This window comes from Scardinius erythrophthalmus (genome assembly GCF_964197995.2).
Source record: "Scardinius erythrophthalmus genome assembly, chromosome: 8".
In the NCBI taxonomy this organism is placed as follows: domain Eukaryota; kingdom Metazoa; phylum Chordata; class Actinopteri; order Cypriniformes; family Leuciscidae; genus Scardinius; species Scardinius erythrophthalmus.
Window position 1 is genome coordinate 35214917 of NC_138228.1, and position 72089 is coordinate 35287005.

Sequence of the window (72089 nt, forward strand, 5' to 3'; positions counted from 1 at the left end):
GCATCTAGTTCCCTATTCTCACGGAACCATGGTTACATGTGTAACACTGCATCCACTAGAGGGCACTATGGGGAACAGAATACCCATGCCGCCATCCTGAGGGGATGAGTGCCCTATTGGCTGAGCTAAGTGAAAGGACTCAAAGGAGTCCTCATCCCTAAGGTGCACACTAGCAATTCAATCATAGACCGGAGCTTCTCCAGAACAGGATGACTGTAAAGAGAGGAAGCCTAACTACATGCAAATTCAGGCCAGTGTCCAATGAGGCTCACAGAGAGCCTAACACTCAGAACTTCTGATCAGACAGCTCTGAAGAGTGGAGGCCTCAAAAAAGAAGCCTCTAACCACTGAGCGTACTGAGAAAGCTCAGAAAGAGCCAACGAAATCAGTCTAACTTGCCCCATGAAGCTCTGCAGAGTGGATGCCTCAGTATAACGACTCTCACAATGGGAGGAGGTCTAGCAACACTCCACACTTGGGTCAGTAGCCAATGAGGCTCCCAGAGAGCCTACAACCTACCGTACTACCCTTCCCCCTAGCCAAGCTCTAGGAGCGGAAACCTCAGTAAGACGACTCTCTAAATCGAGAGGAGACCTATTAACGCCCCACGCTTAGGACATCTTGCAAGGAGGCTCACAGAGAGCCTACCACTTGCAATCGCTATCCTAGAGGAGCTCTAGGGAGCAGAGGCCTCAATAAAGATAACTATCTCTAGCGAGACGAAGCCTAACAATGCTCGAAGTAGCCAAGGAGGCTCAAGAGAGCCTAACAAGTTAACAAACATTAGCCGCGCTCTAGGAGCAGAGGCCTCAGCATGACGACTCTCTAAATCGAGAGGAGACCTAACAACTCCCCACTCTCAGGATATCTGCAAGGAGGTTCACAGAGAGGCCCCAACATGACGACTCTCAAGGTGAGAGGTGGTGAGAGGAGGCCTACACCCACACGTCCAACACCCTAGACAGCTTACTAAGGAGGCTCACAGAGAGCCTAGCTACTTGATATTGCGCTCTGAGGATGGAGGCCTCAGCATGACAACTCTCAAAAGTGAGAGGAGGCCTAGCTACATCCAACACCCAGGACAACAACACGACAACGCGAAGCCCGCAGCGCGTAACCCTTACCATAAACATTGATTTTAGAAAGTGCACAAAGCACTCAGTGCATGCGCTTACCATAAACATTGATTTTAAAAAGGGCATGAAGCACTCAGCACGTGCCCATGCCCTTCAGTATTATAACAATCTAAATGGCAGGATCAGAGCCTACTACACTCTTACTGCAGCTAATTCCTCATAATTCGAAACAACACAATGAATCAGTAGCAATATTTGTGCCAACAAGAGAAGCCCAAAAAGAAAAGGTTCCTGTTTGACTCCTCCATACTCTACCAACAAACCCCGTGCTCGATCTCGCCTCCCCACAGTAATGGCCGCGGGACCTGAACCACGGAGTGCAGGCACTCCCTCAAGGGCTAAACCAAGTGCTGCTCACTCATGCACAAAACGCACAAGATGCAAAGTGCTTCATGAAATTCACTCCTAAAACATACTAGAGGTCTGCACGGGCTTTAAACTGAAGCCCGAACCCGGCCCGTACCCGCGATCATCTAACCCGACCCGACCCGACCCGACAATTACATTTAAATGTTAAGCCCGAACCCGACCCGAACCCGAGGTGCACTCTATATCTCACAGTAAATAAATAAAATAAAAGTGCTTTAAAAAAATAATTTCGTTTGTATATATTTATATACAAACGAAATGTTTTTTTTAAGCATTTTATTTAAGTTATTGCTGTTGTTCATTTAATTTGTTTTAAAATTCACATTTCACCCAGAACGGTTTCTTCTCGATAATATTTTAAAATAATATTTTAAATAAAAGTGCTTAACAAACATTTCGTTTGTATATATTATATAGGCTATACAAACGAAATGTTTTTTAAAGCACTTTTATTTAAGTTATTGCTGTTGTTCATTTAATTTGTTTTGAAATTCACATTTCATCCAGAGCGGTTTCGCTTTGCAATGTTTTCGCTTTCTTCTCGATGTGCAATGTGTGCATAGGCAACACAGAGAGAGAGAGCCTGTGTGTCTGTGGTCTGCGTAGCCTGTATAATATATACAGGTTTTGGGTGGTAACTAAGAAAAACTAAATAGGCTATATAGTTTGCGTGCCGTGTGCTTTGCCTGTTTGCTGTGTTGTGGTGACCGGTACGCGAGAGAGAGAAAGTTGCGTGCGCAGATGTGCAGTATATATTGCACATCTGCGCACGCAACTTTCTCTCTCTCGCGTGCCGTCGGTCACCACAACACACAGCAAGCAGGCAAAGCACACGGCACGCAAACTATATAGCCTATTTAGTTTTTCTTAGTTACAAACCCGAACCCGACCCGAACCCGAGGCTGTTCAATAAAAATTAACCCGAAACCGACCCGAAACCCGCACATTTTTCGGGACCCGTCGGGCTCGGGTCGGGTAGCAGACCTCTAAAACATACACATACAGACAGTCTCCCGAAGACAAGTAAGAGAATGACGTATTTCACATGTGCCCTTTTATACTCACGGTCGCACCAGTGGTAACATCATAGGCTGCCGCCTACTAATGTCAAGTTCATTGTCATGTTTAGTCACATGCTTCAGACACCAGTCATGCCGGAGGCATTCCCCATAGCGCCCTCCAGGTGACACAGCGTGATTTCTAACTAACTAACTAACTAACTAACTAACTAACTAAATTGATATTTATAATTTGATTTAGGATTCAGTTTTGATGAAGACTGATTTAAAAAAAAAAGGAAATTTGATTGAGCTAAATTTTAATATTCTCAACATTGTTAGAGTCAGTTAATCAGAATATCACCCTATCAAACATATCAACTGATATGACCTATATTTGATTATTCTGTGTATAATCTACTCTACACAGATTCTAATAGGGCTGTCCTGCAGAGTTTAGCTACAAACCCTAATCAAACACACCTGAACCAGCTAATCAAGGCATTCAAGATTACTTTAAACCAGGGTTGGCTGCGCCATAGATTCAGCACAATCTACATTGTTCTAATATTTTATTTTCTCAGTTACATCTCTGAATAAATTGTTGCTTCTCATATCACTTAGTTCTGAAGATTGTGTTGAAAGATGCTATTAAATATGCTAATATTAAAGTGCAAATATTAACCTTTCTGTCCAGTTACATGCTCCCCATGAAATAAATGTGATACGCTGTAAATATTTTTATATTATTTAACAAATAATAATAAAATGATAATATTTCCAAATGTATTTATATTTCTTTTAGCTATTAAAATTAAAACAAAAGATACAAGTTTAGAGAGAATCAAGGTAATTGAGTTTTTTTTTTTTTTTTTTTTTTTTTGCATGTTCACACAACAAAAACAGCCTACTGGCCATCTAAGGTCACAAACCAGATGAGATGAGACACTCTTTCATTCCAAAAGCTCAGACAAGGTATATCATTTAGTTATTATTGACTTATCATAGTCACAGTTCTAAAAATGCTTGGTTCTTACATGTTACTGCACTGAAACTTAATTTTCTCATACTGATGGGCTTGAGGTATGGGCCCTACATGGATTTGTGAAGGGTTCCATGTCTGTGACAGAAGGGCCGACAAACAATCACAACATTCTGTGACATCTTCTGGCATAATTTAATAACAATGTATTAATACATACAATAATTATTGTTCTGTTACAGCAAAAACAAATGTGAGGATCTACACAGGCAGGCACACAACACAGCTGCATCACGTTCATCCACCACCTGGGATCACATGATGTTTTGGAAGGTCACATGACTAATCAGGAAGTGATAAGTGTTGTGCAAGTTGGACTCCCTTTTCATGCAGCGTAATTTTAGAAGCGCATGTCTATTCTTCACGGAGAACACAGGCTTCTGCATGGAGTTTTAACATTTATGCGATCATCCCAGTGTGACCCGAGCTGCTGGGCTGCACTGCAACGAAACGTTCACCTTTTCTCTTCATGTGTCAATGCGCTGTGGGACAGATGAGCATACTGAAAACGACCAGGCCAGCCACTGTTTTCCTGTGATTAATAGGCATTTCTTTATTGCTTTCTGTTGTTGTTTTTTTGTTTGATTATTTGTTTGGTTATCTGTGATTTTGCCTCTGGGCCTACCACTTATGTGCACATTCATAGTAGCATTGTTTATTTTTCTTGACTAAGTGTTGCCATTGATGCTGGTGGTTCTCCTCCCTAACTATGTCTTCTGCGTGTACAAGGCTGGATCCCCACTGATGCTTTGCCAGTTCTCGTCTGGGGACCACACTGGGAGAGACACTGTATTTGTGTTTACTTATAGCTACAACATGGTGTGATATTTTGTAGAGGTATCTAGAGATTTTAAGTGTGTAGTGCTTGCTGTGTTGCATGCTTCGACTGGTGTTGGGTTGCTGTCTCCTTTTTCTGTCTCCCCAGGGGCCTCCTGAGCAGGGATTTTGCATTGGCTGATCTGACCTTCCTAGACTGAGGAAAATCCACCAGTATTTTATCGCAGTATTTTTTTAAGATCCATCCTTATAACTTTTCTACATCTTTTGTACTAAAATATAATACATTTTTTTAAATACGTTTACTTATCTTCCTCTTGTTTACTATCCCTTTGCGGGGAAAAACATAGAATTAGCCACACTATATTCACAGGAAGATTTGTGGTTCCTCCTGACCATCATCAGGGGATGGCGTAGTCAGAGACTAAAAATAAGGTACAATGTTTAGCAGGTACCACACAAACTTTCCCTGAAGCAAGTTGCTACATCATGACAAGATGGACAATGCGCAAGACGTAAAACTCACAGTAATTTGCATTTTCTTTAGTATAATTTTCAGAAACATTTAGGATAGAAACTCAGTTATACTGCCACATACTTCTAGAACCACAGGTTAATAAACAGTTTATATACATAACTGACTATTAATTATTTAATAATGAAGAAAACAAATGACTGGATAAAAAAAAAAACAGTAATGCCTGACATGTCTTTTAAAACTTGTAATCACCCATAAAGCCTGTGACAAAGGAGTTCAAATCAAGACCTGATTATCCAACGCATTGATTTCTGCTCACTTAAATAGGTAGATGAAATAGAATGATATAAGAACACTTAAAAGAAATGGGGGAGGTGCGTGGTGAATTAAATCTGTAAAAACCACACACGGGAGTAAAACACTCATTATGTTCTTTTAAAATTCTGAGTAGCACCTCTTTATCTGGAGTCTTAAAACATAGTAGTTAGTCCTTCCACTGAAAACCCTCGTCAGCACTTTCACACTCTTACTATTTAATATTGATGATTCTCACAGGATCAAATAAGTTAAGTCCAGATATGTTAATCCTTTTTTTCCTTTTTTTTTTTTTTTTTTTTGCTTGCCAAAGAAATTTATTTACTCTGGGGTGTCAACATGTTCTTCAGCACACATGCAAATCATCTTCCATTTTACCATCTCAGCCCTGGTTGTGTGGAATTCAAGGTCGAGACATATCAAGTATTTGCACTTAAAAGAAATATACCTAAATAACATATATTAATGAATAAATATTTAATGCCCAGTTGTTGTAAGGGATTCAGAAATGTAAAAGAAAAAATACAATATATTTTTATTGGATGAGGTTCAATGTTCATTTCACTCAACAGAGATAAATGAGGGGGAGGGGGATCTTGAATCATGCAGAACACCACATTAAAAGTGCACGAAAACTTGTTGTAGAGGACAATTTCAGGGGGTAAAGTGTTTACTGCAATGTTAATATGTAATGGATGTTTATCCATTGATGGGATGAACACACACTATAAGAATATGTTGCTGTCCGTTTCACCTATGAATGGCTGCTACTGGTTGATCCTTTACACTCATTAAACCCATTCTGTAATTTAGTCATTACTGTGTATGTCAATAACATCCCTTTATTACAGAAGACATCAAATGTGTTAAGTATTTGGGTATTCTTTTTGGGAATCACTTATCTTTTAATTTTCATACTGATATATTATTTTTTAAATTTACACTTAACTTAATTTAGGGGTTTACTTTAGAATTTTTTTTTATTTTTTTCTAGTACTATAAAATACTTGGTTGTCTGCAACCTTTTTACAATTATTGGACAATGGAGATCTGCTATATATGAATGCCTCTGTACAATATATATATATATATATATATATATATATATATATATATATATATATATATATATATATATATATATATATATATATATATACATTGCCTTTCATAGTGCTTTACATTTTATTACTGGTTTTAACTTGTAGTTATCCAACACATCATTGTATGTTCTATGGCAAGGCTGTATTACCACTTCTGGTTACGCTTGAGAAGTCTAAATTGGTACTGTTTAATCCATCAGTGGTTTAACTCCTCTTTATTTGTCTTTCAGCTTTTCCAATAGAAATCTATATTACAATCTTCATTGAAATGACATGTTATGTCTCAGTGTTCCTCTGGTCCAAACAGATCTTGGAGAAACAAAGCTATAATGCTTCTGTGGATTGGAATAATCTACAAAATTTTTTAAAGTTGTCCATGCTCCCATCACTAATTTAAGTGATTTTTAAATGACTCAGTGTTTTAGCATGTGGTAAATTGTCGCTGCAATATACCCAAACTGCCGGCTCTGAACGGGTCTCCCAAACTGCCCATGGTCCCCTGAGCTGCGATCTCCGCCCTGGCCGACTTAAGGGCCGTCTCCGTCCTTTTATATATATATATATAAACCACATGGTTTTATATAGATTTTTTTTTTTATTAATTTTTAACTAAACACAAAAAAGAAGACACATTTAAACATACTCAGATATTTATATTTATTTGGTTATTTGTTGTTTACAGTAGCATATTCAGGGGCATCATGCACCCTATTTTGAAGGGGCACCGGTGACAGCTCTGGTACTTATTAAATACTTTGATACTTACTCATTTATTTTATACTTTTGAACTATGAACCAAAGTGAGAACATACATTATTAATGTGTTTACTGTTGCTGTTTTAGAATATTTAGAATGTTATAGGCTAATATTCTGATTAGATTCAGTTTTCCACGTATTCTGTAGCTATCTAAAATTAATTTAAACCACCAGCATTGGACATGACAATGCTAAACTGCATCTCATTTCTGAATTTGACCGCTCTGTTCTCTGTAGTCCTTCAGAGAAAGTTGACATTTAGATATTAAATTCAAAACACAAAGGCGATGACTTAGAGGCACTATCAATTTAACACACACACACACACACACACACACACACACACACACACACACACACACACACACACACACACACACACACATTAAAATATATTATATTACTATATTAAAATATATAGTATAATATATGTATTAATTTCAAGCAATAAATATATAATACAATTTAAAAAACTATTATATTAAAATATAATTAGTCAGGGTTAATCAGAACGGTAGTCAGTGCTGATCATGCTCATGAAATGAGCTTGTCCTGAAACTGCTTTTATTCTGAGACGGTTCTTTAAGTTCTGATGGGTTCTTGGCCAAAACCCAGTTTCATTCAATGTCTCTGTTTGTGGTGGAGTAATTTTATTCTCTTTGACAAGATTGACATGCATGAAGTAGATGTTTCCTTGAAAAACCTCACACTACACATCATTCTGATTTTTAGGAAAGAAACTGGATCTTCTTATGTGGGCAGACCAGGAATGGCACAGGAGCTGTTATAAAATGCTCATCTATTAAAAAAAGGTTCTTTCCTGACCGCTGCGACTCATTGGCGAGTCTAACTGGGAGTATCCTTTTCCAAGCTATGATGAAGGAGTATGTCTCGCTGGAGGGGACTTCTTGCTGGGTTGACCACGCAGTGACAGGACTAAACCTCCATCCCGCTGGAACGCAGTAGCCAATGCACATCTATGGAGTGATGAAGAAAAGAGCATTGCGTCATCTGATGGTGCCCAGACAACATGCCAGTTCCTGAATTTGGGCCCTACCTCTCAATTTCCGGTTTTAACTGGGCCATCATAAAAATTACATCCCATTAGAGGCAGATCTAACCATTCATGGGATGTGCATGTTAATTCTCATTCATTCATAGTGTGGTTTACTTCCTGTAAAGTGTGAAATGTATATTGTAATATTCAAAGATGCTTACAATTGAAGAATACTTTGGGGGAATCATATTTTTTTTAAAGGAATTTCTAAATGCAATTATATTTTTTATATCAGTAATATCAGTAATTTTCTAAAGTTACTGTATTTTGGTGTCACTAAGTACAGAAAGCCAAAACAATATTTAAGAAATGTTTTAACAAAACAAAAACTTCACAGCCTCCCTTTGTGAAAAAGAAGTGTGCTTAATTGTACTGAATGTGCATTTGTAGTGTACTTCAAATATTAAAAATATGCATTAATGAATAAAGACTAAATTAATAATTTAATTATACATATTTTGTCATATTGTATTGTTTAATTAAAATAAAACGTGAAGTGTTGTGTCATCTACTGTGTGCCTAATGATGATGATATAACACTTTTTAATGAATGATGGTAAAAATACATATAATTTTAATGAATTAAATATGTATTAAATTACAATTAAGTTCTTAGTGTAATCTTAAATGTAGTTTTTTTTTGCACCCTGCAGTGACTAGTACTTTGCAGCTAATAGACATTTTCACGCTTTTTTCCGCAGTTAAGTAGCCTGGAAATCCAGACCTAAATCTAAAAGATTAATAGTCTGGCGTCGACTAATGAAAATCGCCCAGCTCGAGGGGCGGCACCAAGCGTGCATTTGAAAATCTCGCTGCACGCAATTGGATAACACTACGACCACTCACAACAATAAACCCCAGCTACCAGCGAAAAAGCTATTAGACTTTCTCTGATTATACTCTTACCGTATCCGGTCGGCGATACAGCAAAAACGTCCTTCTTGCAAAGGAACGATTCGAGCGGCGTCTTCTGTTCCTGTTTTAGATAAAAAGCCAAGTCTAACTCGTTCATTGTAGCGGCCAAAGCCGTTTCAAACAACTGGTATTCATCCATAGCCATCTTGCAATGTTTACTAATGACTTCGACGTCACAGCACAGTCGTCATCTGTTTAACTCGCCTCTGGCCCGCCTATATCAGATAACCCGATGTGATTGGTGCAGCTCATATCGAGGGGCATATTTAATGTGCATCATTATTCGACACCAGAGTAAAGCCGAGTTCAGACTGCACGATTTTCAAAGTAGTCGGGTCACTGTTCTTTTCACACTGCGTGACTATCTGGGGTAACATTCAGTTGCTGGTGTGTTCACACTGCACGATGCATCGGCGACAGGTGGTTTCACACTGCATGACTTTCAGGAGGAAGAATCGCCGACAACTTCTGTCTGGTCTGCAAACTACGTTTTGCAACCAAACACACGCGAGAAGTGATAAGGAAATAGCGCAAAATCCCGCGTGCGTAAGACCGCAGCTCTCGCGCGAGACTGAAATTGTTATTAAAAATGATAGCCTGCAAGAAGCTTGTGATCCAAATTGCCTGTGCACTGATTTGCAGCGAACAGGAGAAAAAGAAAAACATATTATGTATGAGGAAATGGCTGGGAAGACAAGGGGAGCAAGGACTGTGTGTTCTGCAAAGAGAGTTGGGGGTAAATAAATAATTTTGCAATGTGCTGCTGTTGCTGCTGGTCAAGCAAATGTTTGTGCTTTGTTTCTGTTTGATATAATTGTAAATATATCTATTAAAATACTGATAATGTGGCCTATAACTCCTCCCCGAACTCCCCGCTGCTCTGTATCTTGCTCTCTCATTGGCTGTCGGTCATCGCCGATGTAATTTTCAGTCAGAACACTTTCACACAGCAGGATTTTGAATCGCCGACAGGTCCAGATATTTAGCATGCCAAATATCTCACGGGCGTCGGCGACTCGTCTGTGATTCTCTCAGATCGCGTCTTTGCTCATTCACACTGCGTGATTGTCACTCGCGTGAATGAGCACCGATTTGCCTGTGATTTCGGGCATTTGTCGGCGATTTCTCAAAACCTGTCGGCGAGCCAAAATCGGGGCTAAAATCGTGCAGTCTGAACTCGGCATAACTCGCTGAGCAAATTCAACTTGTGCTCTCGCGAGAACTCTGTATTACCAGGGTAGCAGTTAAGCACATATTCCACAAACAATGCAGTCCTACTCTAACTTTAGCAATATAACACCAAATATAGAACATTTATTCACAAGACAAATATGCTAATAATCCACATGAAACTGATTAATGTAAGCTGTAACTGACTGTCATAAAATTTTGAACTGCATGCACTGACGTCACTGTCATTACACGATATGCTGTGGTGCCTCACGGTGTCCAAGTTAGCCGTTACGCTTTCTCCAATCAGTGGCGGATTTAGCTAATCGGGGGCCCAAGGCGAAGGTAGGTAGGCTATGGGCCCCTCCCCATCCAATCTTTAAAAGAGAATGAAAAAAATATGTACTGACTGAATGGTGGATAGGCAGGTAAAGCTAATCTACGGGGAAGTAAAGGTTAGAGTGGAGAAAAAAACGTCCCCTTTAAACCCTGCATACACTTCTTTACTCCTAAACAGTAACATGTTACAATGTTTACATACAATTTCTGGTAAGCTATGTTTTTTTTTTTTTTTTTTTTTTTTTTTTTTTTTGCTTGACAAATTTCACCATTTCGATTAAATTCTTGTCATTTGATTCAATATTGACTCATTTGGATAAATATTAGGTAACGTTTCACAAGATAGGCGTTACGTTTTCTCAAGAAATAAAAGCCCATAAAAGAAAAAAACACTTATTGATCGATATTATGAATGAGGAATATACATTTCGGTAAGTTATACTGTATCTTTCAACATTGTTAATTCGTGTTTATTTACTATTACCTATGATCAGTTCAAGTGCCGCTATAGGAATCTGTCACGTACCTTAAAACGGCAAAACGGTATTTATTGTTTGAATTTCGTAATAGAATTGACAGAATCTGAGAGCTGAGATTTTTTTAAATATCATGATTCATAAGTAAACTGCTCAGTTTTGTCTGTCGATCTCCGTGTCCTCATTGCTTAACGATTTTTCTGTGCGTTGGACGTTGTTGTTCTTGATCTGTAGCCTATCACCAACAGTAGCCGTAAAAAAGTTTGTCATCTTTGACAGCGTTCCCAAATACTTATCAGCGTCTTTTCACTTTTTTCTTTTATTTGAGACGCTTGGGTAACTTCGAAACTTTAAATTTTCGCGTTTAGACTCGTCTTGCTCTGTTTGTGTATTTCCCAGTCCTCCTGTTACTGCGTGTTGTTTATCTTTCGCGCCACGCACCTTTACGGACATTTTGCTTTCCTCCCGCTTCCTCCTTTTTTCAGCACCGCTTGGGTAGCTAGCTTCGCTTCATTTTTACTCTGTCTGTTACTCTGTAGGCCTACACTCTGTCTGTCAATCACTTCTTTTTCTTCGTCAGGATTTTTGGCACAGCCAGGTTGTCACTTTCGCAGATGCGCGCAGTAAGTGAGATAATGGAATAGTCCAATGTAGTGAGGCGGGGGGCCCCCTCCTGTCTACGACACTAATGATTTGATGCCATTTTTCGCAAATTGAGTTTTAGAAAAATATAATAAAAAAATAAAATAAAATAAAACCTTAAGCATAAGTTAATAGGGCATTTTGGGGGGCCCCTAGGTAGCTCGGGGCCCAAGGCAATTGCCGACCTTTGCCTAATGGTAAAGTCCGCCCCTGTCTCCAATGGTAAGAGATACAGACCCTCATCTCCCTAATATAATACCATCTCTGACTGTGTCCTCCGGATGTCACATATGTCGGCCGCATACGTAATTGAGGCTGCACTACATTGAAAAGTCATTAAGAATTTACAACAATTTACACTTTAAAAGGAATAAAGGTACATTTTATAACAGTTACTGTTTTGAAATAAGACAGACAAATGCGACCTCTATGACCAAATGATCCACATACTAAATGAAGCAAGGGTGTAGAGTTACATTCAAGCATGAAGAATTTTGTTTTCACAGGAAAAAAAAACGTTGACTACAGCGGGACTTTAAATTTGAACTGAATTTAACGTTTTCGGCCACTGTAATGTTATTTACAATTAAATGAAAATGTATTATAGTTTTCTTTTGTAGTAAAATGCAAGTAGGCTAGTTGAACTTAAGAGTGCTCTTTTGTTCCTTTTAAGTAGGACTTCAGTATACTTTTTATGCAATTTAATAATGCTATTGCCTTTATAAGGTTAAACTGCTGAATACTGTCAAGCATTTATGGTAAACTAAAAATACTTCAATGGCATTTATTTTTATACTTGAATGTGATGTATTTAAATATATTTAAATATATTTGTAATGATGAATTACATTTAAAATATATTACCTCAAAATATAATAAATTACACATTGCTGTTAAAATTATAATCAAGTACTTTACATGTGCTTTAGTATGCTAGTCCACACATCAAAATAAATGTGCTTCTCTAAAGCATGACAAAAGTTTGTTAAAACAATGCTTTAATATATACATTAAACATAATTGTTTAATTTTAGATTATTACAAAGTTTTTAAAATTATACTTACTGTAAAGTGTATTGAGAAACATGAAAGTGTACTATATTTAAGTACTAACACTTAAATGGCATTTCATTTCATTAGCATGATATAATCTGCAAGTAGTTTTTTTTTAAAGTGCACAATATCAGCGTCATATCATATGCATATATGCAGTTATAATAGTCATTACAATTCAAGTCTTATCATAACTGGTAAAGCCTAAAAGCCAAAGAAAGAAAACATTGGTATTTTTAACTTTCTTTAGACACTACAATATCACTCAATATTACTATTAAATACTATGGTAATGCCGTAAATGAGTCCTGCCTGTCGCGACATTACCTTCTCTGCCTTCCCTTATAAAATAACCTTTTAATCATAATCTACATATCGTTTCTGACAAAAGTATTTTTTTTAGCGTAAACATGTTGAAGATTAGCTTACAGGCAGTCACTTACTTAAATGATAAAGTGTTTCCTCACAAAAGCGGTTTATTCAGTGTCGTGAAGCCTCCTCTCCATTCATAAAAAACGGCCTCTGCTCTCCTTCCCTGCATACGAGTGTTAGCATTAGCCGTTCCGCTTTTTTGGCTAAAGGTTGCAGGCTTGTCATCTAGTGGCTTTGACGCAGCCTTCGAATACACAGCTATTGTTTCCTGTTTGTCCTTTCTGTTTCCTTGGTTGTCCTTTCTGTTTCCTTTCTTGTCATGGTTTCTATGTTTGCATTTGTTGTCATAGCTACTCATTGTTTGATTGATTAGCCCCACCTCTTTCTTGTTTCCTCCCTCAGTTATCCTATAGTCCTCAGTTTTAGTTGTTCTTTGTCTGTTCTCGTTAGTTGTTTAGTGGTTTGCCTTATCTCCTATGTTCTTTAGAAGTTTGTATTTTTTTTTTTTTTTTTTTTTTTTTTTTTTTTAAAACACCCCTGTGCCTTAGATCCAGCCTAAACCTGTAACCAACACTGATAGTTTGCCCTTCATCCCTGACAGAAAAAGTTTGGGAATCACTGATTTAAGGGTTAAGTCCTGGTGTTTCCCTTGTCCAATGGTGTTGTCCTTTTTGGTAGTATCGCATGTGTTGTTTTCAGTTCTGTTTTTGCCTGCCTTTCCCCATGTTTTCGTTTACCCTTTTCCCCCCTATATTTCCCCTTGTCTGGATTTACTTTAGTTATTTTTGTTAATAAAGATTTTACACTGCATTTGGATCCGAAATTCAATTGTCAATGAATCAACCAACATTTCATGTATTCATTACTTCAAGAAGCTATTTTTTTTCTGCCTTAAAGGGTTAGTTCACCCAAAAATGAATATTCTGTCATAAATTACTCACCAATAAATTACTAACCATTTAAATGAATAGGTAACACTTAGTGTGGGGAAAACATATTCACTATTAACTACAACTTTTGCCTCAATAAACTCCTAATGTACTGCTTATTAATAGTTTAAGTTTCGAGATTGGGTAGGAATTGAAAGTTTCTGAAATGCTATTTTAAAACACTTCTTCTTTAATATCCTACGGTGACGCATTGCTGCCACATACATATTATTTTTTCCCCCCAATTATGTCGTAATAACGAGATCTTATGTCGTTTTAACGACATCTTTTCTCGTAATAACGAGATCTTATGTCGTTAAAACGTCATCTTTTTCTCGTAATAACGAGATGTTATGTCGTTAAAACGACATCATCCCTTATAAGGCATGTGTAGTCATGTACAAAATATTTATCCACATCAAATTGACAGCCTATCGCGCCTTTATCACACGTTCAAAAAGCTTAAGCAAATAGTAGCAGCCCCCAATCATGCAAAATTAATCATTGAGGCCCTTTTTTGATAATATATTTTATATAGGCTTTTTTATATTTTATATTTTATATATGTTTTTTTTTATATGATATATTATAGGCCTAATAAGATTTATTTTTGTTAATAGGCTATATCTTCATTACCTAGAGATATAGCCTAAAAAGTAGTCAAAACACATCTAACAGAACATAGCCTAAGTTGTTTATTTTTTACAACATTGTGTTCTTATTTGGTTTAATTAACGAAATGTCAATCTTCGTCTTTATAACAGAAGATACAATACAATACAAAAATCTTCAAGATGTATAACGGATTGTCACCTTATAATGGTCATTTTTTAATGGAATAATACACCCTTATAATAAAGAAAAAGCTTCAGCGATAAAGAATATCACAATGCATTTAATTATTATAAAGAAAATAGGTGGCTCTTAATGTGTCTTTCTATGGGAGGATGGCATTGCAGTGCACAGCAAATATTCAATGCATTCAATGCAAATATTCAATGGTATTCAATGCAAAACAAAAATGAAAAATACAAGTAGCCAATAAAATAAACTAATTATTGTGCCATTAATTAGCCCATAAACAATATTTATTTTAAAGCCTAAACGAATTTGTTTAAAGAAAAACACCAGCGTTGGGCATTTATCTGTATAGGCTAAGTGTTTCAGCCGCCCTTTTCAAACTGGCGCAATAAAATGCAACAGAATTTGATTAGTTAAACATGAAGAGGATTATCCGTCTGGCATGGCTGCTCGCTCTAACGTTAACCTAGATAAATGTTTGCTATTATGAAGTGCATATCCAAGTGTTTGTGCGGAGTGTGGAGCGTGCACTATGACATGGATGGAGGCACCGGTGCCATCACTCGCATTTTCCTATCAACAGTGGAAACAACTTAAAATACTCCATAATTTCTGGTCATACAGGCTGTATCTTGAAGATTTTTGTATTGTATTGTATCTTCTGTTATAAAGACGAAGATTGACATTTCGTTAATTAAACGAAATAAGAACACAATGTTGTAAAATTTTCTGTTAGATGTGTTTTGACTACTTTTTGGTTAAATATATCTCTAGGTCATGAATGAAGATATAGCCTATTAACAAAAATAAATCATATATAATATATTATATATATAAAAAAAACTTATAGGCCTATTTAAAATATATTTTCAAAAAAGGGCCTCAATGATTAATTTTGCATGATTGGGGGCTTCTACTATTTGCTTAAGCTTTTTGAACGTGTGATAAAGGCGCGATAGGCTGTCAATTTTATGTGGATAAAGGCATATTTTGTACATGACACATGTCCTTATAAGGGCAAAAAAAGATGTCGTTTTAACGACATAACATCTCGTTATTACGAGAAAAAGATGTCGTTTTAACGACATAAGATCTCGTTATTACAAGAAAAGATGTCGTTAAAATGGCATAAGATCTCGTTATTACGACATAATTGGGGGGGGGGAAATAATATGTATGTGGCAGCAATGCGTCACCGTACTAATGTGATAGAAATTAAATGTTAAGTATTCATATTTTTAAGACTTCATATGACTATATTTTTCATTTCCTTTTCTCACATTACTTGATTTTTTCTTGTCTCAACATCTGGGATTATGCATGGTACATTAACAGCAACCACAATAGAACTTGGAAAGATATAAGCTCCAATGTACACTTCACACCAGAACTAAAGATAACAACTCCAAGAGGAAATGAATGCAGAGTACTTAGAGTGAGTTGAGTGCTCTAGTGCTTCCATAAATTCTGTTATCTGCATTTCCATCTATTCATCCAGCCAACACGTCAAAGTTTGACCATGGGACAACACAATAAGAGCAACCAGTAAGATGAAAGAGCAACCAGTAGGAAATATTCAGATCATGACAGAAAGCTGCCAATTTTTGTCAACTGTTGCTAATAATCCATTGTGTTTATCCCACAATTTGCTGAAATTAAACCCCAGTGCTAATGTTGCTTCCTCACAAATAATAGCCCACATGTGTGGGTGTGTTGAGTGGGAACATTGCCCATTCAGAACACCGTCAGGCCTGCTATAAATTTACAGCTTGTTTTTTAACTGAATTGGCCAGATGTGCACATGAAGTTGGATAAACAGCTCATTACAATATTTATTTTCCATACGCTGTATGAGAAGGTATATTGCTTCCATGAAACCTCAGAATTATGAGGTGCCACCTCACCTGCCCTCCACTGCTATCCCACAATGCATCGAATGCATGAATATTTTAGCAGCACTCATCTGTTCAAGGGAGATTTCTTCGCATAGGTCACAATGATATTATCCACGGTGGTGATGGAAGGTCTGAGAAAGTACACATTCTGAAAAGTCTATCTTAAATGCTCTCTTTACTTTCCCTTGATGAGAAGAACCCTGCTGTCTGATTCATACGCTCACTGCTGCTAATGGCATAAATGTAACACATTAGACATGACACTTTGTCCTTTCATGAAAGCTTAAGCTGTAAGCCTCATCCCATTTTAAAAAGAGATTGTAATGCTCGGATTAACTTGTATATTCAGGAGTGTTGGGGTCTTTTAGTTGGTTAGGAACATGAAGGGACAAAGTAGGATCATCTACAGTAGGCTACACTAATGCATGTGTGTCCATGAACACTGTAGGCCAATCAGATCCGTTGCATCTGGTGTCCCATAAATGTTACTCTGATATTTTACCATTTCTATACGAGAATAAGACGATTTGTATTGTATTTCTGTTATTACATCATATACATTAGGTATACTTTTGGTAATTTGGTGAAGTTATCAGATATCTTAAACCTTTCATTTATGCTCAGTGCATTGTTCTGCATTTTGATCAGTGGCGTAACTAGAGTTTTATACATGGGGTGGCCAGGGGGTGGCCACTGCTACTTTCGGGGGTACACAGTGCACACACACACACAGTGGAAAAGCTTGTGGAAGGAATTGGGTCACTCTGTTTGTGTCTATAAGTGTTGAACAACCAAAATATTTGCAGAAAACAAAGCTGAAGCACCAAGGAGATAAGATACCGCATGTGTCTGTTATGAACTGCTGCGTTTATTTACAATTTTTTTATTTTTTTTATTAGATATAGCAGGCATCAAGCAGACATGTCCTTGAAAAATGTAAACAATTTTATTGCCCATCAATATAAAATCTTATCCTAGGAAGATTTAATACAACATAATTCTTTCTTTATAATAATTTATAATAATTCTTTCTAATTATAATTATTTAATTTATAATTATTTTTTTGTGTTCATTTTTAGGTGAACTATCCTTTTAATCTGGCAAAATCATCTCAACTTAAATTCCTGAATTGGGTTTGTGATTGACTGTTGCTGGTCCTGAAGTCTGACCACACTGACTCTGACTAGCCAGTGGTGATGCAAGGGCTAGGGTCTGATCTGCCTGTTAGTCCAGTCATTTTAAGACAAAATGGGGGTCAACCTTGAACAAATTGCAACAGAAGCAAACTCAACTGATTTTGTATCCTCAATATGTCCTGAGTAAGGAAAAAAAAGTCCCGAAGAATCCCATTGGGGAACGTTTCGAAAAAGACCCAAATATAGCCTATTCATACGCCTATTCATTCTTTCTCTCACGTGAATGGGGGTAAAAATTTTAACCTTTAGATATCACCATGAAAATTACTGAGTTGATTACTTACATCAAGACAAACAAAAAATGTATTCCAAGTTTTTTTTTAATTGTTTGTTAAGATGGACAAACGTTGCATAATCTAATTATGTATGTGCTAATTTGCATAAATACCACAACAGATCTAAACATTGCGTCTAGCCAGGTGAACATGTCTTGTTGAATCTTGTTGACACATAACAGTAAAATACTTAATGTTAAGGTTTGAATGGAACCCATTTAGGCTACCCATGAACATTAATACATAGAGGCAGGAAGCAGTACTTTAGAAACCAGCCTTTATTAATTATTAAGAGATGGGGTTTGGGGCTGGGTCTGTGGGACTGTTTCTGGGGGATGAGTCTGAGGGAAGAACAGGAGACAAGGGTAAGAAGAATGCAGAAGACAAAAGGCAGGTAAAATAAAAAGTGAATCCCCAGAAACAGTTTTCGAAACTTTCCCCTATGGGATTCTTCTGGACTTTTTTCCCTTACTCAGGACATAATGAGGATACAAAATGATTTGAGTTTGCTTCTGTTGCAATTTGTTCAACCTTTTTTCATAAAATGACTGGACTATGTTTGTGCTTATTTAAAAAGAACTCTGATATCTCTCCCTTTCTTTTCATGTTTAATTGACCCTGTTCAAAAATATGACAAATTTAAAATATGATTCCAATCATATTCATATTCTAATCATCATCCAATTACCAACATTTTATCTTAACTATTCTCGCCAGTGTAAAAAAGAAAAAAAAAAGGTGTTTTTGGTCATTTTCACAATTTCATGGTGTTCAACAATTTCAATAATGTTTTATTCTAGCTTCGTGCGTCTTTTTTTTATCAACACTTGAATGTTGCCAAGTTTCATAAAAAGCAACATGAGCAAAAAGCTGAGAAAATCCCATTTTTATGAAAGACTACATCTAGATCAGATTCATAATGATGATCAAAACACAGTAGATCGAGTCCATCAACACCCTACACCCATAAAGATTCACCGTCCTAGTGATGATCGCATTATGATATCGCTTGTTTCTGCTCTTCTTTGCCTGCGTTCTGATCTCCTATCCTCACATTAGCTAGAACATTTGTATACTGTAACGTACACACGGCAAGTAGCCTACTGTATATGCGTGTATTAGGCCTAATGTAGGCTATTCGGAGCAGACCACCCTGATGCTAAACCTTAAAAACTCACTTCAAATATGATGTTTTCTTATTCGGTGAAGTAGCCTATCTTGCAACCATCTCTCGTCCTCTGCTCGTCCGTTTGAAAACTGCGCGCGCGCCGCGCTGCCGGCGAACATAATTTTTTTTTAATCAGCATCAGCAACTGCCAGTAGCAAATACAATTTTGGGGTGGCACCCGGGATGGCCAATCACATGTCAGGGGTGTCCAGTGCCCCGGACCCCCCTCTGGCTCCGCCACTGATTTTGATACCCTTAATTTGAGGACTGTCTAAATTAACACAGGGATGAAATTAGGAATGTCCTGCACCTATACCAATGATTGATTTTGGGGCTGATTAACCCTTTACGCATTGAAGGGATTTTTAGAGTTTTTTTTTTTGTTTTGTTTTTTTCTGAGTGACATAAACAAAAGTAAAGACTCATAACTATAAAACTATAGCAAGGAGATTAAAAAGTTAGGTATAGTTTGATTTAAAAAAATCATTACATGTAGACATTCTAATGCTACGAAACTGCTCATAAAAGACAAATTATTATAATTTTACATATCTTTCTTATTTGACATGCAATAACTCAGGAAGGATATAAGGTAGGAGGACAATATTTTTTTTTGGTGAAGTTCCCCTATATGAGCTGCATCTGGATAAAATGTTGTGATGATAGCATGAAGTAATCGAAAGTTAAAGCATTTGAAGCCAATGTTTTGTTTAGCGCTTTATGTGTCGTAACTCTGTGAGAAATATCTTGTGATTGATGCAATGGATTATGTTGGACTCATTTTAATCATGAGAATCTGCTTTAAACAATGATGTGCTGTATACTTCGGGTTTAAAGCAAGGGTTAAGCTTTTTTTTTTTTTTTTTACTGATTGGTATTGGCTATCCTCAACCTCTCCGCCATTAAAAGGGAAAAGAAAAGGCTCAAATGTGCGGAGACAAGAGCTGTGTTTGAAATTGACCCCAAAACCGCCATTCAGTATTCCTTATAATACTCTACTAATGTAGTCCACTAGGAGTGAATGAAAACAAATGAGTGAATTCGGACACTGAGTGTACACTCAGTACAATTTGGACACTTGAATTGCTGTTTAGCAATTGTTTAAAACTTAGCAAATCAGCAGATCCAGTAGAAATGAAAAGATTTATCTTGAACTCTGTTTTGGAAAATAGTATGTATAAACCTTACTTTAACAATTTAATAATCAATTAAAAAGGAATTTATAACAGTTTGATATTACGCTGTACCCACATTGGACCAGAAGTTGGAAATTAATGGATGGATGATTCAGCTGAGGGCGCTATCTTCTGGCGAGACGCAGGAATTCATTCCGCACGACCCTCACAGTGCATTATGGGTATTGAGTGTACACCGGTTGTACACTCGTTATTGCAGTGCATTATGGTATTAAAAGTGCCCTCGATAACATCCACTATGGTTTCAGACACCACTATAAATGGTAAAATACTTCAAAGAGTGCCCTATTTAAAGGTATAGGGGGCTATTTAGCCGTGCCAAAAGATGAATTGCTACAACAGAAACTAACCCCATCCCTACCCCATACCCTGACAGACAGCTTTCGTGACCAATGATAAAGACTTTTCTGCACAACCTTGCGGGGGCTGCATAACACTTGAATGGGCCGCTAATGAGGAATCTATGTATTATTTCTATGACACTATATCTTGCACGCCGCTGTTGTGTCGTTCAGTCATCATGGTTCATGATTATAGATTGGCGAGTACGGAAAATCCCCAAAAACGTAAACATAGATCAACTTAGGCAAGCAGACTTTGGGAAAAACGGAGAAATAAAACAGGGATCAATATCGGCGTGGTGTTTTCAGGATGGGGAGAGCTTCGCAACAAACTTGGACTTGATCTGTCCACAGAGACTCCGCTCTCGCATGTGTTTTAATAGACAGGTAAGCATATATATATTATTTATTGTACACTACAGTTATATTGCACTTTGTATCAGTAACGCTTTTTATCAAGTCTGGTGACGATGCAGTGAAATTAAGTATGTGCTGCACAAAAAAAATAGCCATTACTTGCAAATACTGTGGGTTTGTTCAAATGTAGCCTACTTTTACTATGATTGTTTTAAACGTGTAAAACTGTAGCATTAACCCACCAAATCATTTGACAAACAGTCACATATTATTAACAGGCTAATATAGCATTACATTTCACGTTCCTGTAAGCTAATTCATTATGCTGAGATAGCATAGTGTGGTCAAACATACAGGTAATACAAAAACTAATTTAATGGCTGATATATAATTTATATGATTCGTGAATTCTATTCATGTCTGGATGGTGAAAACGACATCTCCCATTGTTCCACTCTCCTTCATAGCGTCATCAAGCTTCGTCTTTGTAATTGTTTTGAAAATGCGACCTCTGGCGGCAAAAAAAACAAAAAAAAAAAAACAAATTGTATCTTTAATTAATTTAATAAATATTTAATTATGAATATTAAAATATTATATAACTTTTAACAAGTACAAAATGTCATCCATGAGTGAAACACACCACTTATACATTAATGAGAACATTGCAGCAACAACAGCATTAAAGATTAAGTCCATAAAGTGTTAGGAAATTGTTGTAATTATTCATTATTGCTGTATTGAATTTAGCAGATTTTAATGTAGTTTGAGAAATATAGAATTGTTTGTTGAATTTTTTTAAAAAAAATTTGTGACATATGTACAAAGCACTGCTTCAGAAATGTACCTCTTCCCACTGGCTTTATGCATGTTTTCTGAAATCACTAACACTGTTTCCCTTTTGTGGTCACTACGAGTTACGTCAGTGACGACGAATGGGGTTTTGCTTAGAAAGTCTCTCACCTTTGAGTATACAAAACGAGCCAATGACAAGAAAATGCCATGGGTCTGCGGAATTTGCATAGCGTAAGTCTGCCCCACGTCGTGGGTATATAAGGAAGTATGCTGGCAAAATGCAGCTATGTTTTCACTTCGGAGCCAAGAGTTATCTTCACTCAAGCCATTCTGAATCATCTTCACTCTACGAGACGAGCGGCTCTTCAGTGTGTTGGTGTGTCAGCGTGTTCCAGCGAGATTGCATTGCCTGCTGCTGATCTGTGCAGTGATCTGCCGACAGTGTGGCTTAATCACGCTCGGCAGCGCTCGTGAATGAGTCATGTTTTCATTGCGGGAATATGACCATTGCTATGTTTATAGATCGAGACTCAATGATCTCTGTGTGAGAGTCCCCTCTGCCACACCCCAATCTATCTCTTCCTCGAGAGGGGATACTTTGGCTGGTGGCCAGGGTGATCTGAGGGTTATGGTGTGGCATAATTCCGACAAGCTTTCCTCGGGCCACGCCCCCCTCCACATCGCAAACCGTGGGGCTTCCGTGTGTGCCTGGTTCCTGGTTCGGGGACCCAGTGTTTTCATTCGGGACTCCAGCAGATGGTGTCATGTCACTCACAGCATCACAAGGCGGGCTTGATTCCTCTGGAAATGAGGATTCGACTGCATTGCCTCCCTCGGGAGTGTCAGCGTTAGTCGAGTCAGATCCAGAGCTGATGTCCATGCTTTCCCAGGCAGCCGAAAGCATTGGTTGGAGTGGCGCCGCCCTCCCCCCGAGCGCTGTAGGCTTACGATTGGTTCCTGGGCGCGTGTTGCTCTACAGCACTTGCTCCCAGTGCCTTTCTCCCGGACGAGCATCAGGACGCCTCCGGCTCGCGAGAGTCCCTGTGACTTATCGCGGCCCGCGGGCGTCCTCCGCCTTCTCTGCGATCATGGGCTGTATGTTCTCTGTCACTATCGTGGCACAGGCATGCAATGCTGTGTGTCGCCTTCACGGCAGTGCTGACTCGGGAGTTCTGACAGATCAGGCCGCCGTGGAACGCTGGTCCTTCCCTGGCCAACACTGATAGAACGCGGAAACTCGACCACGCCCCCAAGCAGGGACGCTATGCCTCCCATGTCCGGGCTGGTCGATCCGCCACGCACACTACTGACCACACTCTATGGCGACATCGGTACCTGCGTGATCCCTGGCCCAGGTGATGTCCACAAGTGTGGTCCAGGAATGGGCTCAGCCAGGTTGATGTGAGGGGGTCTGAGAATTCATTTTCTCAGCTCCCCCATGTCCCAGGCTGGGCTCCTCGGTGGTGTGGTTGAGGACTGTACCCTACAGTCTTCGACCCCCCAGATGCAGCCCCTCACCTCGAGCCTTCACTGGCCCGAGCAGGAGAGGGTTGCAGGAGGGCGGCACCACCCGTCTCCTCCCCTTAGCCGGCTAAATGCCTGGCTAGGCAGCACTCTTGAGACAGGTAGCTTGCTCGGTGGTGTGGTTGAGGACTGCACCCAACAGTCTTCGACCTTTTTCTGAAGCGGACTGAGGCCTTCTGCACCAATGGTCATTCGCCCGTGCGGTCTCCTTAGTTTGCTTCCCGCCGAGGCCGCCTCCCTGCGGCTCCTCCCCTCGAGCTTTCACCGGCCCCGAGCAGGAAGAGGATGCAGGAGGGCGGCACTGCCCGTCTCCGCCCCTTAGCTGGTCAAACGCCGGGCTAAGCAGCACTCTCGAGACAGAGTCAGGGCAGGACAGGGCAGCTTGGAGTAAGAGCTCAGTTCTTCTCAGGAGCTGGCAGCAGGGCCACTCCTTCCCCCGGTGGAGGGCCGGGGGAGAATCTCTTGTTTCAAGAACTGATGCCCCTTCCTCCGAGCCCCAAGAGGCTGTGGATGACAGTGCGCGCCGCTCACGAGCCGCAGGATTGATTTGCAGCGATCGACCGGAAGGACGCCTACTTCCATGTCTCTATTCTTCCTCGACACAGACCGTTCCTACGGTTTGCTTTCAAGGGGCAGGCATACCAGTATGCGGTTCTCCATTTCGGGCTAGCCCTGTCTCCTCGCGTCTTCACGAATGTCGTCGAGGCAGCCCTTGTTCCTCTACGGCAGGGGTGTCAAACTCATTTTCACTGAGGGCCACTTCAGCATTATGGCTGCCCTCAAAGGGCCGGTTGTAACTGTAAGACTTTTAAAATGTTAATATATTGTCTGTTTATTTGATTGTTACTTATTTAAGTTACAAATATTGTATATGCATTTGCAGGGGTGTTTCTAGGTTTTAAAAACATAAGGGGATGAGCCCGAAACATGAGGGGCTGGGTAATAATGAGATACAGAGAATAATGTATTATTGTATATATGCAGGGGTAAACTGGCTCAAAAATTATACTATAGCCACACCAGCCCACATTACCACACAGACACACTCATTCAAATGTAAGGTAGTTAGGGGGGTTCGGGGACATGCTCCCCTGAGAAAATTTGGATTTCTCGGACCTACATATGTGCATTTTAAGGTGTTTAAAGGCCAAAAATTTGGATAACAATAGCTTTAAAAGCATGTCAGTGGGCAGTAGCATACATTATTTGTCAAGATAACAGATTCTTAAAAATGAGAATGAGGATAAATATTGCAATGAATGATCCACACTACAAAATGGAAATGCAGAATGTTTCTGCTTATTGTTGACAATACACAATCACATATTCAAAACAAGAATGGCCTTAAATAAGAAATCTTTCAAGGATTATTTTGCATAGATGTTACATTTCAATCAAAACCCAGTGCAATCTTTTTGTGTCCAGAGGCAAATTTGCACTTTATATTACCATTATAGATTGGTTTCAGCTACTTGTTTCTTTCCTGAGTTAATCAATGTTTTTGGCACTAATCAGTTTAAAGTTCAATTGTTCACTCATAAAGACAGTCACTTGTCGCCACCTACTGGCTTAATGATGCAAGTGGCACAAACACAGACAAGCGGAGTGATACAAATGGTGAATAATACTGGTACATATTATATTAAATATTATGTAATATATTTAATATATTTAAATAAATATATTATTATATTAAAATAATATAAAATATCAATATATTATTCTTCAATCAGTTCTATGCAGCAGAATCAGATTTAACAGATTTATTTTTTGACCAATTGTCAAAATAAAGTATAGTCTTTAAAGTATAAAGTATACTCTATGCACTCCGCAAGTATGCGTTTCTCCCAGTGAGCCTTCTTGCGCAGACTTTGCGCAAGATCAGGGAGGACGAGGAGCTGGTCATTTTGGTTGCCCCTTATTGGCACAACCGGACCTGGTTCCCGGAACTAGTACTCCTCGCGACAGCACCTGGCCAATTCCTCTGAGGAAGGACCTCCTTTCTCAGGGACGGGGCACCCTATGGCACCCTCATTCCGATCTTTAGAACTACCACGTGTGGGTCCTGGATGGGACGAGGCAGGTTTGAGCACCCTACCACCAGCGGTGGTGACTACCATCACTTCCACTAGAACATCGTCAACGAGACATGCCGTCAACTGGTGTTCTTTCCGACGTGAAGACCCCACAAAATGCCCAATCAGTGTCGTGCTTTCCTTCCTACAACAAGGGTAGGAGCGAAGGCTGTCTCCCTCCACCCTGAAAGTGTATGTTGCCGCCATTGCCGCACATCACGATGCAGTTGATGGTAAATCTCTGGGAAAGCACCACCTGATCATCAGGTTCCTGAGAGAAGCGAGGAGACTGAATCCTCCTCGCCCTCCTCTCGTTCCCTCTTGGGACCTTATCAGTGGTACTAACTGCTCTGCAGAGTGCTCCCTTTGAGCCTCTGCAATCAGTGGAGCTTAAGTTCCTGTCAATTAAGACAGCGCTCCTGGTTGCATTGGCCTCCATCAAGAGGGTAGGGGACCTGCAGGAATTTTCGGTTGACGAAGTGTGCCTGGAATTCGGGCCAGCTAACTCTCATGTGATCCTGAGACCCCGGCCTGCATATGTGCCCAAGGTTCCCACCACTCCCTTTCGAGACGCGTTGCCCTCGGAGGAGGCAGACCCAGCCTTGGCACTGCTCTGTCCAGTACACGCCCTCCGTGCTTACGTAGACAGAACGTAGTGTTTCAGGACCTCAGACCAGCTCTTTGTCTGTTATGGTGGGAAGCTGAAGGGAAAGGCTCTCTCCAAGCAAAGGTTGTCTCACTGGTTAGTGGACACCATTGCTTTGGCTACCAGCAGCAAGGTCGACCGTGCGCCCTTTGTGTGACGGCCCACTCCACCCGGAGTGTGGCCTCCTCTTGGGCTCTAGCGCATGGTGCCTCGCTAACAGACATCTGCAGAGCTGCAGGCTGGGCGACACCAAACACATTCGTGAGATTCTACAATCTCCAAGTGGAGCCAGTTTCTTCTCATGTACTTTCTTCAACCAGCCGGAGCCGGTACTAGATTCTGCTCAGGTGTCTTCACTTGCTCGCCTTTCCTCTCCACGGACGGGATACATGCCATATTCTCCTCAGATTAGCCTCCGGCAGGCCCTGAGTTCCTCCAGCACTGTCGACGTCAACGCCAGATTTATGCCACCGGCAGCTTCGCGCTTGGCTAGGTGCCTCCATGTGCATGGACTTTCCCTCGGCAAGCCACCTTGCCACCCCTGGGGTTGAAATATTACACCTGCGGCTGGACACCCCAGTGGTACTCCATATGCAGCCCCTCCAGGTCATATGTGTATTCCAAGTCCCCCCATTTGGGCTGGGCATGATTGCATATTTCCACTGAGATATGCTTCCCAGTGTACCTTGGTATTCCTGTGGGCTTCTTCGCCCGAAAACGGGCGAAAACTTGAACGTTTCAAATTGTTTAATTTTTTTGCTTCATCGGATGGGGGTGAAACTTGGTGACTTTTGTTTTATTACCAATATGAACACACAAAAAAATCAAGGAGATGATTCTGATATGTTAAAGGGTCGTAAAAAAAAAAAGTCACACTTAGCTTCCTCCCGCCCGAAAACGGGCGACATAGGAAATGAATGGGAAATACGAAAAAATAGGAAAACTCAGAGAAACTTTTGGTGGTACAAGCTACAGATCAGCCACTGTGCTGAAAAAAAGTGTACAGCAATGAAGGGGTGACACTCTAGAACATCAAGAGTGCAAATAAGACACCCTCCCCCCCCCCACACACACACCCACACACACAAACACACACACACACACACACACAGAGAGAAATGAACTGGTAAGACTGAAACAGCACATTTTGCCCCAAACTATATAAAAATGATATAATCATAATAACTCCAAAACTACATGTATAGCAAGGAGAGTCAAAAGGTAGGTATCGTTTGAAAGAACTCTTTTTAAATTTTTTGAAAATATAAATTACATTACATTTGGACATTGTCCTGCCAAGAAACAGCGGATAAAAGACAATATATATATATAATTTTTATTATGATTTTGCATATCTTTCTTATTTGTCATGGAATAACTCAGGAAGGAAATAAGGTAGGAGGAAAATTCTTTTTTTAGTGAAGTCCCCCTACATGTTAGCTGCATCTGGATAAAAAATAATAATTTTTGGACAAAGGAATCAAAAGTTACAGCATTTGGAAAAGAGATAGCCTTTTTGTACAGTCTTTGACACCCCCTCATGGGCAATTTTTTCTTCATGAAGAATATCTTGTCATAAAAGCAATAGATTATGTTAATTTTGGGCTCATTTTAATTGTAATAATATGCTGTAAAAAATGAAGTGCCATTTTCAATTATCTGAGAATGTTTCATGAGCTGTATGATGTTTTTGACACATTGCAGTACATTATTTTATAGATTATGAAAAAAAAGAAATTATATTTATCAGCAAATAACTCAGCAATACTTAAGAGTTTTTCAAAGTGGATACATTCACTGTAAAGTTCAGACTCTAAGCTTTCAAATGACATCAACTTTGTGTTAATCAAGGCAAGATTTTTTAAAAATATGGTAAAGAATATTTTCGCAGCTAGGTGGCGCCTGCTGGCGGTACACTCGGTTTTAGAGGGATTACTCAGCACTCGTTAGGAGTTAATAAATGTAATTAGATGCATTAAAAACCTGAGATCCTAAGCTTTAAAATGATATATAATTTGTGTTGTTCCATTCAGTGGTTGCTTAGTAATATTTTTTTTTTCTTTCCGAATGGGAATAAATTAAATAAATAAATAAAAAAGCTAAAGGCCGCCTATAGGCGGTTATAGGACATGACACAAATTAATACATTTTGAAGCCACTAGATGGCGCTCTTCTCAGTTGAATTTTTTTTTTTTTTAAGGCCTGCACTCTATTTTGATGTGAAATGTTGCATTTATTGAAAAAAATAAAAAAATAAAAAAAATAAAAAATAATATATTAATTCTAATGGAAAAAATAGCTCATAAAAATTATATAATTAATGCAAAATATCATAAAAAATTCCAAAAATTCTAAATAATAATCAGAAAACATTATAGAACAAAAATATATTTGATTGGTTATCCTGGGAAAAAGTAAAGTAAGATTTTAAGGCTTCGCCCGTTTTCGGGCAGGAGGAAGCTAAGTGTGACTATAATACAAAGAAGCCCAGAGGGTTAAGTAGGAGTCCTTCGTCCGTGCCAGTCTCACGACAGGGAGCTCAGACTTACGCAGGGCACTGGAAGACAGCCGAGGTGGTGTGATTAGACTGGGAACCCCATTCGTCGTCACTGACGTAACTCGTAGTGACCACAAAGGGAACGTCTTGGTTACATATGTAACCCTCGTTCCCTGAGTAGGGAATTGAGACGTTACGTCTCCCTGCCACTTCCGCTGTACTGCTAGAACGACGGAGTTCAGTCTCGGCTCCTCAGTGAAGAAACATATCTGCATGTTGCCAGCGTACTTCCTTATATACCCATGACGTGCACATACCTTACGCTATGCAAATTCCGCAGACCCATGGCATTTTCTTGCCATTGGCCCGTTTTGTATACTCGAAGGTGAGAGGCTTTCTAAGCGAAACTCCATTCGTCGTCACTGACGTAACGTCTCCGTTCCCTACTCAGGGATTGAGGGTTACATACGTAAACGAGACGTTTTCTAAAAATATATTCTAATAATTTCTAAAAACACAAATATATAGCAAAAAAAAAAAAATCATGATTAAAAGCTTTTAAATTGACAGCCCTATTAATTTTTGGCTGTAGATAATATTCTAGTGACATTTCCCTTCAACTAACATCAAAGTAAACTAAGTCATGAATAATGCCAACCCTCACTGAATGAGCAAATATCTCATTCCATAGCATGAGCCTGCTGTCTCTCTTTGATTTAATTTTGGCCTGAGCCACAAATAAACTTTGAGATTAACGTACCTTAATTAAAAATACATAGGTAACTAATTGTGGACCATGTCGGAACATTATGTTAATTTGCAAAGTATTATTTTGTCATATTCAGAATAAATGTCAGGAGTTTTTATGTTTGAATGTCACACTGACCACAGATAAGAGCATGAGCATTGCAGTATAAAACAGTCACAGGTTATGTGGGCTCTGTTCCAAATCCTGTAGCTATGGCCTGTGTCACGGGGTGACGAAGGCCGGAACTACAAGTCGGGAAGTTGTTGTACACTTCCGGTGTAACACAAGGCCGGTTCCGGGGATGCTAATGCTGTGAGTTACACGTATCTATTCCTCTCTCTGTCTGAGGCTAGTGAAGAGCCTGCTAATGCTGTGAGTTACACGTATCTATTCCTCTCTCTGCCTGAGTCCAGTGAAGAGCCGGCTAATGCTGTGAGTTATACGTATTCTCCACTCTCTGTCTGAGGCTAGTGAAGAGCCTGCTAATGCTGTGAGTTACACGTATCTATTCCTCTCTCTGCCTGAGTCCAGTGAAGAGCCGGCTAATGCTGTGCTGAGATATGCGAAGAGAACGCTGAAGAAGAGAACGCAGAAGCTGTGAATTATGTTCATCCCTCTCTCTGTCTGAAGGTGCTGAGATACGCGAAGAGCTCGCTGAAGAAGAGAATGCGGAAGCTGTGAATTATGTTCATTCCTCTCCCTGTCTGAAAGTGCTGAGATACGCGAAGAGCTCGCTGAAGAAGAGAATGCGGAAGCTGTGAATTATGTTCATTCCTCTCTCTGTCCGAAGGTGCTGAGATACGCGAAGAGCTCGCTGAAGAAGAGAATGCGGAAGCTGTGAATTATGTTCATTCCTCTCTCTGTCTGAAGGTGCTGAGATACGTGAAGAGCTCGCTGAAGAAGAGAACGCGGAAGCTGTGAATTATGTTCATTCCTCTCTCTGTCTGAAGGTGTTGAGATACACGAAGAGAATGCTGAAGAAGAGAACGCGGAAGCTGTGAATTCTGTTCATTCCTCTCTTTGTCTGAAAGTGCTGAGATACACGAAGAGTACGCTGAAGAAGAGACTTTTTAAGATTGTTTTTATTATTTAATAAAGAGCATATTTATTTAGAATTCTGTGTCTGCCTTTCCCTTCGTGTCCACGGCCAGCTCCTCAGGGGCGGCACGCAAGCGAAGGGGTGGGCGGCCCGCTGGCGCTCCACCCCGACCTGTGACAGCCTGTAGTTACGTTTCCATACAAAATTGGAACGACGCATAAATCACTTGCAAATGAAGCACCGTTTCCATCCCATGTGTTCAAGAGAACAAAATCGTCACTTCCTGGGAAATTTGCGCAAAATGTAATAAAAATTGAAGTAGCTGCAATCGCGGAAGACACTGTGGCTCTTTTATTCTACATCATAAATGACTTGTGCCTCAGAGCTCACAGATGAAACACAATAAACAGTGTCATGTTATTTTGCATTCGTATGCCCGATGTTTGTGAACACAATCATGTGAGACACTTCTGGTAGCTCATTATACCAAATCATTTTGATGACATACTTTGGCTCAGGCATTGCATTTCAGAACAAGTAAAACAACACTGAGATACTGTACACTGTGAGATAGCCTCTGGTTATTCCAGTTATCCAATCACATTCTCTTTTGAGGAAAATTTGCATGTTTTTTTGTTGCGCATTAAGGGGTTGCTTCTTTTTTGATGAAAAAATTATCTGACTCAATTGAGCACATGTTTTTATAATGCACATTTTTAGAATGATCTTGATGTTTCTATCTAGTGTTTTTTTTTTTTATGCAATATCCCAAAATTTGCATAATAGGTGGATGGAAACATGGCTATTGTCGACTATTTACCACATCAACTATACCAAATCCATAAGTGACTGATTTTGAATAACTAGGCAATAATTCTTTGCATCATACAAATGCTTGATTATCAGTTTTTCTGATTTTTATAAGTATTGTATTGTGTGTCCTTGTGTCCAAATTGTATCCAGCCAATCTCCTAGACATTCATTCAACATCACTGAATAATAACAGCAAAGCACCCTCATTAACCATTAAGATCTGACAGGTTAAAAGCAAAACCAATGTCACTTCATTATTAAAAAGGTCAAACCTGGAAAATATTGTTTTTAACCCAAATAACTGTTTACAGCATTAACAGACAAAAATCTTCAGCTTGCCCTCTGAAATTTACTTTTAAAATGTTCCTTTCTTTACTATATTTTCTATACCTTACTTTTAGTTTTGGTTAATGACAGTAGAGTAGTTTGAGAGTAGTTTATGAATCTGAAAGTGATTGGATTTTTTTAGTTTTTCAACACTTAACAGAGTGCAGTCTTTCCCAAATCATAACTCTGTTTCCGACATACCTCTTAATGTACTCATTGAGCGAGTCTTTTATATTTATCAATATATTAATTTCTTACATTTGATAGTCACTGAATCTCCTGTGTAAACTGAGGTCAACAGCAGCCTCTGAGTTTAGTTCCATGTAGGCTGATTTCAGGCAGTTAGGGAACATATGTAGTAAATGTTAAGCAGGGATCCCCACACTAATGAATGTTCACAAGCTATTTCTGTTTCACTTATCTCAGTGGGACACCTGAGCGTCCACACCATAATCCCATGAAAGAATAAATGTTTTATGTGTTTTTGTGTAAAAGATTGAGTGCATGTGTATCGCCAGAGTGTCTGTGGACCACACAGAGTCTAGTTGTTGGAGTTTGACACCTCCCTCTTTATTAGAGCTGGTCTCGCCTGTGGAGCTTCTATTATTCCAGTCATTTCTGCTTATAGTGGCAACGCTAAAGATCAGCTGGCGATTCCGGTTGATAGAATATGTTTTATGCTTGTTAAAATAATGACTTGTTTTTTTTAGCCATAAAGTTGTCTTTGTAATTTGGTGAGGAATGTATATTTTGGAACAAACAGTCCTGATTGGTACCGCTTTTAATTAATGGCATCAGGTTTCATGTGGAATGCATCCAGTACTTCACAGAGGATGTTGATATCCTCTGAAAAGTGGAAACACAGTGGTGCTATATTTGTCCAATGACATGGTACAAATTGTTTTCCAACCAATAGTCGATGGGGGAGTGTTTGAAACCTGACTGAAAACATAAATTTTCTCGATCCGAAGTATATCCAAATATTCAGTATTCATTAAGGTTTTGTGGATGTTGTTAGTATGTCATGATTCAAAGGGAAATGTGAGGTTGAAAGTATGGAAAGGAGTGCAGCAATTACTTATACAATTCTGTCACACTAGTGGTACAGATATTACACACTTAACCTTCAATAAAACAGAACAGAAAGCCTGTACAACAGTTCTGTTGGTTGCTTGTTTTAGAGGATCTTATGAATTCCACCTAAATTAAAATGGGTGAATTTGGTTTGTAGTTTTTTTTCTCCCTTTTTTATATACAATCTCGCTTCTGTTGTTTCTCTTTTGGACTGTCGTCTGGCCTCTTTCTCTCTATATCTATACCCCCTGCTGATGAGTATACAATACTCAATCCCTCTTTAGTAGATCTTAATTTAGTGAGGTGCCATGGACTAAAGGAACCATGCCATGGCGACAGAGACCCTCCCCAGATCATAATCCACTAATCCGGCGGTCGAGGCACTGTATCCCACCTGCCTCAGGACTTTAATTAATGTACAGAGGGGTTTTGTGGATGGAGGTAAGGCTGCCTGAAGGGTTGACAGGAAGGCTCTTCCAGAGAAGAGGTTGTTTTTCCGACACCCTTCGAGCGCTGGCATCAGGAAATATTTCATCAGTCAATGTCAGAGTAATCCAGCTAGAAAGGGGGGCCAGTAATCTCCACATGGTTTAATTCAAAATAACTATCCTTCTCACAATGGTTTCACAGTATATTACCATAAAATGATGGTGTTTTCTGTCAAAGTGATCTTACCATCTAAGAGTTAAATTATTTTGTTTAATTTAAAAAGCAACTTAATACAATAATACACTCCAAAGTAAGCCTCAGATTTTCATATTTGGCCCCTTTATGTTCTCTATTGTTCATCTAATCAGTCGGTAGCCTATAGTATAAAAAATTAAGTGGAACTTATCTGTGCAAAAATACTGATTTGTCCATTGTGTCATCCACCAAAAACGTAAAAGAGCACATCTCTTGTTCAAGCCATACAATTTGAGGTTTTGTTCATTTCAGCAGAACAAATGTAAGTTACATTTGGTACACCATTTCAGTTTCACCATTTTAATTTTGTATTTATTTAGTGTAACACTAGTCACTCTAATGACTGTGGTTATGCAATATGAGAAAGTTCATCAAGTTCAAAATTCATTTATTTTCTGTAAACCACCTAGATTCTTTCCAGGTCAAACTGGAAATCATGTGGTTGTTCATGTTTTACTGGATTTTTCAGTAATTCAGTAGTCGCTATTATTCATTATCTCCCATTGATCTTTAGGGTCACATTGAAAGAATAAGAAGATGAGACTAGACCTTCTATCTAAACAGTTATGAAGTTAACTAACAAGGGGTGAAAGGTTAAATTGCATGATAGTGTAAAAAAAGCTAATTGAACAGTTTTTCCTATTCATTTGGCTGCACAAAAACAATTAGTTTTAGTCTGTATATTAGTATATGAACTAATCACTTGTTTGTTGTCCGATTATATCTATTTACTTAGCATATTTTTTTACATTTGTTGCATAGTCTTTACTATACAGCATACATCTTCATTTACAACATTTGTTATATAATTCTGTTTACTTCTCTATCTCTGCATTTTTGAATATTTAATAAAAAAATAAAATAAAATAAAAACTCATGGAACACACAAAACAAGTAGTCATTGTACCCGCAATCTGTGTTATCTCCTGCATCACATGATATACGCATTGGTGCTCCTGATATGGCTTTGCAGTGAAATAAAAGCTAAGTACATCTTGAAGGTTTCTGGCCATCATGTCAAAGAGCTTGCATGGTAAAAGATAATCTCAGCTGAAGAGATGAAGAGTTGTGATTTTCTCTATCTCTGCATTGTTTTAATCTTTAATAAAATAAAGAAATAAATAAAAACTCATGGAACACACAAAACAAGTAGTCATTGTACCCGCAATATGTGTTATCTCCTGCATCACATGATATATGCATTGGTGATCCTGATATGGCTTTGCAGTGAAATAAAAGCTAAGTATATCTTGTAGGTTTCTGGCCATCATGTCAAAGAGCTTGCATGGTAAAAGATCATCTCAGCTGAAGAGATGAGGAGTTGTGATTTTAGAGCTTATTTTTTACATTCATTTTGCAGTAGTGCTACTGCAGATGTGAAGATCTAAAAGTCATTATTCATTTTAGAAATAAAAGTGTTGTGACTTGTGTTGCTGTAATGATGCTATGTGATGTGTAATGATGCGCACAACACAGGAGATTTAAAGAAATGAGAGGAGGGAGGGTGGGGGCTCTGAGGACGAGGGGCTGCCGCAGGGTATGAAACTGGAAATAACGGTGGAAGAAACCTGAGCCAGGGAGAAGAAGCCAGATGGGGACCCATACCACAGCTAGGACACAGGCCCAAGGAAGAGTTGAAGGAGGGAAGAGAAATGGAGGAGACTTGGCAGGTTTAACCATGGGGAGACAGACAGAGATGGAGCCGATGGAGGTGGAGACCTAGGTGAAACTGAAGAGAAGATGAGATCAGGAGACACCAATGGATCTGGAGACCAAGGCGGAGCGGCAGCGACGAGCGTCTGAGGTGGTGCCAGAGGACTGAGACGGAGCTGGTGGGACAGAGGACCAAGGCGGAGCCCGATGGAGCTGAAAAGGGTTGAGGAACCACAGCTGAAGGCCCGGAAGTCCATGGAGCAGGCAAAGTGACGTCTAACCAAGGTGGAGCCGGACGAACAAGGGAGCCAAGTGGAGCCGTTGGAACGATGGTCCCAGATGGAGCCGAGGGAGGGAGGAGCCAAGGTAGAGCCGACTGGTCAACGAGCCATTGGGGAGTAATTGGCTCGGTGGCCAGAGGCGGAGCCAGGGGATCCTCTTGACTAGGCGGAGCTGGAAACTGCAAGACCCAATGCAGAACCACACTACAGAGTGGAGTCCGAGGGACTGAAGGGAAACAGCAGAGGTGGGGCCGAGGAACTGGCTGTTATAGGTAGAGGAGGTAGGAGAGGGAGGCTGGGCAGGATCTTAGGAGATACAGCACACCAACAGTGACAGATGGTGTAGCCAGCTCATGCACCAGGTCAGACAATCTATAGGGCTCGGGCCAATGATTGGCTCAGTCTTTGTTCTGACACTTACATTGTGGCAGGCTTGGACTCCGTGCCTGTGGTGGGCTCTGGCATATGCTCCGTGCAGGCTGTGGGAGGTGGCTGGCTGTGCTCTGGGTCCAGAGTGGGGCTGATAATGTCATCCTCAGCAGGGCAGATGGTGAACACGTTGTTCCAGTGCACACCAGCACCCACTCCACAAATGCTGCCAAATCTCCCCGAGGATCAACACCAGGCAGGCATGCCTTCGATTTTCTTCTCCCTTTTTTTGTTATGGACTTGTCGATCGTCCAACTGCTCTGCATAGAGCAGCAGGAGCGAAAACTAGCACCACACCAAATACTTTTTAGATCTGGTGTGCCTCACACACTATCCTGATCGCTCGCTTTGTGTATTTTTATTATACCAGGATCAGCAAGCGATCAGGATAGTGTGTGATGCACGTCAGAACTAAAAATTCCTTGGTATATTACTAGTTTTTAGCTCTTTCTGCTCTAGACAGATCAGTTGGATGGCCGGCAAGTCCATAACAAAAAAAAAAAAAAAAAAAAAAAATGGAGAGAAAAAACGGAGAGAAAAAACAAAAATCTTACCTTTTCCGATATTCAGTCACACGTTTGGCTGTAATGATAAGCAGTCTTTAATAATTAACTCAGGGAGAAACTCAGAAGAACACAACCACATTAAACCATAGACAATCCCAGACAAAAGAACTAAGGAAACTAAGGGCTTAAATACACAGGGAGAGTTAATTAACCAGTTACAGTTGCAAGATTAATTAGAAACTAACGACCAAGGAACACAGGCATAATGGGAGCAGGGAAAATGAAACAAAAACACTAAGGGCCCTATCTTGCACCCAGTGCAATTGACTTTGTACACCGACGCATGTATCATTCCTATTTTGCACCCGCGCACAGCTGACTTTTTCCTCCACAGACGCATGCCGGTAAACTAGGGAATGAACTTGCGCTCCCGGGGGCGGTTCAGCGCAAAGACGAGGCGTGTTTCGGCACAAACGTTCCCTGGTGCTATTTTGCAGGTTTAGAAAACAATTCCGCCACTGACCAGGAAAAACCTAGTCTAAAGTCAGTGGCGCATGCTATTCATATGCTATTTTAACACTCTGAGGTCGGCAAACGCGCGGGCGCGTTTTGCTGGATTTTCTTCACATTGTAGCACTATAAACTTAAATTACTCCGTCATTTATGGTCATACAGAAAAAAGAAATATAAAAAAAGAATCTGTGATATTTTTACTTTTGTATGTGTCCACTCACAATCAAATCGAAACATTGTGCTTTTGTAAAATAAAGAAAATAAACAGGGTGTGTGTTCTGCCTCTCCGTCGCGGTGAACTTTTTTTTCATGAGCACGTCTATAAACTGAAACAAAACTCAGCGAATACTTGTCACACATGAGCCATATACCTTTATAAACATTTAAGTGTGTACTTTTAAATGATCAGATTCAAACTGAAAACAAATATTAACTGTTTAAGTAATTTGTATAAAACCAACAAGATGTCCAGCTTCTCAAACGCTTCCTAATTATGACCGCCGCTAGCGTAGCTAGCGAAAGCGGTCATATAGGGATTGTCAAAGTTTTTTTTTTTTTTTTTTCCGTCACCTTACTGAATTTTTCGTCAACGATACCAGGGACACCGAAGCACCGGGGAACATGAAATTTGGTGGGCATGTAGCCCCACTAGACTTCTACGGAAAAATTTCGTTTGGTCCCCGGGGGCCACTCCCCCCCCGCGCTGGGCCCCCCCAAACCCCAAAAAATGCAGTTTTTCCTAAATAACTACCTGAACCGTGGCACCGAGGATGAAGAAATTTTTATGGTATGTTGGTCTACTAGACTTTTACGGAAAAATTTCGTTTGGTCCCCGGGGGCCACTTCCCCCCCCGCGCTGGGGCCCCCGTAAATTTTTCGTCAACGATACCAGGGACACCGAAACACCGGGGAACATGAAATTTGGTGGGCATGTAGCCCCACTAGACTTCTAAGGAAAAATTTCGTTTGGTCCCCGGGGGCCACTCCCCCCCCGCGCTGGGCCCCCCCAAACCCCAAAAAATGCAGTTTTTCCTAAATAACTACCTGAACCGTGGCACCGAGGATGAAGAAATTTTTATGGTATGTTGGTCTACTAGACTTTTACGGAAAAATTTCGTTTGGTCCCCGGGGGCCACTTCCCCCCCCGCGCTGGGGCCCCCTTAAATTTTTCGTCAACGATACCAGGGACACCGAAACACCGGGGAACATGAAATTTGATGGGCATGTAGCCCCATTTGACTTCTAAGGAAAAATTTCGTTTGGGCCCCGGGGGCCACTCCCCCCCCGCGCTGGGCCCCCCCAAACCCCAAAAAATGCAGTTTTTCCTAAATAACTACCTGAACCGTGGCACCGAGGATGAAGAAATTTTTATGGTATGTTGGTCTACTAGACTTTTACGGAAAAATTTCGTTTGGTCCCCGGAGGCCACTTCCCCCCCCGCGCTGGGGCCCCCGTAAATTTTTCGTCAACGATACCAGGGACACCGAAACACCGGGGAACATGAAATTTGGTGGGCATGTAGCCCCACTAGACTTCTACGGATTTATTTCGTTTGGTCCCCGGGGGCCACTCCCCCCCCCGCGCTGGGCCCCCCTTAACCCAAAAAAAATGCAGTTTTTCCTAAATAACTACCTGAACCGTGGCACCGAGGATGAAGAAATTTTTATGGTATGTTTGTCTACTAGACTTTTACAGAAAAATTTCGTTTGGTCCCCGGGGGCCACTCCCCCCCCCCGCGCTGGGGCCCCCGTAAATTTTTCGTCAACGATACCAGGGACACCGAAGCACCGGGGAACATGAAATTTGGTGGGCATGTAGCCCCACTAGACTTCTACGGAAAAATTTCGTTTGGTCCCCGGGGGCCACTCCCCCCCCGCGCTGCCCCCCCCCAAAACCAAAAAAATGCAGTTTTTCCTAAATAACTACCTGAACCGTGGCACCGAGGATGAAGAAATTTTTATGGTATGTTGGTCTACTAGACTTTTACGGAAAAATTTCGTTTGGTCCCCGGAGGCCACTTCCCCCCCCGCGCTGGGGCCCCCGTAAATTTTTCGTCAACGATACCAGGGACACCGAAACACCGGGGAACATGAAATTTGGTGGGCATGTAGCCCCACTAGACTTCTACGGAAAAATTTCGTTTGGTCCCCGGGGGCCACTCCCCCCCCCACGCTGGGCCCCCCTTAACCCAAAAAAATGCAGTTTTTCCTAAATAACTACCTGAACCGTGGCACCGAGGATGAAGACATTTTTATGGTATGTTCGTCTACTAGACTTTTACGGAAAAATTTCGTTTGGTCCCCGGGGGCCACTCCCCCCCCGCGCTGCCCCCCCCCAAAACCAAAAAAATGCAGTTTTTCCTAAATAACTACCTGAACCGTGGCACCGAGGATGAAGAAATTTTTATGGTATGTTGGTCTACTAGACTTTTACGGAAAAATTTCGTTTGGTCCCCGGAGGCCACTTCCCCCCCCGCGCTGGGGCCCCCGTAAATTTTTCGTCAACGATACCAGGGACACCGAAGCACCGGGGAACATGAAATTTGGTGGGCATGTAGCCCCACTAGACTTCTACGGAAAAATTTCGTTTGGTCCCCGGGGGCCACTCCCCCCCCGCGCTGGACCCCCCAAAACCAAAAAAATGCAGTTTTTCCTAAATAACTACCTGAACCGTGGCACCGAGGATGAAGAAATTTTTATGGTATGTTGGTCTACTAGACTTTTACGGAAAATTTTTGTTTGGTCCCCGGGGGCCACTTCCCCCCCCCGCGCTGGGGCCCCCGTAAATTTTTCGTCAACGATACCAGGGACACCGAAGCACCGGGGAATATGAAATTTGGTGGGCATGTAGCCCCACTACACTTCTACGGAAAAATTTCGTTTGGTCCCCGGGGGCCACTCCCCCCCCGCGCCCCCCCAAACCCCAAAAAATTCAGTTTTTCCTAAATAACTACCTGAACCGTGGCACCGAGGATGAAGAAATTTTTATGGTATGTTGGTCTACTAGACTTTTATGGAAAAATTTCGTTTGGTCCCCGGGGGCCACTTCCCCCCCCCCCTGCGCTGGGGCCCCCGTAAATTTTTCGTCAACGATACGAGGGACACCGAAACACCGGGGAACATGAAATTTGGTGAGCATGTAGCCCCACTAGACTTCTACGGAAAAATTTCGTTTGGTCCCCGGGGGCCACTACCCCCCCCCCCCCCCCCCCCGCGCTGGGCCCCCCCAAACCCAAAAAAATGCATTTGTTATTGCTTTGTAATTTGTTATTGTAAACATTTGTAATTGTTATGGTATGTTGCTCTTAAGGGCCCACATCAACCTAGCCCATAATCACTCATTTGTGATTTGCGCCCCTCCCATAAAAAATGAAAATGCAATATTATTCTGCTTTAATCGCCCCTATCTTCAGTGGAGATGTTCAGAACTGCACCATATTTCATGTGTATGATTAACTTGACATCCTCTGGGGGTATCCTCTGCTAAGTTTTGTAGAATTTCATCCATGGGGGGGTATAAAATAAATTCATTTATGTGCACATTTAGTGACTGTACACTCATCGGCCTGTAGATGGTGCTGTTGAGCGAAGGGTTGCTGGTTTAGGATGATACTGTCACACACACACATGCAGGAATACAAACAAACGCAAGCATGCACACACACTGACATCCACACGCACAGACACACACCCATACACACACATACAAATCCACATGCACAGACACACACACACAAACACACACGCGCACACATGTACGCACACATACATACACGCACAGACACACACACACACACACACACACACACACAGACACACACATACACACACACACACACACACACACACACACACACACAGACAGACATGCACATACTATTACTTTTTTTAGGTATATACATAAACACGCAATACAGCCAAATTACTCCACATCATTTATTTTTGTGGAAAGCCAGTGCAGGCCTGAGCGGCGGTCATATTTTGTACCGCGATGCGGTACATCTAGTTATTTTTAATTTGAACACGCCCACACGCGCAAAAGAGATTGACATGCAAATCTCCACATGGAACGCAAACGCGCTCATTACCTCAAAAACAAAACACCAAAACACTTCACGAGTCTCTGCTTTTCGTCGAGTTTGAAAGACGCGCCGTGAGCTTACATTGGAGCTTTACATTTAGGCTACCTCAGAAGAAGAAGAACGCGATTTGAAGACAAGAAAGATGTAAGGTAAGAAATTCTTACATATTAGTTTGTTATTGTTGCATAAATTTCACATTGCAGTTGAACTGTTGCTAGATATATGGTGAATATTATAATATTTAGACCCGTGTTTACTGTTACTGTGTTTGTGGATATCTGCTCAAATGTAGATATGTGTATGGTAACCATAATGGTTTATATTTTGGATCGCGATCGCATTTGAAAAGCACCAAACGGCTTCATGTTTTTACTATTATCTCATTTCATATCATCATAACGAATGGAAACATTTGAAGTAACATGATAATCAATATATTTTTCTCTAGCTTAGTTGTTACTGAAATATTTTGGAAGATTTATAGGCTGCTATAGGTTATTGTTATTATTATTTTATGCAGCACTGCGCATAGCCTATGCCTACAAGGCACAACAAACCTGGTGTTCATTATATTATATATTGTTGGAAACATGTATGTGTGTGTGTGTGTGTATTCTGTGAATTTTAAAAAGCTAAAATTTATTCCCAAAATCGTGCAGGCCTTTCTCTTGATATCAGTATGTTCACTTTTTTTTTCTTTCAGGGCCCAGATGCCACTGAGTCCTGCTGACTCACCCATGGTAAAGTGAAAATCAAACACCTTGGAAATGAAGGTATGTACAATGTTTTTAGGAATGGCACAAAGGTCTCTGTCTTTGGATAATTGTTTTCAATGAGTGCTTTTTTGTCATTTGTTGTGTATCTTTGGATTATGTTGTGTTGTAAATAAATCCAAAAAATCTAAAAAATCTAAAAGCCATTCTTTTTAAAATCTCCTCATTCTTTGTGCAAGGTTGCTCAGAATGATAGGGCCTGATAGCTCCTAATAGGGCCATTAGGGAGTGTCTTTGTCTTTCTCAGGTGTGAAAAGCTTACATATTAATGAGCTCCCGCATCACACAAAACACGTCGTAAAAATTTTAAATCAATATATTGTCGTATCTGAATGAGCAGTCAGGGTGATTTCCACATAGTTTTGGAGCAAATATTCTAGGCTACGTCATACAATTTTCAAAAGTGTTGTGAAGAAATAATCAGTATGGGTTTCATGACCTTATTTCAGTGAGAATTTTTTTTTGTATTTTCACAAACCACGCATAAATGTCATTATCTCAAAACAACAAACTTTTACACACATGCTGCTGATATATTGTTGTAGCAGAGTTTGTGCTGAATACAGTGTTATTAGACTTTAGCCATGAAAATGTCACAAGTAACAGAAATAAGCACAAATGTCAGAGCATGTCAGAACACCTCCAAGGCCCAGAAAACACCTCAGACCCCAGAGGGTTAAGACGCGCAGGTCCAGGATTGGCCGTAACCCACCGGTTTTCTTGGGTACAATGAAGTAGGGGCTGTAGAAGCTGGACTTCATTTCGGCTGGACAGTCACAGTAGGGTGGGGCCTGCTCTGCCAGGGGTCTGGCGACAGAGGGGAACGAGAGTGGCAAGGCTCGTGAGTGGTGCGCCCTGTCATCCGAGACCTCTGATGGCTCAGACATGGGTGAGACAGTTCTTTCTTTAACCACATTATGGTGCTGCCGAAGGGCGAGCTGTGGGGAATGGACAACAAAATATTCTCCCCCAGCCCTCCCCCGGGGGAAGGAGTGGTCCTGCTACTATCACCTGGAAAGAACTGAGTGCTATCTCTGAGCAGCCCGTCTCAGGGGCACCACTTAGCCTGGCGTATAGCAGGCTGCAGGGCCGGAGCGGGCTGTGGCGCCTTCCTGCGGCTACCTCCCCGGCGCGGCCCAAATGAAGGCTGCTGCTGCTGCTGGGGCCGGGCGGTAGGGGCAGGAGCCGCAGGAGGGCGCCCTCAGCTGCGAGCAGGCTGGGGATTCTGTGCCGATGGCTGGGTGGAGGCAGCAGCAGGCCATCGGGGCAGAATATGCTTTATAGCCTCAGTCTGCTTCTGGGCGGTCGAGAACTGTTGGGCGAAGTCCTCGAACACGCTGCCGAAGAGGTCAGCCTGGGATATGGGAGAGTCGAGGAAACGGGTTTGCTCAGTATCTCTCATATCAGCCAGGCTGAGCCAAAGGTGTCTCTCCTGGACCACATTCATGGACATCACCTGACCCAGGGAGCATGCGGTCACTTATGTCTCCCGGAGAGTAAGGTCGGTGGCAGCATGCAGCTCATCAAAGAGCCCTGAGTCAGTCCTGCCCTCGTGCATGTCCCTGAGCATTGTGCTTGGTAAACCTGCAGGGTGGCCATGGCATGCAAAGAGGTGGCAGCCTGCCCCGCAGCTCCATAGGATTTCAAGACGAGAGTCGAAGAAAACCTACAGGCTTTGGAGGGGTGCTTTGGGTCACCACGAGAAGAAGCGCTCTGAGGACAAAGCTGCATCGCAACAGAGTGGTCAACCGGGGGAACCCCAGTGTACCCATCAAGGGGAGGAAAGGCGGAGAAGGTCGCCGAGCGGTCGCGGGAAGACAGTGGAGACTTCCAGGACCTTGTGACCTCCTCATGCATCTCCGGGAAGAAAGGTATTGGGCACCCAAACGCCAACCATCCAGCCGCGAGCGCTCAAGCCTGATGCTCGCGACTGCCTGGGAGAGCATGGCTGTCAACTCGGGATCTGACGCGGACAATGCTGGCACGCCCGAAGGCGGCAGCTCAGCCCATTCATCTCTCCCGAGGACTCCAGCCCACCTTGTGATGCAGCGATGGACATAGTTTCCTGTCCACCAGCCAAAGTACCACCTCTCGAAGAGGGGGTAGATCGGGGTGTGGATGAGGGGACTCTCACTCTAGTGAGGTCATTGAGTATCGATCGCAGTGTCGCGATGGTCATGTTCCCGCAATGAGAACATGATTCATCCACAAAAGCTGCCTTAGCGTGATCTAAGCCCAAACACGTAAGGCAGTGATTGAGCCCATCAAACTCAGAAACAGTCCGACCGCAACCAGAAGTGCACGGACGAGACATCTTTATAAAGACGTGCCACGCGCAAGCTCTTTTGTGAGAGGGAAAACTCTGCAGAGTGCTGAAGCAACCAGGGAGAACACACGACTAGCAGATCACTGCACAGATCAGAAGGCAATGTGAACTCGTTGGAATTCGCCGTCACACCAACACCTGGAGAGTAGCTCGTCTCAAAGAGTGAAGATTTCAGAATGGCTTGAGGAGTGAAGATTGCTCTCGGCTCCGAAGCGAAAACGTAATGCGAGATTGCCACCACTCCTCCTTTTATACCCACGCGGTGGGGTGGAGTTGTGGCATGCAAATTCCGCAGACCCAAGGCATTTCCCATGCCATTGGCTCGTTTTCTAAAACTCGAAGGTAATAGGCTTCTAAGCAAAACCTCATTTCGTCATTCACTGACGTAACTCATAGTGACTGAACGAAAGGGAACATACGTTCCATGTCAAAATGCTCTATGCTGCATTGAGTATTTACTTGGGCCTGTGTGTTCCACTAATTTCCTGCAGTGTTTTTTTTTTTTTTTTTTTGTGCTAGATCTGAATTGAAAAGTTCTTCTGAACCAGTGATCACCAGTCTTGATGATGAAAAAAAAAAAAGATTAAAACCTTGATGAATTGGATACTTTCCCTTTTTGTATAGTACCAGAGAGACATTCTTAATAAACAACTGTCAGTAGAGCTAAGCAAATCTAATAAATTGTCATTTAGTTTGGGTGCTTTAAAGTAAAAGTATACCCTAAATGAAAATTCTGTCATCAACCTTCATATTATTCTAAACCCTTACTATCCTTTCTTTCATGTATATATTCAAAGGCTCCTTTTCAGTAAAACAAAAGCATATACAAGGTACTGTCAAGCTCTATTTAAAAAAGCTGTTATTCATGTCAGGGATTGAGAAATGTTTGGGCAAACTCATTCAAAACATTTAAATGGATACTGTCTCTTTAAACACTTTAACTCATTGTTGTCTATACATAAAACACTTTGTTTTATTCCAAAGTATATGCAACTGTAGACACTCTCAATGCTTCTACAGACATGCTTTGAATCCTTATTTTATCTCATCAATGCTTTGTTTTAGCATGTTAATGTCTGAACCAGAGGTCACAAACTACAGATTAGAGAATGCAAAAACGACTGCATTAGCCAATAGTATGTCTGTCACTCTGACGCTGTTGCATTGTGTGTTATTGGCAAAAAAGACATGCAGACAGCCTCACACTGATGCTCATTATTGCCAATTCCAGCTATTTCAGAGATTTAAGCAGGGCATTTTGGGTATCGCCACTAAAAGAGGTGAATGGACCAAGGTGGAGATTAAACATATCATCTTATTAATACACAAGAAAAAGTCAAGCCGGTGAAGCAACACTAGCCTGTCAGACATATATAAACTAAACTAAATTATCTACAGTTGACATTATTAACATATTATTTGTTTAGGTATATTTTGGGTATTTTCATAGTATGTTTTTATTTGTTTTTATTTGTGCATTTATATTTGCAGAAGCAGTATGTTATCATTTTGTGTGTTGGGATTTATTAAAGATCTATGATAATTACCTTATATGCTGTATTATTTTACGCAAAAAGTGTAAAGAGCTCTTTATTCAGGTTAACATTTCACCACACCTTATTTCAATAAAATAGCCCTCTTTGTTTTCAGGACCTTGAGTAAAGACGGCATATTGAGTATTGTGTCACAGCCTAAATGTGGCCCCTTATTTCCTCAGACTGGCTAAAGGGATATTTGCATTATTGATGAGGCGTTCCTGTCACCTCAAACATAGACTATTTAAGGAAGAATAATTTTATGCAAACTGTGTATTGATGGACTAATGATCAATTGGCCTCTGCAACAATATTAATATGCAATTGTTTCAGTGTTATGTGCATTCCATTATCCTTATTAAATTTATAAAATGGGTATTTATGATACAAATTACAGTATACTGTTGTGATACTGTTGTGAATATTGTGATACAGTAGCTAGGTAACCAGGTGTTTTTGCTGCTACTGCATATCACATATTTTAGCATAACTGGGACCAATTATCATCTAAGACTGGAACTATATATTACAATTAAGTTTTGAATAGGCTTTCACATGTGCACATGCTTTAATATGTCTTGTTGATTTTCAGGATTATACATTGTGGGGATGAATTTAAAAATTTCAGTAAATTACTTTTATTCTTTTATTCAGACCTCTGGATTCAAAGTCACCTGTAAGACCTTGGTTGTTAAAAGACAGTGATCAATAAAATCAATAATGTTTGTTGTTCAAACAGTGATGCAAATAATATCAGACAGAGAAGCCATTGTTCAGCAAAGTCCTTCAATCAGGGCACTGATGAGATTATGAGATTACTAATTGCAATGAAATGCTTCTAATGTGACCAGTGCTTTTACATGGTATAATCCACCAGATTTATATATATATATATATTTATATATAATTTAAATATATATATAATATATAATTTAACCTATTTATCTTGAGGTTTGCATATTTTATATATATATATATATATATATATATATATATATATATATATATATATATATATATAAATTGCAATATAAGATTTATACGTATTTATCTTGAGGTTTGCATATTATTATACTCTGGCGTGGATTAATGCACAGGCTTGCCTAGGCTGCAGCCTAGGGGCCCCACGTGTGCAGGGGCCTCGGATTGGCTAGACAATTTTTTTATTATTTACTTAAGCGCAAAGGCACGGCGCCAGGATTCCAGTTTTGGATGGGCCAGACCAATTGTGGGTGGGCCTTAAATTAAAAACCTTATCCAATCACTGTTTAACCTAATAAAAATGACTGACTAATAGGCCTATACTGTTATATTATCTGTGCGTACACATAATATAGATTTTAATAGCTTGATGCTCTTTAAATATTTTGTTGCATTGTAAAAAGTTTCGGTGCATAGGACGGACCTATCCTCGATCGCTCTCCATGGTTCTGACCAAAGAATAGCGCTTTGGAATCTCCATTACGCATCATACGCATCATTCCTGGGCTGCGTTTCCTGATAACGCTGTCTCTTAGCGCGCTACGAAGACTCATAGCATAGGTATAACTTAACTAAAGGTATACTACCACTAAAGGTATACCATTACTAGGCGTCTTCAGGGCTATCATCCACTCGCGAGGCAGAGGCGCTGAGAGGCAGAGGCGCTGGTATGGCGTTATTTTTTAGTCAAATGTCATGAGCGTGTAAGACATGCTCACGAGCACATTATGTTATTTCACACGCGCAAAAATGAACCTTCAGCTGGCATGATAAAAGTACTCGCACACATATTCAACAACCGAGAGGTGTACAAGTAGCTGCGGGCGAGCGCCTGGCATACTCTCATAATTAACTCTGCTTGTACAGTGGAATCCTGCTCGCGCGCAGCGGGCTTCTGCTCGCGGAGTGCTGTTTTGCTCGCGTAGTGGATTTCTGCTCGCTCAGCTGATTTCTGCTCGCTCGAGTCTACATGACTTTTGACAATTTGGGGGCGGAAACCAAGGAGGGCACTGACCCTCTTATGATTGGTCACTTTCATCATGGAAAATCTTGGGAAATCCTAACCCCGCCCACCTTCTGACGCAGCGCGCGTCACTCAGCTCGCTCTGCTACTCCGGCTATCTCTGTGTATATTTTAGACAACGAAATATGTGATAAAACACCATACTAACTCTTTTCGTTTTCATTTAAAGAAATCTTAAACATGATAGCCACACAAATGTGGTTCAGGCAACGCGTATTGATTATATTCACTGCACATTGCCTATTTATAAAAAAATATATATATATAAAACACAAACCTGCCTCTTTTCGTTTTAAATATAATATAAAAACATTAAACATTTTAATATGGTCCAGGCAATGTGTGCATTTGTACTAAACAACAGATTTTGCAGTAAACAACATTACAGTTTTTAAAAATTTTACATACAATTATTACAATTTAAAATGACAAAACTCAACCCAGTCTCTTTTTGTTAAATTTCAGTTTTTATCAATATTAGCCATTATAAAAGTATCCACCTTTTTCTGCTCAATCTAAACAATGCGCGCTGCCATGACGACGACTCCGGTTGCCTACTTCCGGTTCGTAGCTTGACCTGTACTAGCAGCGAGAGAATGAGTTCAAGCTCCTCATGTGCAGTTGTTGTTTGTTTTAACAATTCAAAGAAGATTTCAAACTTTTTAGAAACTGAGTGTTTCGAGCATAAGATAAGAAGGAGATAAGAATTTATTTTCTAAAGAGCCGTGAGTCAAAAGAACCGGCTCTTTTCAGTGAGCTGAGTCAAACGAGCCAAAATGTTTTTCACATCTGTCATGTTAACATGGACAAAAGACAATCTCACAACAACATCACATCCTTTTAAAAATAAAAACAGTAGCCTACAGTATACAGTAGTCATAACTTAGAATTTTTTTATAATTGTATTTCATATAATATACAATAATGTAATTTTTACTTGTCCATAACAACCCGAAAACTTGCCTGAAAAAAATGGCTAATATTGATAAAAACTGAAATTTAACAAAAAGAGACTGGGTTGAGTTTTGTCATTTTAAATTGTAATAATTGTATGTAAAATTTTTAAAAACTGTAATGTTGTTTACTGCAAAATCTGTTGTTTAGTACAAATGCACATATTGCCTGGACCATATTAAAATGTTTAATGTTTTTATATTATATTTAAAACGAAAAGAGGCAGGTTTGTGTTTTATATATATATATATTTTTTATAAATAGGCAATGTGCAGTGAATATAATCAATACGCGTTGCCTGAACCACATTTGTGTGGCTATCATGTTTAAGATTTCTTTAAATGAAAACAAAAAGAGTTAGTATGGTGTTTTATCACATATTTCGTTGTCTAAAATATACACAGAGATAGCCGGAGTAGCAGAGCGAGCTGAGTGACGCGCGCTGCGTCAGAAGGTGGGCGGGGTTAGGATTTCCCAAGATTTTCCATGATGAAAGTGACCAATCATAAGAGGGTCAGTGCCCTCCTTGGTTTCCGCCCCCAAATTGTCAAAAGTCATGTAGACTCGAGTGAGCAGAAATCAGCTGAGCGAGCAGAAATCCACTGCGCGAGCAAAACAGCACTCCGCGAGCAGAAGCCCGCTGCGCGCGAGCAGGATTCCACTGTACAAGCAGAGTTAACCTATGAGAGTATGCCAGGCGCTCGCTCGCAGCTACTTGTACACCTCTCGGTTGTTGAATTTGTGCGCGAGTACTTTTATCATGCCAGCTGAAGGTTCATTTTTGCGCGTGTGAAATAACATAATGTGCTTGTGAGCATGTCTTACACGCTCATGACATTTGACTAAAAAATAACGCCATACGCTGGCACCCTCCTAACAACGGCGCTGGTCACGCTAGCTGCGCTAGCCGCGCTAGTATCCTGGGGTGGCAGAGGCGAAGATGTGCTAGGTGATGTGGATCACAGCTCTCTTCATCTCCTGGTTGCAACGATGACTACCTAAACAACGACTGTTGCAACAGGGCCGAGGGCTGGGTTAGAAAATATGTGTGGTCATTATGTTTTTTAATTTAATCAGTGTTGATTATGAAAGTGAGCATGCAGCATGAGAAATATATGATACATCATGAGATGCGCAATGTCTGGAGACATGGAGTGGGTAAAACATGATTTTGACCGCTTCATTGAGTCTTGTTTTGTAGAAAGTCTCTTTTTAAAAGATTTTCGTTTTGTATAAATTGTATCTTAATTTTGATCAATGTTTTATCAACCAATTGCCTGTACTTACTAAATAAGAAGCAAATATATAGCAGACAATCTAATAAGGCGCCAACACGATTACTTGCATTGCATGTGAACTGGAGGGTGCCGAAACTCAGCTTGTGCCTCAAAGATTTGAGAAATATAGGCTATCTATTATAGAAAGCTTGAAATGTCTACTTTCAAACGAAAATATTCAAAACCAAAAGAAATAGGCTACTCTCTGAATATGTCATCTGAAATGTGCATTTCTCTCTGGCGTTCATGGAGAATCCGCATCGTCAACTTCATCTTTGCAGCGACACAGAAAACACCAGTATATTAAAGGGATAGTTCACCCAAAAATTTAAATTCTGTCATTTACTCTTCCTCAAGTTGTTCCAAACCGGTATGATTTATTTTCTTCTGCTGAAAAAAAAAAAAAGATGTTTTAAAGAAGGTTGGTAATTAAACAGTTGCTGGTCCCCATTGATTTCCATAGTATTTTTTGTTCCTACTATGGAAGTCAATGGGGTCCATCAGTCGTTTGGTTACCGACTTTCTTCAAAATATCTTATTTTGTGTTCAGCCGAAGAAAGAAAGTCATACAGGTTTGGAACAACTTGAGGAAGAGTAAATGATGAGAGAATTTTCATATTTGGGTGAACTATCCCTTTAATAAATAATTAAATGTCTCCTTGCTTTTTAGACACATTCATAATCATTACTTTTACCGGTAATTTGTGGCAAGCATTATGCGTGCGTTTGTGCGCTTGAATGCGGATATATGTAAACGCTCTTAGGGTATGTAGCCTAAGTAATTAAATTAATTTAAAGGGGCGATTTGTCCACGAATGGCTTAAATTAACAACTACTAGTCGACTAGAAAAAAATTAAGTCGGAAGCAGCCCTTATTCCACATATTTTCGAGCCAGGCAGCAGGCCATTCTTCTGGGTTGAGCGAGCGACCCTGCGGAATGAGGGAGCGGAATATTCAGAGATGCGCTCTCCACTCTCGAGCTCTGATCGGAACAAACCCGAACCTCACTGTCTGCTGAACTTGCACAGAAACATCAAAATGGACATAACCAGCTTTTTAAAATGGTTCTTAAAACTAAACATTTAGACTATTTTGGCACAAATTATGATCTTATTGATGATTTTTTTTTATAATTCTTGACAAAATTAGAATATATTATTATTATTATTTTTTTTTGAAGAAAAGTTTTCTGCAAACAAAAAAAGACCCTAATTGGCCTATAAGAAAATTTAAAAAAAAAACAAGCAGGTGATTGGGTAGATGTGAATTGGCCACCACTTGAAGGAATGTAAAGGAAACACTGTAGTGTTGGCTCTCTCAATGTGTGTATGCCAGTTCACCAGTTGCGTGTGGACCATGTATGGCACTAAATACATTTTTAGGGGGGGGCCTCACACAAAGAGCAGCCTAGGGGCCCCTGACCACCTTAATCCGCCCCTGATTATACTGTAGCTTCTTGACAACTTGTTCTGTGAAAAGTGGAAAGGCTGTTAAGGAGACTTGGTTACTATCATATTACTAGTTACAGTTTACTGACAACTATGAGCATCTTAACTTTGAGATGATAGTTTTTAAAGGGGTGGTTGACTATGATTTCACTTTTCTAACTTTAGTTAATGTGTAATGTTGCTGTTTGAGCATAAACAACATCTGCAAAGTTATGACGCTCAAAGTTCAAAGGAAAGGGAGATATTTTATTTTAAAGAAATCACTTTTTAAGGACTACACAACATTCCTCCCGGGTTAGGGACATCATGAACCCTAAAATTTACATAAACCCCGCTCCAGAACATGATTTATAGATTATCAAGACAGAATATAGGCTACTAATTAATGACTAGAAGATAACTACACATAAGCTAGATAAATTCACAAACTAACCATTCAGAAATGTTGTCTACATGTTGTCACTTCTTCTTTTGAGTCTCTCCATCTTTCTGACTTTGGGTTGAACATAAAAGGCTAAAAGTTTTTGAAATTTGGGTAACACTTTATAAAAACGTTCAGTTGTAAGTAATTTATAAGTGGTTAGTTAATGATGAACTAATTGTTTACAAAACACATAACAAGTGTTATACTAACATTTTATGTATGTTTTGTAATTTCTGTTAAAAGTCATTTACAAGTGATTAGTAAATGATTAACTAATTATTTACGAAACATGACTATGTGTTCATAAATGATTAATAAGTGATATGTTAATTATTGTATGTATGTTTTGTAGATTCAGTTATAAGTCATTTACAATTGATTAGTTAATGATTAACTAATCATTTACAAAACATGAATATACATTTCATATATGAGTTAAATCCCATTTCCTGCATTTAAATACCTTTAGGGACTATGGTGATACAAAATCCAGGAAATAATTAAGTTGATTATATTGATAAATTCGGACAAAAAGAATACAGTAGGCTACTAAACTATGCATAAGAAAAATATATGTCTTACTTTCTTTATTGTATAATATGGGCCGATTGCCAAGACTTGAGATAATCATTTTATAAAGTCAAAAATGTTCACCATTAATGTTTTGTGTGTAAATAAAATTTAAATAATGTCAGACTCAATTTCCGCTGTAATGTAGAAACAACATGTAAGTGAACTTAAACCAATCCTCACAAAAACCCAAAAATAAATATAATATTTACCCGTGCCCTTCCTGTCTAACAGAAAATTACAGAAATTGAATAAGGTTATCAAACAGTCCGCACTGCATAAATGATAAATTAAATAATCCTTATTAAAGCTGCAAACGCTCTTTAGTCAAGAACAGTGAGTGATTTTCTCTGTTCTCTTTGTTCTTTGGTTAACTTTACTGACTACAGAATTAGTGGCTGCTGTCACTTTAAGATCTACCACTGCTGACAGGATTATTTTCTCATTTTCTCTTGTTCATTTAAGACTTTATTAAACTAATTTAAGACGCATGTCCCCCCCTGTCTTCATAGGAAATTACGCCCGTGCGTCTATGTATGTTCTTTTGCATTAAACAAAATGATTTAAAGCACAGTAATGATTATACAGATAAAATAAAACATACACAAACCTGAATTTCACAGATGAAATGCACCAATTCTGCGCCGCTGAGAAGAGGAGAACTGTTCTTGAGACTGGAGAGTGAAGACTGAAGAGAATTCAAACAGCGCGCGCTCACTCAACCATTGAGTTGTCGCCATGTCAGAGGGTGGGGGAGGGGTGCATTGTTTTAATTGAGTAAAATTAATCAATGATTAACGATTTGAATTAGCCTAAGTAATATTTGTGGTTCTTGAAGCAGTTTAATTATCCATTCTCAAATATTGTGATGGAAATTTCACAAATATATTAGCTAAGTGTATTTTAAATAAATAATTGGTTAGTTAAATACTAAATTATTTTAGTGAAAAACTTCAAACTTAAATATAACTGTAAATTTCAGAAAAAAATAATTGTTGTATTTTAGTCAATTATTTTGGTATGTTCAACTCAAACTGTCAAGTAAATGATAATCAGATATTTTATTAAGTTAATAAAGTTAATTATTACTGTGATATTTACTAAGCCAATTAATTATTTTTTAGAGTGTATGCATAAGAATCACTTCGACATTTAGAAAAGTTTTATGTTTGTGAAATATGCAACTGTATCTTGTAGAATACACTCTAATAAATAATTTTGTAATTAAAATGTGTTGTGTGTGTAGTTTAATCATTGTTCAAGTAGGTTTACGTTTTTGGTGTTTGGGGTCAGATAGACCCCAAACTTTTACAGCGCGATTGCATAAGGAAATATAAATCTTTTACATGGCAAACTATATATCATTTTTTATTTTATTTTTTATTTACTTCTCAACTATACATTTATGCTGTGTTTTCGTGGATATTTGGTAGTTTTTTATATTTATGAAAAAAATCACTTAAATTATTATCTTAATTAAATCTAAATTGTTTTTGGACATTGCTCTGTGCGTTAGGGATAGAATACTGCCATCTGCAGGTTTGTGGAAAAACTTTAGGAATTATAGTTAAAGGGATACTCCACCGTTTTTTCATATGAATCTATGTTATTCCCTTAACTAAGACCTCTCTCGTCTCAGTGCGTGCACTCAATCGCTCTGGCGTGCAGCGACACTTTGATAACACTTAGCTTAGCCTAGTTCATTCATTAGGAACCAAACAGAGATGAAGCTAGAAGCGACCAAACACCTCCACGTTTTCCCTTTTTAAATACAGTTACACGAGTAGTTACACGACCAAGTATGGTGACATAAAATAAAACGTGGCGCAGTAAAAAGTCACTCCTGAAAAATCCTCTCCCTCTCACTTCTGTCATTAGAACCAACATGACTTTTTACTGCGCAGATACTTTTTACTTTATACAACTTTATCTGGCTTCTATGTATAGGTTTCTACCCAAGTACCGGCATCTCTGAATGGGCTGAGGCTGGGTTGATGAACGTATACTTTGTGCGGAGAGCATTCACTCAATATTATTATCATCTTTGACAGAGGTGGCTTTTAGAGGCTTTTGCATCGGAGGTATTCATATATATATATATATATACTGTATATATACTGTATATATATATATATATATATATATATATATACAGTATATATATATATATATATATATATATATATATATATATATATATATATGTTACCGGCAAAGTGTGAAATCCCGGTATTGTATTAGAATGCCTAGACAATGTATAGAATGCCTGATGGTTTTTGGCAAAAATACATTAATTCTATTAATTAATATATATACACACACACACATTACAAAAATGTAAAAATACATTACAAACTACACCAGTCTAACAAACACTTTAGATATAAATCCAAATGTGCTTTACTGTACATGCAGAAAACATGTTTTATATTATCAACTTTTAATCACAAGTATAGATGATTCACTAAATAAACATGATTAGCAAAATGTACACTTGCTGTGATTAAAAGCTGATAGAACCCCTTGAAACTATTAAAAGCTCATTGAAGGGTCACTGGAGGTAAAAAAAAAAAAAAACATCTGCAATTTGGATCTTGAGAAACATCTTGATCATTTATGACCTGACATGTGAACACGATTACAGTGTAGATCAGATAGATCTATAAAGCCATAAAGGTAAAGATAAGAATGCAGGTGTGAGTTCTGAGTTGGTGTCGTCTTAGTGCTCTGTAATGATAATAATATGTGTGAATACCTTTTAGCTCTTCTACAGGTGCTAGAAACTGTTTTCAAGATAAAGACTATGGTTTCAAGATTAAAAATAAAAATAAAAAATAAAAATAAGAACATTTAGTCCCAATCATATCCATCCAAACTGATTTGACTTCCTTTCTTATGTGGAACACAAAAGGAAATGTTTTACATAATCTGCTCTTTTCTATACACCAAAAGAAAATTGTAACCACAGGCTGTCAAGCTAAAATAAAAAAATAAAAAATAATTAAAAAGGCCTTATGGCTCATGAGCTTTATGTACATTTACAATTATATTCTCATAGCTTTGTAAATTTCAGAAATATGTTATACTTTGGCCTAATAACCTGGGATAAGAGAAATAGTTTTACATAGAATATTTTGTTTTCAAAGATTTTTCGTGAGCAGACAAAATGTTCTCTTCATGCTGTCATCAATCCCAGCAATATCTAATGATATGTTGATTTATACTTTTAATTGCCCTCCAATCAGTGCAGAGATAACAGGAAGGGGATGAGCACAATATATTATGTAATGTTTCCTTAACAGGAGTGTGTGTGAAAAACACAGGTTAAGTCCACTAATGTCCATTTATTATCGAAATGTATCTCAAGGGTCAATGTGGATGGAGTTTTGTATTGAATCCTGTGTCTTGAGTTAATATGCTTCATGCTCTTGCAAATCTGCAGTATATAAGAATTATTTCCCATGTGGTCCTCAGATGTACGGGTTGCACTGAATACTTACAGTGTACTTACCTAAGAAAGTACTGGGTAATCTAAGGTAACTGCATGGGTTAAGGTTTGGTTTAGGGGTAGTTAATGCAATTACTATAATATGTACATAGTATGTACATGGGGAACAGGACTGTAAATAAAGTTTGTGCGCATTGGTATTATGCATATTAACAGTCCAACATTTCTGCGAAATAATATTACGTTGCGTCATGCACGTTTCGCGACAGTTTCAAGGTGAAATGTCCGGTGAGTGGCGCTAAAAGTGTGTTCAGTTTTATCCGGAACAGATGAATGTGAATCTGCAGTTTTATCCGGAACAGATGAATGTGAATCTGGCAACGTTTTATTGCTATGGTTTTTGTACATATCACCGCAGTTCTTAATTGAATAGTCCAAGGAGTGGCGCTAAAAGGTTAATGCTCCATCGCATGTAAGCAATAAGGTACGAGAGGCTGTGCTGTATCGTGAATAAGTAATGGCTGAAGGGCGTTGTTAGGCACGACGCGAAGCGGAGTGCCTGCAACCCCTTCAGCGTTACTTATTGTACTTATTGCGTTTCTCAATGTCAAGGAAGGATCCTCGGAAGCCAGAATTTCGAGGATGCTACGTCATCGACATCCGTCGAAGGACTGTTCCAATGTCGAGGATCCTCGGAATTTCCACCAAGGACTCAGTCCTTCGTTCGAAAAATATCCCATACACAGGAAAGGATGCATATGTGTAGCCTTCGCGCTCTTCGCGCTCTCAAATCACCCACAATCCTATGCAATTCAAATTCAAATTCAAAATGTTGGACGTTAACGGACTAACGGAGTCGGAGCGTTAACGGGTCATATGCTTTCAAATGTAAATATATTTACGTTACCAAACATTTGTTTAAAAAAAATAATTACATGTTATGGGTCAAATTGACCTGCACTGTTTAAACACACTTGACAGTCAATAATCAATATGATTAAAAAGGAGTTTATTGATTTAAAAACGATTATATTGCCTTAGTGAACAGAACTGCGTCCATAGCAACGCTCTGTTTTTCATTTTCACTGACGTAATGACGCACTGACGTGCACTTGCTAGTGTTGTGGTTTAATTCTTTTCAGGGGAATGACTTCAAAGATATTTGACATCAGAAAAAATTAGACTTTATTAACAAAACAAAGCCGAGTGCCCCTCTGCAGAAAAGACCCTCCAGAAAGATTGCCCAGCAAACGTATATACCCTCTCCTTGTCCCAAACATGGTAATACATTCTATAGGTATTTTGAGAAATAGTTTTGTACCATGTGACATTACTGAAATAGAATTCTCTGCTGTAACAACACATCTCTCAGGTTCCAAAGTTAGCCAAAGTCATACACAGACAGAAAGGAAATAATAGTGTACAATGTGTAGTTAAATTACTTATTTTCTAAATAATAAAATCTTCAACACTAGCCTGTTCCAAAGCCGTTGAAAAACCATAGACAGTAGAATGCTGAAGAGGAGCCTCGCCTAGCCTCTGAAGGAAGTGACTTGGAAGGACCAGTCCTGCCAAGGAAGTATCCTTGACATTGAGAAACAGCTATAGCCTGTTTTATCGTGAATAAAGCACAGCTATTAACCAATCAGAATCAAGGATTGGAACTAACCATTTTATAATTTAAAATATTGCACACCTACACTAAACCTTCCCGATAGTGTTAACAAAAGCAAATTTGACATGAAAATTAAGCGTAGCGTTAGTTCTGGCAGGTCACGTCAAGCTCGCATCAGCTGAGCTGACTCTCAGCTGATACACGTCTACCTATAAAAATATAATATTAGCTCCTTCAGTATTATCAGCAGGCTGAACATGGCTGTGTTTTAGGCTTATATCTGGTGTCATTGTCACATGCTGTGCTAAGCTTATCAGGTATCAGCAATATGCTGTGGTTTTAGCAACTTGCTCTCAGTAATGTAGGCTACTGGTGGTTGCTAGTGCAAATGTAATCGAATATATGCTTGTTACTTAGGCTTCTAGTTAGGGCTGTGTTTGATATAGCTAACAAAATTATCACAATATAATGTTTGATATCGTTTGGTATAAATAATTTTTGAAATTTTGTATAACCTTTTTTTTTAAGATAAGGCAAACAACAAATTATATTAGTTTTAGCAGTCAAAAAAAAGTAAAAAAAAAAAAAAAACTTCTTTATGTCTTATATTAAGATAAAAAAGTAAGTGTTAAAAAAACTATTAAACTTAAATACCAATGTTACAAACTGTGTGCAATGTAAAAGTGTAAATGTAGAACAATCAAGGCAAACTTTGAGGTCGGATAAGTTAGGGTGTAATGGTTCACAAAATTCATGGTTCGGTTCAATACAACACAGTGGTGTCACGGTTCGTTACGTTTTCGATACAGCAAAAAGAAAGAAATGCCAGAGAAATTTCCTTGATAAAAAAAAAAAAAAAAAAAAAATATTTATATATATATATATATATATATTAAAAGAAAAAAATATTTTTAAATAAGTGAGTTTTCCTACATCTTGAATCTTTGAAGGATGAACTTTTGGTCAGAAATTTGAATGCTTCTCACTAGATCTCACAGCGATGTTAGTGGCGAATTCAAATGCTTTATTTACTGGATCTCTCAGTCTCAGCGCTGTGGTCCAAACTAACGGTGCGTGTCCACTACAGCGGCAAAACTCCGCTCAGTGCCGCTGGCAACGCTGTAACGTCTCCGCTTTGGGGTGTGTCTGTTGCGAGTGTGTTTAATCTCTGTTTTTTACAACACACGGACAATATAATCATTAGCGATGCACGCCATTACATTTGGAAATAGACAAGTTTGTTTCCAAATGCCCCAAGCAAAGATATCCTGTCAATTTTACAAACTTTTATAAACCCGGCCAGTATAATCACAATGAACACATCCAAAATGAAATATTTATATATAACAACTGCAAAGCCTCTATTTTGTAAACAAAATGATTTACGCATATTCTTAAACTCTCAAGACAGACGTCACATCCCGAACCTCACAGCAATTGGCTGCCGACCGCATTTTTCGCTTTATATTTGCATAAAGTCGAGAACTGCCCAACCTTTTGACACTCTCAACGCTTTCTCCGGTCCGCTGTCAATCCCAAAATGCACTGCGCGAGCGTGAAGCTCAACTTCCATAGGAATTAATTGAAAACGCTCGCTCCGCTACGCTCGCTCCGTGCCAGTGGACACGCACCGTAAGCGTGAAGCACAAAATAATAAGTAGCGCAGTTTTTGTTCCGCTTTCATTATGTTACCATTTGATGTTGGGCAACGTTGTGGTAGTTGCACCATCTTTAACTTCGCAGTCCACTTACTGTCCATTCACACCGCCGCTGGCGAGAGCGTCAAAGTGGCCATAAGTCATTCATTTTCAATGAGAGCCGGCGGCGAGCTCCGGCGAGGGCAGCGCAGTGTGTCTTGGATGGTGAGAGCGGCGAGGAGAGTTGAAGTCAGGTCAACTTTATGGTAATAAGCTATGACGCGGTTCGGTGGCAACCAATCAGAATGTAGAAGTCCTCCGCCTGAGAGGATTCCAGAGAACGCAATCCTGTAAACATTGGTCTACTTCGATCTACGTCAGAGCATCAGAGTGTCCTTGAATCTTTCTCTGGCGTCGTTGGCAGGGCAGCGGCGGTGTGAACGTACCGTTACGGTCGAATGGAACGCACCTTCAGTCAACATGATGTGGAGAGCGCAGTTCATGGTTGCATAGCAACGCCAGACGCCATGGGAGCGCAAGCGCTTTGGAAAGGAGGAGAAAGCGGCACAGTCGCACTTTCCACGCGCTTTTAGAACGCGTGTGAAAGGCCCCTAAGATCTACGGACGATGCGCGCACATTTTAATTAAAATATTGAGCACTATATCTGACATTTTTTATATTGTTACCTATGGCCCAGCCCTACTTCTAGTATTACTGGGCATACTGTCCTAAGCAACATGCTGTAGTAATCAAGCGTTGTTTTAGGATTATCGGGTTGCATTGGGAAAATGCTCGTTCTTTAAAAATGCCTTTGGCTTGCTCAGTTGGGGATATTTGGGGATATTTAATTGAATTAATCAATCAACGATACTATTGATCAGCATTACCGAACGTAGACGTTCCACTAGAAACAAACATTGATGTATTGTTCTAATTTATTACTGTGAAGCTGCTTTGATACAACCTGTGTTGTGAAAAGCGCTATATAAATAAACTTGACTTGACTTGACTTGACTTTATTCTATCCGATTATTGCAACATGCTGTGTTAAAGTCCCACTCCGATCATATTTTGAGCTATTTTTAAACATTCTCAGTGGTCTTTAAATTATGATTATGCCGTTTTTAGCCAAAATCACAAAACCTGTGCCGTTTTCTGGGACTTCGCTTCAGCAGAGCGGCAGTAGCTCATTAGCAATTCTCCTCTGCGTTGTGGGCGGAGCCGTTGGCACGGAGACGACCCAACCCCTCCCCCTCCCCCTCCCCTCCCCTCCCCTCCCCTCCCCTTTGACGATTGATAGACGGTGAAAAGTGACTTATTTGTTACAGTATGTGTTCCAATTTCAGCGCCACTATCGGAGCTCTGTTCACAATGACATGCAACGGCTTGTGTGTGTGTATCTGACCCTGCTGCTGAGTAAAATTAAACACAACTTAAAAAAAGCCCCTGTAAAACGCATTACATTACATTACATTATAATCTATAATAGAGGCAGAGGGGAGTATGAGCTTGTGGCCCCGCCCAGTGGAGTTACTAGGTCACAACTCCAGTCTATTTTAGCCGGCATTTTAGCGTCTGCTACTGATTCACAGCCATTTGAATGCAGAAATACTCAGAAATACAACTTTGAGCTTATTTTTCTCAAGATATGTCCTCTAACATCAGAAAAATGCCACAAGAACATGTTAACACCTAGAAAAACATGATTTTCATCGGAGTGGGTCTTTAAAGTTAGCACATGCTTGTGGCTAAAACTTATCTAGATTATCGGTAACATACTTGTGCAAAATCCACAGTAGGCACAGTAGTACGTTCACCGCAGAGGTCTGTTATTCAACACTAACAACATCATAGCTTGATGGTCCTGTGAAGGAGTGTGGAATCATGGGAGTCGTCATCTTCACCTCCACAAGCAATGGTATTCAGTACGACGGGAGCAGAAATCATTGTCATGAATGAGGAAGCACACTGTACTTCATTGCTTCCCTGCACACTGCATATGACTCAGAGCTACATGGTGTATGCTTCCCTGACCGGACTACACTAGTTTTTATACTAGTCCAATGGTTATATCAATTCTCCGCATCGCAATTCTGTACCAGCTGAGCTACCGAGCAAGCTTAGTATGTCAGAAAAGCCAAACATATGGAGCTGATAATGTTAGGCAAACTCCAAAATGTAATCGTTTACAAATCATGCACTAAGTGCTATGAGGTCATAATATAAAATTTAGCATGGAGCCGCATGAAAATAAGTCTTAATTAATCCATAATCAGCCCATGTAATTTTTTATTAAAAGGAAAAAAGCTTGGTGTTTTACTGCCTCCGGTGTTCATTTCTGTTGGAAACTGCAGTGATATGTATGTATTGGTATGTATTTTACGTATTTTTGCAGAAATGTTGCCACAGACGGTTTTCCAATGAGCCTGTGTTGTCTATTATTATTATTATTATTATTATTGTTATTATTTTTTAAATTACAAGTTCACATGAGCAATGAAGCTCCAATATATGTCTGAGAGGGGACGTGGACTCTGCTGTCATTTTAAGTTAAATATTTCTCAATGTTCTAAACTTTATTTTCCTCCGGTGTTTATAGCATGTTAGATAGCAGATTTTAATTGAAGAGAAAACATGCTATAAAGCCATAAACTTCATGGCAACTACTGCCAATCCTTTAAATGCTGTAAAATACATATCTTTGTGTCTACTCTATTATCTTAATATAACAACGTCACGTCAACTTTGGACCCAAATCTTTGTGAAGACTGAATCTTACAGGACTTATTCCAGATTTAACTGGTTTACCAATATTCAGTATAATTAATATTAGTGTTGCAGTACTCAAGACCAGTCTTGGTCTTGCGACTGGTCTCAAGACTATTTATTTGAAAGATTTTGGCCTGTCTCTGTCTCAGACTAAGAGAACTCAGGATTCTCCAAACTGGTCAAGACCACAACTGCGGGAATGTCACTAAATTGCCAGTGCATTGCCTAATTTATTTGTTAGCATCATTAAATTTTTTGCTTCAAATGCATTCAATATTTGGTTTATTTTGCCCGGTCAGAAAGTAATGGGGGATTGTGTCAAAAATGTCAACAAAAGGTCATAATACATGCCCATAAATTTTTTGCAAAAAGCACTTTTACGAGATGTTTTTTTTTTTTTTTTTTTTTTTTACATTATACATTATAACATATTATGTAATTAAGCAATATAACAAGAGCAAGAGAGTTTTTTTCATGATTTTTTTTTTCATGAATATTAGCATGATTACAAATGTAAAACTGATTTTATACAAATGTTCAATAAAAAAAAAAAACATTCATCACAACATGCAGTTGTACTTTGACGATTCAGATGCAGCTTCTGTGCCACCTCTGTAGTGCAAAGATTATTTTTGTTTTTAGTGATTTAATTTGATTGGCAACAGCTATATGTAGTGTCATATTATTCTAATTGTGTTTGTTGTTTAAATATAAGACATTTCTCAGGCAGTAGATGTTGGTCTTTTAGATGAATTTGAGAGTGTTGGTCTGGTCTTGGTCTTGACTCCGTTTTCGACCTGCCTTAGTCTTGGGTCTCATCTTGGTCTCAACCTCTCAAAGTCTTGGTCTTGTCTTGGTCTTCTAAACACACACAGGTCTTGATCTTGACTTGGTCTCGGTTTAGTTGGTCTTGACTACAATGATAGATCATATTTTAATTCATGAAATCAATGACAAACTTTGTGTGAAAAAAAAAAAAAATACAACAAAATTAAAGTTCTGTGAAATTTAACCTTATACAATTGGGCTATCAGAAGTGCTCAATGAATGGACAGTGGCTCATATTTCAACACTGTGTAGTCAAAAGTAAACATACCTTTTTTGCACAAAGATGCAGCAATAGTATTTCAGCATACTGAAAATGCATTGTTTGAAAAAAAAATAAAAAAAAATAATCAGATTTCAAAATACAGCTGAAAAAAATAAAAAAATAATATACAATATATAATAAATCTTGAAAGCTTGGAACTTAATAAAGGCTGAATATTTATGAGAAAGAAAATGTTTTTACATTGATAAAGGTTCAGAGCCCCATAGGATATAGAAAAAAAGAGTGATATTTTTTAAATATTATATTGTTATTTTTAAATAAATATTAATATAAAATAGTGAATTGTAGTGAGAAGTAATAAGAATGTAACAAGATTAACCATTGTAAAAAAAGAAAAAAATACGGGCGGGGAGATATATATATATATATATATAATATATTACAGATTGTAAAATAAAATAAAATAATGACGTTTTTTATGTGACTGACACTATAGGTACAACATTTCAAGAGCTAAAATTGAAAACATTTAAAGAATTGAAGTTCCATCCATTTTTTTATACATATTTAGGATTGGGAAATTGACGTTCAAAGTTAATAAAAAATAAAACCAAATAACTGAAACAAGTGGACAATAATGCAACCAGTCCATCCGACATCATGAATGTCAGCAGTGTTGTCCTCATAGACCAGCCTAAATGGGCAGATACAGTAGATTATTGACCCATCTTGAGTCGCTAGCCAGGTCTCCATGTTCCTTTCTCATGTGGTTTAATCTGGCTGTCCGTCACATGGGATCACCTTGAACTTTGGTAACTTCATTATTTCAATAGCACTAGCACATTATCACATTTCACAGCATACTCTTAGGCACGTTCAAAAATAATTAACTGTGTTCAACAGATAGTGAGAATGAAACGCCCGCCAGCGAGCTGATTAATAGACCAATAGACTGATAACTGAGCTGTGAACTTTTATGAATGAAGCTGAGTGAATAAAGTATGGAACATGTGAGCAGTGCTTGCACAGTACAAAATTCAGTGAACCACAATGCTAGGGTGTAGTAGTGGTTGGCAGGAGTGGACTGGCCATCGGGCAGACCGGCACTTTCCCGGTGGGCCGACGTGCTTTTTGGGCCGATACATTACGTACTTAAAAAAAATAATAAAAAAAACTCCCATAAATCTTGCACATCTGCGGCCCATTCGTTTAGTTTTGTTTTGCTTAAAGGTGCTCTAAGTTATGTTGAGTGACGTCACTTCTTGTTGACGTTTAAAGTATTGTCAAACAAAACGGAGGCTAGCTAGACCCTCCCTCCTCCTCATTCGCGCACTATCCCCACAAACCCCACCCCAAATGCTTCTTGTCGGTTATTGGCTGGAACAGTTTGTTATGTTTCGTGGTGCGGGTTAGCCCAGTTTGTTTTTCTTGCCGTTTGTGGAGCCTGGGGTGTCTACAGAGACCACGTTTTTTTACAGTGTGTTCAGGGGACAGGCAGCTAGCGGATGGTGAGGAGATGTTTGCTGTATGTGACAAAAAATGTTTTGGCCTAAAAAACGTGTTACATCGCTTAGAGCACCTTTAACTGGCGGCGCTGGGATCTTTGTGCCGGTGTAATGCATTGGACAAAAAAAGTCAGCGTAGGTTTTTTTTTTTTCTGACCGGCCCATGAAACATGTAGAACAGCAGCCCATTGGCTCTTTTCTTGATTGACACTGGGCTGGTCCAATCACATCTTTAAAAACCTCCCCCTCTGGGTTCTGACCAAGCGTGCAGTGTCAGTGTGTATCTGTCAAAATAGTCAGAGAGATGGAGAAGAAACGCAAAGAATGTGCAGAGAAATAGAGTGATAAAAAGAAACAGGCCCTTCAAGTGGCTAATGAGGATAGTGAGGAGGATAAGGAGAGAAATTAGTGAGTGTAGAGAACTGCGGTAAGCAGAACTAGGCTATTTTCAGAACACTTAGGCTATTTTGCGCATTTTACTAGAATTGTAATGAGACGCGTTTGTAAACCATGTTTTCCGCCAAAATTAAAGCTTGATGCAGTTTCCTTAAAAATAAAAGATCATGTGTTTATCTCTTTCAAGTATAGAAATTAGTACAAAACTAATTCTGAAAGTTTATTTTATTTTTAGTGCATTTGATTTACAATATATGGCTATTACTGCCATGGGATTAATATTATAACTATTATTATATAGTAGGCTAGTGTAATGTAGACAGACACTATTACAACTAAGTATTTCTTTGTTTAATTTGCACACTGAATATGGGTTGGAGTTCTTAATTTTGAACTCTCAAAGTGCACCAGATTGATGAATTTAACATTAAAAAGCACAAAATGTTCTGATGGGGGAGCATGCCCCCGAACCCACCTAGAGGGACAGAGGTCCACTCACCTCAGATTTACCCAAAATCCTGTGGGAAACACTGGTATTGATGCTATGCTTGTTTTAGGATTGATCACTGTGGAGTAGTTCAATTGTATTTTACAATTAGTAGTTATTTCATCTGTTAAATCTTACTCCTACTCACTCAATACATGACATTAGTGGTTTTAAGGAATAGGAGTTTTGGTATACATATTCAAGGGCGTGCAAAGATCGGTTGTGTTTATGATCATATGTATTGGGCCGGTCTGGGCCAAAATGCCTTTTTTTTTTTTTTTTGTCCCAGTCCAGCCCTGGTGGTTGGTTTCCAGACCATTGCTATGTAGTTACTAAAGGGTTACTGAGTGGTTATTAGCACATTGTTAGTGGGTTGCTATGGTGTGTTGGATGGTTGGTTTCTGGGGCATTGCTTGGACAGGTCACTTTTGAATAATAGTTTTTTTTTTTTTTTTTTTTACAAAAATTGTAGAATTAATTTATAAAATGTAGATGCCTTCATAATTAATTTAACAGAGATTAACACAATATGGGTTGACTACTCTCTGAAACCTCTCAAGCAAAGGAGAGAAGTCCTCCTACTTTGACAAGAATGCACCTTTTGCTCATAAAACACAAGTAACACGTCTCATGTCACCGGACATTATGACAAATCATAGTGTTAGGCAATAAAATTTTATTTGATAGCTCCATAAACCAAGATGTCTTTGTCTTTCCTTCCTCTGTAATCGAGACGTCAATGACCTCAGTGTAGATGATGTATTTTACAATACAACTTTTACTGTCTGCTGAAATGAGTTATAGGTATAATGAGACAAATTAAAGAGCAATCCAGTAGCAGCAGCAAGGCACAGGGATTGGCAGGTGCCTTCTTTAATGGCAAATATATACAATATTGTTAAGAACAGCTTCTGGGCAATATATTTTACATAAAGTTATCTTTAATTGACCTTTTTTTATTTTATTTTTATTGATTTATTTTTACTGAAGCCTTTGTAATTTATATATAATAAAGTGTTACATTACAGTATTTGCCTAGAACCTGAACTGCATTTTATGTTTAATTGCATTCTAAGGGCACTTTCACACTTGGTTCGATTGCCTGTTCCGAACCCGAGTTCGATTGCTCCCCCCTCCCCCTGCCCCCGATGGACTGTGTTCACATTATATTATTTCTATCCGAACCGCGGTACACTTGCGTCATCAGGCTGCAGCTGGTGTAATGGTGTTGCTTGGTAACCGCGAATGAAAAGGCGCCCAAATGGATAGACTTGCTCGGTTGACATTTTTTCTTCTTTTTTTTAACCTTTGGTTTTGTTTTCAACATAGACATACAGAAACACACTTGCATCTGTCTGCCGCAAAAAATCTGAAAACGTTTCAAAGACAGCGGGCTGTCCGCCGAAGACACATTATACGTCAACAATAGCGGTTCACTTCCGCGGTTTGGTTCGATTGCGTTCATATCAGCAGCGAACTGTACCCGAGTTCACATGAACCGTACCCCAGACCACCTTTTTAAGCGGACTCGAGTACGGTTCGCGGGTGCGCACCCGAGTTCGGAAGACAGCGTTCACATCATCCAAACGAACCGAAGTCTGACGTCATTCGAACCCGGGTGCGCACCAAAAGTGCTAGTGTGAAAGCGCCCTATGTGTGTACCTTATGGCTTTTTAATTTGCCAATTATAAATGTGTTTGGTATAGATTTTAAGGTGCTACCTTACAAAAGACGCCACCATTATAATTGATTAAGACCCCAGGGAACACTGCAGTATTGGATAACTAAATAACATGATTTATGATTATGCTAAAGAAATGCAACACATTTCCCAAACATTAAACCCACATGGGATTTTCTCATCCTTTGGCTGTGTCAATAATTAGGTCAAACCTTTTTAAAATTCTATATTATTTTAATTTCAAATGTGACGGTGCACCATGCCTTTCTTCTGAAACAAAGCAGTTGTAGATGCTAATTAAACTGATTCATCCCACTTTACATTAGGTGTTTTTTAACTACTAAGTACTAGAAAATTAACCATTTGATATAATGCATTTATTGTGTACTTTCACATTTTTACATGGTACATATATTTAAAAAAATACCTGAATGTAATTACACCTGTATATTTATGTAATTTCATCTATAATTACATTGTTGAGCATTTCCTTACACCTTAAATCTACACATAACACCGAACCCGTATCCCACCTCAATAGTGTTTTCCAATACAATATAAACACAGCAAAGTACATTTTTTATGTAAGTGCATATGAAAGACACCTAATATATAGTGTGATGAATTATTTTTCACAGATAAGCTGTTTAAGGCAAAGAGAGGTTAAAGAGGTTATTGTAATCATAGTTTAACACTTTAGCAGCCACCCTTGTATGGGCAAGCACCACATTTTACAATTCTATGGCTTATAACTGGAGATACAAAAAAAGTTTGCCTGTAATTGTTATTTTGCGTGTTAATATATTTAGACTGCCTGAAAAATACATGGTTTGTAAAATAAAATGACCCTATATAAGCACATTTCAGTGTAATATAATTGGCTCATAATACTGTAAGGCAGCCTCAGCATAGGGTCTGTGGGGACTATGCAGGTGTCCCGTATGTCAGTGATAACATATAACAGGACTACACTCTTTGTTTAAGACATTTAAGAAAGTAAAGAGCGAGATATGCAAAGCTAGTTTAAAAATTCTGCTAGATGTTCTTTAAGTTGGTCTAAATTTAGGGTCTGGCTCATGAAATAGAGATTTTCCAGACTCTTTACCCATATTAAAGAGACTCTACATAGAGTAATGGGAGAAAATGAGGCTCTAAGCAAGCGTTCTCATGATTTCCCATCTTCTGGCAGGCCGTCACACACAGAAGTGTACAGTGCACTGACAGGTCCAGCACCTCCTCAGAGTTGGAGGGAGATTTGGGCCATCATCGTCAGTGACAGCAGAGATTAGCAGTGTAATCCCATTTGAGCGTTGTGGGAATATTCTCGGTTTTCTCTTAACAAGCTAATTCATTCACACATTTTATTAGTGTGTTAATGAATGTGTTAATGTAAGTCCTTTTATACTCGTTGAATCACTCCAGGTTAGTTTCTTTTTTCCTTCCTTCCTTTCTTCTATCCATCCCACGGTATCAGGAGCCCATCTGAAGTGGATTTAACAATTAGTAAAATGGTGATTGTGCTGAACATACTAAAAATTAACAGTTTTCTTAATTCAGGCCCCATTTCTATTCCTGTGCAGTGCAAATGAGATTGAGGTTTAAGTAGAGAATCCTCTGCAATCTGTCTGACTTTTGTTTCTGTCAGATTGTTAAGACTCTCGTTTCTTTGAACATCTCATGGAAATCTGGGGAAAATGTCTGTGCTTTAGAGTATCTTCGTTTCAAATGCTTATTTGTCAAAGTCATTATGTCCAATTACACACAAACTTCTGCCTTAAGAAATTTTAACCTCCCATTACGATTAATCTGTAATGCCATGCTGCACTGACAAATCCAGTTACAGCTGTGCAATAATACATAATAACATCTATGTAACACGTGTGCACCTAGCTACTGTGTATATATCACTGCAAAACCCATAGAGCCCAAGGGTATTATGCAAGGAATTTCATTTTAATAAGTATTTAATTTTTGTAAATGCAATATGGTCAAGGCTGTGTTATATTCCAAATGGGGTATAAAGGCTACTCCATTGAAAATGGTAACTAAAATGCCCTTTAGCTTTAACTATATTCTCATTATCGTATACAATTCTCAGGGTTAGGGCCCTATTTTAACGATCTGAAACGCAAGTATCAAGCGCGAAACGCAAGTAACTTTGTGGGCGGGTCTTGGGCGCTGTTGCTATTATACCGGCGGGATAAATGACTCTTGCGCCCGACGCAAATCTAAAATGGGTTGGTCTGAATAGCTTCATTATTCATAGGTGTGGTTTGGGCGTAACGTGAAATAAACCAATCAGAGCGACATCTCACATTCCCTTTAAGAGCAGGATTTGCCAGGCACACGCCAGGAGCGGTTCACAGCCAAGGAGACCGACGTTCTCGTCAGGGCCGTAAAACACGGAGAAGTGACATTGGGGATGGGAGAAACCCACCCAAATTAGCTTCAGTTAAACAGGCGTATAATAATTTGGGTAAATGTGTAAGCTAGATTTATGCCTATTTTTTCACATCGTGTATTAATATTTTCCCTTGTAATTATGTATGATTTGCAAAAATGAAAACTGCTGCTTCTGTGTAGATGTGAGAATCAAAGTGCATGCGCGTTGTGCACACGCTACATTGATTATGGCCAAGCATGCGCCCTTAACCCTCTGGGGTCTGAGCTGTTTTCTGGCCCTGGAGGTGTTCTGACATGCTCTGACATTTGTGCTTATTTCTGTTACTTGTGACATTTTCATGGCTAAAGTCTAATTACACTGTATTCAGCACAAACTCTGCTACAATAATATATCAGCAGCATGTGTGTAAAAGTTTATTGTTTTGAGATAATGACATTTATGCGTGGTTTGTGAAAATACAAAAAAAAATTCTCACTGAAATAAGGTCATGAAACCCATACTGATTATTTCTTCACAAGACTTTTGAAAATTGTATGACGTAGCCTAGAATGTTTGCTCCAAAACTATGTGAAAATCACACTGACTGCTCATTCAGATAAGACAATATATTGATTTAAAATTTTTACGACGTGTTTTGTGTGAAAAAGCTTTATTTACGGGAGCTCATTAATATGTAAGCTTTTCACACCTGAGAAAGACAAAGACACTCCCTAACGGCCCTATTAGGAGCTACCAGGCCCTATTATTCTGAGCAACCTTGCACAAAGAATGAGGATATTTAAAAAAGAATGGCTTTTAGATTTTTTAGATTTTTTGGATTTATTTACAACACAACATAATCCAAAGATACAAAACAAATGACAAAAAAACACTCATTGAAAACAATTATCCAAAGACAAAGACCTTTGTGCCATTCCTAAAAACATTGTACATACCTTTCATTTCCAAGGTGTTTGATTTTCACTTTACCATGTTCATGTACAGAGACTCATGTGAATGTTGAAGTCAGCAGGAGTGGCACCTGGGCCCTGAAAGAAAAAAAAAAAAAAAAGTGAACATACTGATATCAAGAGAAACTATAGGCCTGCACGATTTTGGGAATAAATTTTAGATTTTTCTGGTTAAAATTGCTTTTTAAAATTCACAGAATACACACATACACACACATAAATGTTTCCAACAATATATAATATAATGAACATAGTGCTGGGCGGTTTGACCAAAAATCAACATCACGGTTTTTTTCTAAATTATACCGGTTTCACGGTTTTTACCGTTTTTTTTTTTTTTTTTTCAAGCATGATGGGTGTTAACCACATTTTCTACTGAGTGAGAGAGGAAATACTGCAGTAGATTTACTTATAATGCCCTATTTTATTGTCATGAGTGAATATTATAGAAAAAATCCACACTAATATTAATAATACAGGTTTGCAAGGCTGTTTACAAAGAGGTGCCAGCAGGACGCGCTTTAGGAGCGGCAGAAACAGTGGTTTCCCCGGTAACGGCTGTACACAAAGCAGCAACGCTCATAAACACTGCTTTATCAGGAAAGATAAAGAAAGATTCAATCGTAATAACAAAGAATCTTTTCTAAAGACCGTCAGTTCACTTCAGATACGTTAATACAGTATAAAAACACGCGCGCCGCGAGAAAAAAGACACTCTCACCCCCACACGTCTCGTGCCCATTCTAGTCAATGCTTGTGTTTCAGATCGAAGCTTCCCAGAAGCGGCTCTCCGCGCCGCTTCGCTAAATATAGGCGCCTAGTCTATTTTGACGCACCGCGTGGAGGACGGAATAAAACCTTGTCGCAGCTGTAATGCGCCGCAGACGTGTGTTGTAAATGAGGGGTGAGACTGTGTCGCGCTGCGCCGCGTTCCAATTAAAGCGACATACACCGGTATTGCGGTATATTAAAAATTCATATCGTAACAAAAATAAACACCGGTATTCGGTATGAACCGGTAAACCGCCCAGCACTAAATGAACACCAGGTTTGTTGTGCCTTGTAGGCATAGGCTATGCGCAGTGCTGCATAAAATAATAATAACAATAACCATATCAGCCTATAAATCTTCCAAAATATTTCAGTAACAACTAAGCTAGAGAAAAATATATTGATTATCATGTTACTTCAAATGTTTCCATTCGTTATGATGATATGAAATGAGATAATAGTAAAAACATGAAGCCGTTTGGTGCTTTTCAAACGCGATCGCGATCCAAATATGATACATTCAAACGCGATCGCGCTCAAATATAAAACATTATGGTTACCATATACATATCTACATTTGAGCAGATATCCACAAACACAGTAACAGTAAACACGGGTCTAAATATTATAATATTCACCATATATCTAGCAACAGTTCAACTGCAATGTGAAATTTATGCAACAATAACAAACTAATATGTAAGAATTTCTTACCTTACATCTTTCTTGTCTTCAAATCGCGTTCTTCTTCTTCTGAGGTAATTCCAATGTAAGCTCACGGCGCGTCTTTCAAACTCGACGAAAAGCAGAGACTTGTGAAGTGTTTTGGTGTTTTGTTTCTGAGGTAAGGAGCGCGTTCGCGTTCCATGTGGAGATTTGCATGTGAATATCTTTTGCGCGAGTGGGCGTGTTCAAATTAAAAAATAATTAGGAAGTGTTTGAGAAGCTGGACATCTTGTTGGTTTTATACAAATTACTTAAACAGAGAATATTTGTTTTCAGTTTGAATCCGATCATTTAAAAGTACACACTTAAATGTTTATAAAGGTATATGGCTCATAAATGTGTGACAAGTATTCGCTGAGTTTTGTTTCAGTTTATAGACGTGCTCAAGAAAAAAAAGTTCACCGCGACGGAGAGGCAGAACGCACACCCTGTTTATTTTCTTTATTTTACAAAAGCACAATGTTTTGATTTGATTGTAAGTGGACACCTACA